Genomic DNA, 71,305 nt, shown 5'->3' on the forward strand with positions numbered 1-71,305 from the left:
GGATTTCATTGTTGAATGAATATTCAGTATGCTTTTAGTGTTACTTCCTTCTACTCCCTGAAACCAAAGTCTTCAGTGAGACATCTCTAATCAGTTTTGTTTCTCAAGTGCTAAATAGCAAGGGAAAAATGCAATGCAACAGGAGGGAAATGCTGCAAAAGGAATGCAGCCCCGAGGCTGCACAATTTGCTGTTGTCATTTTCATTGAAGCTGGGTCTGGGGGACATACAAGTCATGTTTTGGAAAGCAATGCCTCTTTCTCTGCCCAGGGGCCCTGCCTGCAGAGGGTAACCTCCGAGAGAACAAACCAGCATAATAGTTGATAATAATAATAATAATAAAAAAATAGCCACCAGTGCCATGCCTGAGCATAGGCTCAGTTACAGCCATATAGCTCCTAGTTATAGCCACAACCTCCCCAGTGCTCGTGCTTGCGGGGCAGGGTGGGCACAAGGGGGGTGCAGCTGTGGGCTGGGATGCAGGAGAGGACTCCACAGCCCTGGGGGCACTGCCAGCTCCTGGCTGGCACAGAAGGTGCGCAGGGAACGCCAGGCCATCTGAAAGGTGCCAGGGCTGCACATTGCAGAGCCCATTCCCTCTCCGGGGACACACCAGGGGCTCCTGCGCGTGCAGCCAAAGGCGTGCTGCTCTTCTCTGTCTGTGGGCTTCACTCTCAACACGTTCCTGAAGCAGGGCTTACTTGGGGTGGATGGAAAGCGGTTCTCTCGCAGGCGATGTGGAAACAAGCGCTCCCAGTGACTGGATTGCTCCTTTCCAGCAAGTCCCATGAGCAGGGCCACGGTGTCTGTGCCCCAAGCTGAGCACATCAAGCCCTCCAGAATTCACCTTTCAGCCCTGTGACTGGAACGGACACAAAAGGAAATGCTGAACACAATATTTAACATCAGAAAAAGCTTTGCTGTGAGGGTGATGAGGCCCTGGGCTGCAGAGAGGGAGGGTGACTTCTGTCCTGGGAGGTACCCAAGCCTGCGTGGTGGGGTCCTGGGCAGTGTGCTCTGGGTGATGTCCCTGAGTGAAAGGGGGGCTTTTTACTGGAAATCACCTACGTGACAGTCCTTTTCTCCTTCCCACCTCCAAATCTGCCTCAGGCACTTCTGGAAACAGTACTGAGAGTCGCCTCAGTTGCAGGGAAGCCCTTTTAATTCAAGTGTATTCCTGGCTTTGGGAGATCCACCTTCCAAGCAAGCAGTGGGATCAGCTGTGCTGAGCCTGAGCTCTCGGCTGCTCAGGCTGGGCTGGGCTGGTTTCACACTGAGCAGCAGGGGCTGTTTGAGTCCCTAAGTGATGCAGTCAAGCTGTTCCTACAGCAGGGTGCATCCTCCTAGCGCTTCCCAAGACCGGGACATCTCAGGCTGATAACGGGAACTGCGGGGACTGCCTGGGAATGCACCTCTGGGAGCAGCAGCGTCGGGGAGCAGGATTTCCTCTGGCCCAGACAGCCTGTCACCTCTGCGAGCAGCAGGCTTGTATTTCTGGGTAGCTCAGAAGCCTTCAAGATTTTGCCAAATTCCTTGGAAGGAATAAAATAAAGGATAAAATAGAAAAGGATAAAATGTATTGAAAGAAGAAGGTGTGATGGAAGAGGAGGAGGAGAGCTATAAGGTGACCCCCTGACCGGCGCAGTTAAAGAAGGTGATTTTCCTAATTTACTCAGGAACTCAAGCCAAAAAGTTTCATCATTGAGAGTCAGAATGTTCCTGTCGCATTCACTGAACCGAGTGAGGCAGCACCTCCCTGGTGTGAGCAGTGTCCTCAGCCAAACCCACCATGACAGGTGGGACCCTTGCCTTCCTGGTCTGGGCAGCAAGCAAATAGCTTCTGCTAATGAAGCCTCGGCTTCCTGAGGCAGGCTGTAGTTCTTGGCAAGGCAGAACTGGGCTGCTTGTCAGCGTGCTGAACGCTGAACGGGAGAGCTGACCACGTCCCTGCTCCTTGGCCTGCCATGTCAATCCGGAGGTGACACGTTCCCAGTCTCTGGGGAGGAGTGGCAGGAACAAAAATGGGAATTAACAGCTTCAAACCCCACACACATGATTGCAGGGAGAAAGGGAAAGTGGAATTCTGGACGAGAGACTATTTTATTTTTTAGCCCACTCAAGCAGCAGCTGCCTCCATGGAAACTGCCTGCATGAGATCTTCCTGTTTGTTTTTCTCCAGGATTTCTGTGCTTGTGGTGTTGTCACCAGACACTGCGTAACTGATGAAAATTCACTGCTCAGTAGCATTCTCTGCTGTGGGAGACCACGGGCTGGGCAGTGGCAGGGGATGGACAGGGGATGGACAGAGGGATGGACAGAGGATGGACAGGGGGATGGACAGGGTATGGACAGGGGATGGACAGAGGGATGGACAGAGGATGGACAGAGGATGGACAGGGTGATGGACATGGGATGGACAGAGGGATGGACAGGGGGTGGACAGGGGATGGACAGAGGGATGGACAGAGGATGGACAGGGGGTGGACAGGGGATGGACAGAGGATGGACAGAGGATGGACAGGGGGATGGACAGGGGATGGACAGAGGATGGACAGGGGGATGGACAGGGGATGGACAGGGGATGGACAGAGGATGGACAGGGGGATGGACAGAGGATGGACAGAGGATGGACAGGGGGATGGACAGGGGATGGACAGGGGATGGACAGAGGGATGGACAGGGGATGGACAGAGGGATGGACAGAGGGATGGACAGAGGATGGGCAGGGCAGAGCAGAGCATGCCCAGGGCTCCTGCTGAGGGCCCTGCCTCCCTCCAGGGCTGCACTGCACACTCTGCCAGGCAGGACAGAATCTTTCAGCTGGTTTTCCCTCTTGAATCAGTGAATTTGTGCCAGTCAAACCATAAATAATGCCCCAAATGTGAGTTTCCATCCCATGGGAAAGAGTATTTATGGGAGTAAATAACATGTATGGAGAGAAAGAGAAACAGAGAGGTGTGACAGAGCGGAGGACAGGGCAGATAATTAAAAAGAGACAGTTGTGCTCCAGGAATAAACAGAGTGTGATTGACAGCATGCTGTCTTGCCCATGCCACTCAGGTTCTGTGTGCCACGGCTGTCTGGAAGGGAAGGAAGCTTGCTGGGAAGCAGGACTGAACTTTCAGATCTGCTCACAGAAGATGCTCTCGAGCTGAGAGCTGACATTTTCCAGTGGAGGAAGGGGCTGCTGGGCTGTACAGCACAGCCAGGTCCTGCTCTGCCTCTGTGCTGGAGGTGGACCAGGGGATGGGACAGCATAGTTTATTTATTGGGGAGAATTTTTCAGAAGAATGAGTGAGCTGTTTTGAATGTGTCTTTCGGTGTATGACCCTAAATGGGGATTCAGGTGAAAACCAGAGACACACAGATTCCTCTCCATTTGTCTCCTTCATGAAAGCCAATTTCCTTCCCTTGCTTTATGTAATTGTCTTGTCTTCAATCTAATATTCCAGGTTTATGAGGAACAACAAATCAATACCCTCTTTTTTGAAAACTGCCGATTAATTAATTGCTGGTCTCTGCCTGCATGCTGCAATCGTATTAGATGTCAGCAGTAATTAATTTTTAAAGGAAATTGTTCTTGCTGAATTTTGAACACCAGCTCAGACCCCATCTTTCCTGCATGTTCATCTGCAGGAATGTTAGGCTGTTCCCTACAGGGGCATATTCCTGACTGATGGGGTGAGGAGCAGGCACAGCTCATGGGAAAAGTGGACAGAGACACATCTGCACTGCAGCTCTGGGGGCATTCTCACAGTGCTTTTGCATTAAATATGTTACTTCAGCTTAGAAGAAAGTGAAAATACATGCAGAAAGCAAAGAAAAAGAATAACCATCTTTACCAATGTAGAACAAAAACACCTGCAAGGTCTCCTTCTGCTGTTGAAAAGACACATTGTCTGTTGTATCATATAGACTTAGAAGGAATGTCAAACCTCAGCTTTTCTCCTGGAATACAAATTATCCTAGTTAGAAAACCAACTATACTAAGCTGTCATTGTAAGTTTTTAGAGAGACTAAAGGATAAACAGGAAGGAAACAACCTCTCCTCTGCTCCCTTTTTTTCACCAGAGGGAACATGCATCTCTTAAATTAGATTTTACCAGATCACTTCCCTCCTCTGAAGGTCAAGTGAGGAAGCTCAGTGGCATCTCAGTGGCTCCTCCCTGCCAGGCCAGCTCCTAAAACATCAGCCTGTCCATTCAACGTTGACTGAACCTCGGGCTCCTCACCTCTGCTTCCTCATGTCCCTGCCTGGAGCCTCCCCCTCCCTCTGGGTTTTCATGGATAAACCATGCAGTACTGACACTGCTGTAAGTTCCCATGGGAAGCACACACCTGAACATCTCTGGGAGGTACAGGGATGACACGTGGCTGTCACTTTACCCTCACCAAAACGCAGCTTCCCCCAGCACTGAGCAGTGCTGCCATGCCATGGCCGTGGAGGACAGAGGTTGCCCTCCCAGCCAGCAGCATGGGGGCTGCAGGGTGCTGGGGATTACCAAGCAAACTCAAATCGAGCCAGGACACTAGTGTTAGCACACAGGGTCCAAAACTAATACTCTAAGGAGCCCAATCCGCAGCAATTCTGCTGAGTTCACAGCTCAGTGACCAGCAGCACCAGTCCAGGAGGATCCCACTGCCTGCTACAAGCCACGAAATGCTTGTGAGGTGGTCCCTTCAGATGGATCTATTGAAGTGCCCTGGCTGTAAGCAATGGGGAAGGGAGCTCTTGTCAACTCATCAGTGTGCTTGAAAAACAGTCCTAGAAACTCTGGTGAAACCTTAGCTTGTGGATTTTTCAGTGATGTCTGAATTTAAATAGTTTCTTAATCCAATGGCTTTTCCCTTTCCCTTTACATATTGCCTCAGGGTTATTTTTGCAGAATCACTTGAATTTCTTGAAGAGATTCCAATGCCAACAGCATTGATTTGCTGTATTGTACTGAGAGTTTAGGGGTTGTTTTCCAGTACTGTTGCCTATAGTCAGAATCTGTTCCTGTCCCAGTCTGTCCTCTGAGGGCTGAGCTTTGATTTGCAGCCTGCAGTAGATGGGGAAGGCAGGGGCAGTACTGGGGGCGAGGGGGATTTCGTCCTGGCTTCCTGCTTACTTAACTGCCCTTGCTTTTTTGTCTCCCGTCTGTCACATTGACCTCTCTGTGCTTTCAGCAGCATCTGCCATGCCCAGGAGGTGAGGGGATGTCCTCTGGCAGGAGCATCACCTCAGGTGCTGGGCACAGCTACTGCTGGGGCAGGCACACAGACCTTGTGAGCTATCTTTTGGACAGAGGAGGAGGATAGAGCCGTGAAAACTCTTCTGACCTCTTGTATAAAAACATTTGGAACAGCAGCATTCACACAGTCTGGCAGAATATTTTTCAGTAAATCTTGCGTGTGGCACTTACATTTTCTGTAGTGTGCTGGAAAAAGGATTACAGTATACTTACTGCAGAGACAGGAAGATTGATTCTCACTTGGAAAATCTGTCAGATTTCTTGATTTAGAGAGCTGATGATTGGTGGAGTGTTTAGGCTTGATTTATATCAAGTTTTCTTTCTCGCTTGCTTGCTTCCTCACTTTTTTCCCTGTATGTTGTTTTAATATTAACATGAATTAGCCTTATTCTGAATGATTCTTTGTTTAACCACTGTTCAGAGGGTTGGATGTTTTTGATATTCAAGTCAAAACTCTCTTCTCTAGTACCTGTTTGCTCAGAGTAATGTGACTAGGTTTCACTTGCATGAGGTCTAAATAAAGTCACTGTACTTTATGGAGACAGATATTAGAATCCTTTACTCCAATCCAACACTTTACTCTAAAGAATGGGTAGATGCTTACTCCCTGTGGTAAAGCCTTCTTGGCCCCAGAGAGCTCTGCAACAGATAGTCTAGACCTTTAAAGATCAAGTTACTGTTTTCTTGGCCTAGCCATGGGAAGGAAGGTGGATCACAACCATAATTTCTCCAGGTCCTGGTCTTGCTGTCAGTACTCTGAGCAAAGTCTCACTCACATCTCACATTCAGGTAACCCTGAATGCAAAAGAACACGTGCGTGCCAGATGTTTAAAGATGGTCCTCCAAGAAATACCCATTAGAATTTACCATTTACAGTGTATTTGGAAGGGGAGTTCTTTGCTTTATATTCTCCTGCTCAAACACCATGTGGCTGAGCAGGGCAGTGAGTGAGTCATAGCTAGATGTGCATAATCTTGGTCTGATTGCATTGGTATTGAATTGCAGGTAGAGCATTAAACTGGTTTTACAAAAATATCTTTGCAAGTATTTAGTACTGATGAAAAGGACATTGTGGATTTGCAGTGAAGTTGTGCCTGTGCAGTGAGATCAGCTCAGGACCAGCTCACCCCTCATGGCACCAGGGATGGGTGGAAGCCAAATCCAGCACTGACCAAACACCACCTGGTGCAGGTAGGACTTTTACCCTTCACGCTTCAGACAGCTTCCAGCTAATTAGCACACATCTAGATTCTTCTGTTACTAAATCTTGAGTGAACTTCTAACAATAAATAGATGTATAATTAACATAGGCATTCTTCTTTAGTCCATATTAGGGTGCTGGTTTGAGACCACTGACACTTAGTTGGAGATGCTGGTGAGTGCATCTCCTTCTACAACAGCAGCTGTGGTTCCTCCCTGAAAGCATCAGGCCTAAGGCAGATACAGACTTCAGGAGGCTCCTCAGCTGCTGGTGAGCTCAGAAACTGAACAAATAGCTCAGGCCTGCTCATCCTATTTTTAGGGGCCGTGTGTGGTGTGTCTCTTGGGGCACTGGGTGTTCAAAGGCGATTTCAGGTTTGAGCCCTGTTCACAGATGGCTCTCAGCATGCCTCTCACAGTCACTAACCATCCCTCCCTTAAGGAAGTAGCAACTATTTGGATGTGTTCTGGCCATAGCCAAATTACAGACAAAACACAGTTCAAACCCTGTCTCTCACAAGCAAGGCCAGATCCTCAGCTGCTATAACACCCTTTTAATTATGCATGTGGAAACAGTTCCCCAAAATTCATCTGGTTTCTTTCACTTGCATCTAGAAACCTAGAATTATAATCAGCACTAAATTGTAGCTGGGATTGTATTACATGATTGCTTAGATCATTGGTGCTGTTTCTGAATTTTCTTTTTCTACTCTTTTCTGAGAATGTGATAAGTAGCGCTCAGATATAGTCCTGTAGCTGCAGGGTGAATATCACCTTCTCAAATACAGTTTAATTGAACTTTCTTTCCTTTTGTACTCCCATGGAAATAGGAGTTGGGCTGGATAAGATCACACATGACTGTTACCATAATTTTGCTCTGTGTCAGATATGATCTCATCAGAGCTTGACAGTATCACTAATTTGAGAAAAGGGCACAAGCATTAGAGCTGAGATCCACAGCCTTTAGCAATCCTTCGGTTTTGGGGAAGATCTCTGGAATGCAAATCATTGGGCATTATGCTCTGAAACGTTCCAATAACTTTTGAACCACAGAATTATGTGACTGTCAGAATTGAGGTCATTTCTACCCCTCCTCCTCATCCTGCTCCCCCATAGCTGAATACAAATCAGAAAGATGTAGGCTATTAGTATTCCAATGGACTCCTTTTCCATATGAAAAATTAAGGCTTCATTTAAAAATAATTTTAGTGTTAAGTTACCTATTTATGGTGGGTCCTGCACTCAGCTTGCATGAAGCAAATGTATAAATATTCTTTCTAACCAAGGGCTAAATCTTGGTCCTGGCTCTGAGATAGTGCACAGGGAATAGGCCCACATAACTGGATAAAATACCAAAAGAGGAATTGCTTCTCTGTTTTGTTGGATCCCTGGAGAACTTAGGATCCCAGCTCCTGATGAATGATATGGGGGATTCCCAGCACTGATTTTCTGGGCATTCAAAAGCCCCTGGTGTTTGCTCTATGGGAGGCAGGCACCCCATCATGGCTCTGGATTCTCTGCCTCCCAGTCCTGCCCAAAAGGGTGGGAAGGCTTTTCTGTTTCTCTCTCCCTCTACAGGGAAATTAGCACTATAGAATTATTTAATAGAGTTTATGGAGGTGGCTAAGTATGATTGAAAGGATGCTTGCAAATGTAGGTAGAACTCGTCAGTGGTTCTTTAAAAGTGAGTAATACCATTTTAATTGTCGTCCTTACTGCTCTAGATCACAGTAAGGCTATGTTGATGGAACCATCAAGCATAGTAAATGCTCTAAGTACAGTATATTAGTACTAATTATAGAGTAATTGAACAACAATGTATATGGAGAGGACAATTTTGCATGCCAATTCACCATGGCAAATGTAATTGTATGGAAGAAGGGGAAAGCAAAATATTTTCAATAAAGAGTAAAATGACAAACACTGGGTGGCTTTTCCAGTGCTGATGGCATTCCTGACTCCCTTTGAAAGGGTTGCTGCCACCTCACCCCACGGAGCATCCCTCTGGCACATGAATATTCACAGGGCACAGGAGATGTTGGACAGATTGCTGGCTGAGTCTCCTCAGCCAAAGCAGAAGTGTGTTATTCCTCACTGAGGCAGGTAAGCTGCGAGCGGAAGTAATGTGAAATGGTAATGGAGAATGCACAAATAGGCCCCTGGGTCATTTCCTTTCTATAAGGTTGCAAGAACATAGAAGCTGTTACTCACATAAATAAATAAATAAACAATCTATCAGCATTGTGTTTTTCCCACCTCTTTCAATTATTGCAATTTACAATGCAAAAGGGTTGAATTTAAGAGGTGTTTCATTGTTTGGGTGAAATAAGTTCTTTCGCTCTTTGCCTCAAAGTTGGGTTTTTAAAATGAATATTGTAGTTGCCTTTCCCTGTTCTTGACCCACAAATAGATGTTTGAGAGTATTTCTTTCTTCAGAATTGTTACAAATTCCTCTTCCCGAAATCTGGAAGTTGTTTTGGCAGTTTTGGTACTGTTACTCCCAACGGAGGTAGAAGCCTGTGGGTATTAACAGACCTTAGTTTTAACATCTGATGCTTTTCCATGTTAAACTTCATTCCTGTTTTTGCCAACCTTTTGATAACCCTGCTCCAGTGTGAGGCTAACACTGCAGCTTCTGCTGATGGGAAAAGGCAGCTAAGTACTGTGACACTGCATTTCTCTTGCTAATCTCAGTATTATGAAAACCTGAATTCTGTGCAATTTCAGAGCAGCATTTTGCCCTCTATTTGTTCTTCTGTATCGAAAACCAAATCACTTGATGATTGCCTTGTCTGTTTTACTGCACCAATAGCAGTGGGCATCTCTTCAGACCTCACTTTGGAATTGCTTTAAATGTTTCCTTGCATGGACAGTTTACCAGTTGCAGTAAGTTTTTTTAATCCACACTTTTATTACCTTGAAATGACCGAAGGAGATGATCCTCAGCAGCTGATAAACCAAAAGAAGTCTGTTTGAAGTCAGCAGAACGATGCTAACTTTTGCCAGCCAAAGCACTGGATCCCGACAGCCCGGGAACAGCGGGATGACTGACTCCTGAGCCACGGAACGGTCTGGCAAAGCTTAGGTAAGCCCAGGGGGGGGTTGTTTGGCTCGCAGGATGAGCCGTGCCATTTGCTCTCCTGCAGGCGACCCTGTACCAGGTTTGTGAGATGCACTCCTAGAGACAGAACCTTCCCCCTTTTTGGCCTGCAGAGATTTTCCAGGAAGATCCGCTGTGTGCACGCTCGGGGATGCTGCAGCGTCCGGAGCCGACAGCTCCGGCGGGGGAAGCAGAGCGCGGCCAAAGCACGGGCACCTTCCCGGCAGGGATTTCCCTCCGCTCCGGCCCGGGCTGTCCCAGCCGGGTCAAACTCCGTCCGAGCTCTCCTGCCCGGGCTGTACCTGCCGGGTCAAACTCCGTCCGAGCTCTCCGGCCCGGGCTGTCCCAGCCGGGTCAAACTCCGTCCGAGCTCTCCGGCCCGGGCTGTCCCAGCCGGGTCAAACTCCGTCCGAGCTCTCCGGCCCGGGCTGTACCTGCCGGGTCAAACTCCGTCCGAGCTCTCCGGCCCGGGCTGTACCTGCCGGGTCAAACTCCGTCCGAGCTCTCCGGCCCGGGCTGTACCTGCCGGGTCAAACTCCGTCCGAGCTCTCCTGCCCGGGCTGTCCCAGCCGGGTCAAACTCCGTCCGAGCTCTCCGGCCCGGGCTGTCCCAGCCGGGTCAAACTCCGTCCGAGCTCTCCGGCCCGGGCTGTACCTGCCGGGTCAAACTCCGTCCGAGCTCTCCTGCCCGGGCTGTACCTGCCGGGTCAAACTCCGTCCGAGCTCTCCGGCCCGGGCTGTACCTGCCGGGTCAAACTCCGTCCGAGCTCTCCGGCCCGGGCTGTCCCAGCCGGGTCAAACTCCGTCCGAGCTCTCCGGCCCGGGCTGTCCCAGCCGGGTCAAACTCCGTCCGAGCTCTCCGGCCCGGGCTGTCCCAGCCGGGTCAAACTCCGTCCGAGCTCTCCGGCCCGGGCTGTCCCAGCCGGGTCAAACTCCGTCCGAGCTCTCCGGCCCGGGCTGTCCCAGCCGGGTCAAACTCCGTCCGAGCTCTCCGGCCCGGGCTGTACCTGCCGGGTCAAACTCCGTCCGAGCTCTCCGGCCCGGGCTGTCCCAGCCGGGTCAAACTCCGTCCGAGCTCTCCGGCCCGGGCTGTACCTGCCGGGGCCGCCGGCGGTTTGGGAGTTTCCCGAAGGAGAGCTGCGGGCAGAGCTGCGGCTCCGTGCGTGCGTGAACGGGCTCTTGGGGTCTCTGCTTAAATGTGGAACACTGGAGGGGGCTGTTCCAACACCCCAGCAGGGTCTGGGGCTGCATCCGGCTGGATGCTGGGCAGGGCAGGGAGGGGGATGCGGGAATCGGAGGAATGCTCCATCCCGGGGGGATTTTCCGTCCGAGGAGGATGCTCCATCCCGGGGGGATGCTCCATTCCCAGGGGGATGCTCCATCCCGGGGGGATTTTCCGTCCGAGGAGGATGCTCCATCCCGGGGGGATGCTCCATTCCCAGGGGGATGCTCCAGCCCTGCTTTCCAGCTCACCTGGCTCCTTGGGCTGGACGCTCCCCTGAAGCACCAGCTGGCAGGATGCAGGTTCAGGTGTGGGCTCTGGGAAAAGCTGGACTGAACCACACCTGAGAGCACCTGGCCAGGGTTAATTAATCTCAGCTGTAAACGCTTAGAGCTGTGGGTGCACTGGGCCTTCTTTGCCAGCATCTGGAACCTGCCTATAGACTTATTTCAAATTAAACAATAAGCATTTGCATCTGTAACCAAACAGTTGTTGAATTTGCACAAATAATCAATTTGTTCCATCCCAAGGACTTCCAATCAATATTGCATTCCAGCAGAGAAATAATGTAATAAGCCATTATTAGAATAATGTTGTGTTCATTTGTTGATGCTCACAACTGGCAGTAAATCTTTATTTTAATTAATTCTTAGATTAGTTAAATAAAAGCCATTCTCATTTTTTATTCTGCTCTTTTACAGAAATAGTTTTACTGTGCTCGTAATACACATAAAATTGGCAGGATTGGCCAGAAATGGATGTAACTTTTATTTCTCCACACTGGGGATGTAGGCCTGCTTTTATTTTTGGAAGCAATTTACAAATAACAATATGAGTTTTTGTAAAATATTGTGGAAAAAAGTTGTTTTGGAAGTTCTCCTCTGCATGGTTCTGATTAAAGGTATTTTGCATATATGCTAATGCTTTAACAATTTCAACTTGGGTGTTTTTACACTAAGCAAATGTCCTGCAGTGAGTGATTAAAATGAAGGATTTTGGCTTTTCTGACTTGAGACAAGTGAGCTGCTCCTGGATAAGGGGTGTTCTGTGAAACAAATCTGCCTTACCCAGGTCTGGAGAATGACAGTCAAAGCATGGTTTGCATTTCCTTGTCTAATTATACTTAGCCATATATTAGCAGCAATAGCAAATTAAACATCATTAACAGTCCTTGGTGGAATAATGCAGAAAGTACATTGAAAATAATTTTATTGTGCCTCATTTCATAGAGGGTGTGTAGAGGTGGATTAAGCATTTGTAGCAAACCTCTATGTTTTCAAAAGATCAGAACTTAATTTTGATGCTGCTGTAATTGTGAGCAGCAATTTTGTTTCCTGTCCCAGAAGAAATTTGGAATTTCCATTTATTTTCCCTTTTTACTCTCCTGTATTGTTGCCACACAAGAGAGCTGAAGAGACAATTTGTGGGTGCATGAATAGAAATAGTCTGAGGAACCAAACAGGCCCAGGAAGGATGTTGGTACTTATATTTTTATATAATTATATTTTTGGTACTGCCCAAAGAGCACAGAGTTTGCATTTCTGGGCTATCCTGTAGCTCACAGCTATACAAAAGTCCTGCTGTGGGGAAGGCACAGGTTTAAATTACCCCACACAGTGTGTACTCTAGGTGTATCCTTGTTGTACTAATTGATCACACCTTAATTTATCTTCCATTTGAGACTACATGGTCATTATTACTCCTGAAAACTGGAGTAATACCACTGTTTGATCACCCAAGATTTGGTTAACATGCCAAAAAATTCCTTGCAAATACACATTTTGACTGACCTCATTCGTAGTCAATGGCTAAGTGGCAGCTACAGTTTTATACAAAATTAAAATGCTTAATTCTTCCTTCCTTTTTGTAAGACCCTTATGCATACTTGTAGTCTGTAAGTTTCCTGGGCAATGTGTAGATGTACCATTCTGATGAGAAAAGTTCATGCTTGTTTAAGATCACATTTTTCCCCTATGTGCTGTTTAATATTAACGATATTAGTTGCTGTGTCAAAATATAAAATAATTGTAACCTGTACAGGAAAAGAGTTTTATTTTAACCTTTGAAAATTGTGTTTACATGTTTTAGTATATATGAATAATGCATAAAGTTAGGTGCTAAGGTTATTTTCAAAGTCAGACATTTCAGGATCAGGCTGTAGAAAACAATAAAAGAGAAGAGTGGTTTCTTTCCTCTCGCTCTCCCGCTTTCTTTAATTCCCCAGGATTCAGGCAATAGCACTGAAGTCGAATGCCATTAGGATTTCTCACTAGACTTCAAAGCTTAATTTAGTCTCTACTGGAATACTGGAATAAAGAGAGGTATAAAACATGCACAGTGGAATCCGTTTAAATGAGTGACTGTAAAATAAAAAAAAAAAAAAGAGTGTTTCTAAGAAGACAAATGTTCTGCCCATTCCTTTAACTGAGATGCTCCACCAGAGCACGGTGGCTCAGCTGCTGGGCCCTGTCCCCCCAAGCTGGGTGCTGCCCCAGCTCTGCCCTCCCTGCTGCAGGGGGGTCCCTGCCCTGAGCCCCCCAAGGCAGAGCAGAGGCTCCAGGGGACCCCAGAGCTCCAGGTCCCTGTGTGGGGATGTGGGACCCGCTGCCCATGGAATCACACGTGTGTGTGTTTGTGTGTATTTGACAGCTCTCCAGAACATCATTGTAATGGGCTAAGTCAGCGTGGAAGATCTGGTTTCTTTTCCAGCATATTTGATGCTTCATGAGGGATGCAGTTGTACTGCAGGCTGCTCCTTTATAACCTCACTCGTCAAAGAAATGTTCTTGTCATTAGCAAGGTGCTGCCTTTAAATCACTTCTCTCTCTGTGTTTTTCATTCATTGTGACTTGAATTTTCTCCTATGAAATGAGCTGTATAATTTTGCTAGGGTGGTACTAAGTGCTTTATTTCAGAAGCATTATAGGTTAATGCAGCTTCTGACATATCTAAAAACGCAAAGGCTGTGATTGTCTGTTTTGCCTTCGGGATAAGTGCTCACAATCCAGTCACTGCAGCAACTGCTCCAGATAATGCAGTTTGCTTCCAACCCACCCCACTGGTGAAGAAAGGTCTCTCCACTGTGGGTCATGGCAGGAAATTATTTTTGTTTTCAGTACTTTTAAGAGCTTGCGATTCCATAGGCTCTCCTGCCCACACACCTTGAGCTCTCCTTTGTTGCCGAAAGGCAACAGCAGCAAGAGCCACATGGGCAGCTGGGTGCTGTGCCCTGCAGTGGGCAGCAACTGCAGGAGTTCTAGCCAAGGCTTTGGAGAGCATTGAACTGCAGGGAAATCCCAGCTGGTGTCTGCAGGGTAGGCAGGGAGCAAGATGGAGCCTCCAGACCACCCTCCTGCAGGCAGGGCTGTGACAAGCAGGCTCCAGGAGCAGGGGCAGGACACAGCTGCAGTAAGAGGGCAGCGAGAGACTGGATTGATGAGCTCACATTTCCTCAGTTAGAGCTGACTTCATTTAAAATTCTTTGGGCCTTCCACATCATCCTAACTTTCAATAATTCACTTCAGTCGTATTCATCTTCAGTTGGGGGATTGCTTGACACTGATTCATGTGATTAAGAGAGGCCATTCTCCTCTTTGCTGCTCTTTCAGGTAGCTTGATCAAAACATGCAGCATTAGTGGTGATCACGCCCCATGTTTAGCAATGATACGCTTCCTGATAAGATTTAGCATTTTCTTGGACATGCCTGTGAACAGCTCTGTTGGTAACAGATACAGCACGATGGTGCAATCTGAGGGACCCTCAGAGTGAAGGAGCAGGCTGTGAGGATGGCAAGTGGAGTCCTGGGAAGGGAAAAGCTCCTCATCGAGGAACCAGCAACTGAAGATAAGTAGGTGCTGTGTAGGAAGAGCTGAGAGATGGATGTGTTTGCTGGCCTGAGCATGCAGAAGGCTAAAAAATGCAACGTCGTGGTTCAGAGGGGAAGAGCTGATTTACAGGCCATTATAATTTTACGCCAGGAAATTTGTTAGATTAATTAAATGCTAATATAAAAAGGAGATTCAAAGGGATAGCTTCCTAAAAGATTGCTCTCAACCACCCAAGGTCAAAAGTAAAGTGTAAGTAATGCAGTTGGGAAGTCAGATCTTTCTGATTGAATAAATGTCACAAATGACAAAAGCAGTAACTCAACGTTTTATATTTGAACATCTCATTATACTGCAGGCCATTGGAAGACACATTAGGCTGCAGAGAGGTGTCATGTAAGGTCTCATGCTGATAATCCATCCTTTAATTATTTCATGGAGGTTAATATTGCTGCAGTAGTAGAGTAGCTTGGTCTTAGCAGTAAGTAATGGGTTTTCAAAGAAATGGGTTTAATGGAAAATCCATAAAGCACTGCAGAAAGACAGAACTACTGATGATGACATTCATGCTTTTTTAGCATTGCTTTAAAGGCTTCATTTTGTAGTTGGTTTCCAGGAAAAAAAAACATTTTGTCTGCTATTATGTCCTCTCTTCTAGTATGGTTTACCCACTTTCTAGCTACAGTTCAATAGAGAATCTGGATTCTACCTTGTAGAGTGTGGCTGTTGTTCACTTTAACAGTCTCAAGTATTAAGCTCTTCTTTTTCAAATGCAGCATCTCTGTTCTGTTCCAGTTGCCTGCTTATGACTCATGACTTCCTGAGGAAAACTGAAAGCTTGAGGCAATTGCATGCATATTTCTTCCATTTCTAGTATTTTGAATACAAAATAAGAAGGGAAGTCTGCATGGAGTGAACATCAACATGGCTTTCAGTGGCATAATAGATCTTTTATTTGTTTGTTTGTTTGTTTATTCATTTAATTAATTAATTACTGAGACATTCTGGTTAATTAAAGCTAAGTGAAATAAGCATAGAGATGGTTGAGAGGAAAACCTGCCTTGCAGGGGAATTGGGTAAAAGCACCACAGAATATTTGCTCTGGCAAGATGGAGCTTGAGAGAGGATGCGATCAATATCTGTGAACACATCTCAAGGTAAAGATGAAGAGCTGCTTCAGCTAAAAGACAATACTGACCAAAAAAGATGTGTCAGGGAAGGACAGTGTGAGCTGTGCCTCTGTCCAGGCTCCTGGTGTGGCTCCTGTGCAATGACCCATGAAGTCCTTCAGTATTCCTGTGATCCTAAAGGAACCCTGGCAGAACACGTGCGAGTGATATGTTCATGGGTCTGTACATGCAGATGTATCATGTGTATAACAGGTATACGTATTTTGTACAAAATGTATACAAATAAAGAGGCAGCGCCTGTACCTCAGCTATTAAGAAATGGTTGGCTACAATTTCTTTTACTGTTAAACGAGCTCATTTTTTGGCATTACAGAGCTAATGCATATTCATTACTTTTGCCAGCTCTAATTTTAGACACGTAGAGTCTTCATTACAGGACATATGCATAATTAAATTGCCTTCTTGAGAGTTTACAGCCTGTCCTTGCTCACCATTTACAGGTTTGAAATGATCAAAGTATTTTTTAAAATGATCCTGTAATGCTACACAAGGCTGGAAAGGCAATGTAATAAAATGTTATAATCTTTGTGTTTTGTGGTGGGCCCAAATCCTTGTTTGTGGTCTCAGGCATGTAATTCAGTGAAGCTAAGAGCAATTTCTTTCTGTGAAGTATTTGTGCTCCTTCCACAGGCTGGGTTCAAACTTTGTGGGCTGTGACCCCTGTCCATCAACAGTAACTGCTGCCCAAATGAAACCTGGAAGAGCTTTAATGCATAATTTGCAAAAGAATGAGCTATTTGCTAAGTGAGAGTGGAGATGGTGATAGCCCTGTTTTGTAGCATCCTTATTTATCTGCTTTATGGGAATGTTTCTGTACCTGGGTGTTTCTGTACTGTCCGTGGTGTTTGGTACTGGCACGATATTTTGGTTTTTTTTTTCTTGGTGTCCACGTGTGTGTGAGCTGTGCTCCTGTGCAGGGGCTGTGTGGTGTCCAGGGGGGGCTGTGCCACCCTGTGCAGGCACCACAGGCTCTTACCACTTGTCTTTATCTGGACTTACAGCACCTAAACTGAGGGGGTTTTGCATAAACAAAAAGAATTTCTGTTTTCTTTGTGAACCAGCTCAGTCCACTGCAATCCCTTACTGAGACCCTTACTGCCAGGGAAGGCACTGAGTACTGGGATGGGGATGTGACAAGCCCACAACAAGCCCCATAGGAGGCAGGTGGCACAGGGACGAGCTTCGTGTGGGGACGTAAACAAGGAGAGACTTGGGTTGAAGTGCACTCCACGTCCTGTGTTGTTTTTAAATCACCAATGATACACAGGCAGAGGAAGTTCAGCTCCCTTTATACAAACTTGTTTTATTAAAATTAGAATTTTCACTCAAATTTTTAAGAAATCCTTTATTTCATGTGAACAGAAGCATCTGGCAGCAGGACAGCCCCTTTGGCTGCAGGGTTTATCCACCTCCAAGCTGCCCAGGGGCCATGGGGCCAGCTGCCCTGCCAGCCCTGTGTGCCCCTGCTCTCTCCCCACTGCAGGGTCCAGCAAACCTCAGGTGGCTGCAGGAGTTCAAAACCAAACCTGCACGGCTGCTGGAGGGGCTCTGGAGGGCAGCTCTATGCAGCCGTGGTTTTCCGGGTCGGAGAGCCTTGGGGTTCCTCCAGGGATTCAGGGATGGGGTACAAGGTGTGAGCCCACCCCTGCTGGGGCCGGAGGGACTGGGCTTCATCCCCTCTGCCCCTGTTCTCCAGGTGCTCCCAGCTGGAACCAAGAGCACTGACCGTGGGGACACTTGGCCCCGGTGTCCCCCTAGACTCACCATGGCTCTCCAGGTGAAGAGATGGAGGTGCAGAAACCTGTGTTGAGCCCCTAGCATAGGTGGCACTCCCTTCTCTGCCACCCCTCTGGGGTCTCTTCCATGCCCCTGGAGCCAGGTTTGGGGTTGTTTGGGGCTGACAAAACCCAGGCATTCCCAACTGCTGCACTGCTCAGCAGCCTCCACAAGTATCTTTGACATAACTGCTAAAGAGGTCTGGTCGTTTTTTGGTTTTGTTTTCTTTTTTTTTTTCTTTTTTTTTCCCCCCTTCTTTTCCCTTTCTTCTTGTTTGTTTGTGGGTTTTTTGTTTGGGATTTTTTTCTGGGTTTTTTTTTTTTTTTAAGAAAAAACAAACTTCCTTTTTAACCACAGCAGCGTGATACCAGCCTATCATCTTGGCACATACTCCCTGGGCAGCCCTGAGAAGTTTCTTCCCTTTAGGGCTTCATCCACTGTCAGGATGTATTTGTTGATGAGATCTTTCATCTCCTGGGTGAATGGCTCAAAATTCTTTTGTTTAGCACCAGACCGCTTGAAATTCCCATCCCTGTTGTTCTCCACACAGAGCAGCCTGTCCTCTGTCACCGTCACATTGAGGAACTCCACCATCTCCTTCAGCTTGGGGATGAGGCTCTGCTTCAGCTCCTCATAATGGACAACAAGCAGGCGCTTCCCATACTTCAGCCACTCCAGGACGTGGGAGGCCCACCAGGAGGCATAGCTGTTCACAAAGTCTGGCCACTCTGCATGAGCAGGACACCAGGAAAAGGAGACACGTGTTAGCCACGCTGCATGGCAGCAATCTGCCTTTGCCTTAGACGTGAACCATACCTTGATCTCTATTTGCTCTCTTTGATTGTTTAATTTCCTGAAGTCAAGACAGTCCTAGTGAAAGCTTTTGTGCTGGACAAAGAGCATTTGTGGCTGAAATGTAACAATTTGCAGTTTGCAGTATGGGAAAGCCGTTCCCAGCAGATTTTTCTTTTTTTTTCTTTTTTTTTCTGGGGGCTATTTTGTCAGTTTTTGATGAATGGGTCTTGAGTTGTGACTGATGAAAGGTGAAACATCAGCTTGGGAAAGAAATGTGCTGTGACACAGGACACTTTTCCCCCCAGCCCTCTGCCAAGCCACAGTTGTAATGACTAAAATATGGACAAGGAGAAATGGAAGCCAAATGGCTTTTCTGCTGCAGAGTCTGAATGCAGCAGTGTATCCAGTGGGGAAACTGCAGTCACCACCCAGCTTGCCATTTACACACGTGACGTGAGGCAGGCAGGTTCTGAAGTGTTTTCATGTGTTCAGGGGACACTGAATTTCAGTTCCACTTATTGCTATAATCCTTATTTTCCTGCAGTGCAGTAGCACCTGTGCAGTGCTGTAAAACTCATTAAATGAGTGTCATTCAGGAAATGTCATGCTTCATTGGATCCTCCAAATCTTAAATTAGATTTCTCATGGTTATTACATGCTGCAGGGGCAAATTTTCTTCACCTCAGCCTGGCAGATGGGCTGTGCACAGGAGCGCTGTACATGGATGTTTTCATTGCAGGCAGCAATGCTCCCGTGTGCCCGTGGCAATGGTGCTGCACTCCCCTCCCCTCTGCGGGTGGACACCGAGCAAGAGCACAGCTGCTCCCACCGTGCAGGTGTCAGAGGTTTTGGGACTGATCTCAGCTGCAGCAGGACTCAAGTCCCACTGAATTTGTGTGCAGTGCTCACTCAGGTCCTAGCGTGTCCCCCCTTCCCAGCACACTGAGGAGATGGGTTTCAAACCTTTCAAACCAGCCTGTGCTGGGGTAATGCTCACCTTTGCTCTTCCAGTTGCGGTCAGTGGCATAGCCCAGGTGCCCGGCGTATTTTCTGTTGAACTCTGCCATCAGGGATTTGTAGGGGTTCCTTATCAACAGGATCGCCGAGTCGAACATTTCAATCTCTGTCTTGCCACTTTCATGTGTTTTCACACAGATGGTCCTCCTACTCCTCCAGTGGTCTTTTTCTCCTTTAAAACCTGTTTTACAAGACAGGACTGTTGGCTTTTTTGCCTGATTTTATGTCTGTACCTTTTCCCACTAAATGATTTCCTGCAGTGGTGTAAAGCTGGTGTGACCGTTCCAGTCAGCTAAACCATGGCTGGAGCCCCAGGCACCGCGCTGGGCACGTGCTGGCAGCCAGGCTGTCCCTCTGCCGGGGGAGGCATCCACCCTCAGCCCCCCACTGCAGTGAGGCAGCGTTCCACAGGGCCAGTGCCTGGTGCTTGCTGAACCTCTGCCACCTCACCATAACGCTCTCCCGGAGTAATTAGCAACGTTTGGAAATTTAACCTACCTACATGTTTACTGAAGGGTCTTACCCACAGCCTTTAGGTAAGCGGTCTTTGGACCAGCCTGTCAGGTGGGAGCTGCAGGTGTGTGTGACAGGGCAGCAGTGCAGGCAGTGTGCACATTTGGAGTGGAGAGCCTGGCTGCTGTCTGCAAGGGCAGCTGCCTGTCAGAGCAGTCCCTGCTGCCGTCTGCACTGCGGGAGGCTGCTCGGTCCAGGAGAGTTTGAATTGTACCAAACGTGGTGGCAACGACAAGCAGAAGGGTGACAGATCAACGAGTAAAGCTCTGTGCTTTGGAAGGGCTGTCTGTGTCCCATCTCTCGGGCCCTGGTACCTTTGTTGTAGAGGGCTCCATCAAAGTAATAACTTCCTGTGTAGTATCCTGTGGCGTGCTCTATCAAATGGCGTGCCCACGTATTCCCAGCCCCAGGAAAGCTTGACAAAGCAACGAACACTTTGGATTTGGTGGTTAAGAATTTCCTGTCTGTGCAGCGGGTGTCTGTGAGGAGAGAAGGTATTTCATTGTTAGCATTGTGGCTTTTTAATAATTCCACTGACAGCTCTTGATTACAAAGTTTATTGCTCCCTCCTTCTCTCTCTTAGATTAGGGTATCAATTTGGTCTGGCTGTGAGTCAGCTACTTCCTAAAATTAATTCAGCTGTACGAGGCCAAAGAGATTATCCTCTAAGAACTTTCTGCTGGTTTTGTGCGAGGCAATGCTTTTTTGACAAAGCTGCAACAAAGCATTGTACATCCAGCAAGTCGTCTTAAAAAGTGTTGCGTAACGAGAGAATGGAAAGATGCATCTTCACGAGCATGACTGCAAGAGGGCAATTTAGAGAAGACCGTTTCCTAAATTCCTGCCCATAGGGTGATGCCCACCACGGTGGCTCAGACTGCTGCGAAGAGATCCCTGCAGAAGGCGGGGGGCACAGGGGCTGTTAGCAGCGGGGCTGGGGCTGGTACCTTGCACAGGTGTCTGGTAGACCAGGCAGTAGTCTCCCCCGGCAGCGCTGCTGGCGTTGCGGCTCCCGCTGCAGCGCAGCCCGTCCGCGCCCTCGCGCAGCGAGAAGCGCCTGGTGGGGAACCCACAGTGGCACTCCAGCCCTCGGATCACTGCCAACGGGAACTCCTGCACACAGGGAACACGGATCAGATCCCTCTGCGAAGGCCGTGGCATCAACAGCCTGCAGGGAATGCTGCTGCCATCAAAAGAAAATAAATCTGCACAGGGTCACTGTCAGGATCAAAGCAGAGTCGTTCTAAAGCTCATGCTACTTTCCTGTTACTGTCTTCATATTTGTGTTATCTTGCTTCTAGATAGGAAGCCTACTAAGGTGCGCAAACACAGCTAGTGTTGTTTGCAAGGAATAAATTCCTAAGGAAAGTTCTTGTCTGTAAGAAGTGGTTTTTAAATGGATTTGGTGCAGAGTAATTCAGGTTTTGGTGTACCAATCTTACCCAGGAATGGTAACAGGCTGCAAAGCTGTGTAGTGGTGTGGCAATGAACCCCAGCTGCTGGGCTAATAGTGGTAAGAAATAAAACAAGTTTGATGGAAATGTGCTAAATATTTGCCAAAGAAATTAGCAGTTGCTTACTGGCCCTAAAATTCAGGCTTTCTACTGTTTACCAGAAAGATATGGGTTTCCTTGGAGTCCCCTGTGGGCTCTCTTGGTGGCACAGGGCTGTGTGGGCAGGCAGAAGGCTAAAGGAAATTCAGGGAGTATTTGAGTGCTGAACATTTCAGTCCATCTATTCCACATCAACACTTTTTGCCTTTTAAAAGTCTTTTGGAGTCTGGGAGCATGTGACAGGACTGCTGAGCAGCTTATCTCCTGCTCTTTCCCATCCATTCATCCTCTGATAAGGAGTCGAATGCAACACGTGTGCCGCGTGTGCCCAACAGCCAACATTTACTTAGGGAATGAGATATGACATTGTCAAAAACTATTTACAGATTTGATCCAAGGGCAAAACAGTTCTGGGTTCGCCTGCAAACAAAAATTTTTCCTTTACAATGAAGCAGTGTTTCTCAGTTTGGGAAATTATAAGTGTCTCCCTGCCGTCAAACACAGACAGCCTAGAATAAAAATGTTCCTTTGTACCTCATGCCAAGCAGCCCCTGCAAGTGATGAACTTTTCTGCAAAGATGGAGCTTCTCTGAGGCAACAAAACAACTGCTCCTCTGTACCCCTGCATCTTCAGAAAGTGTCAGTGCAGGGTGCCAGTGGTGCAGTGTCTGTCCCCAGGACAGGCTGGGTGGACAGGTTGACCCTCACCTGCACAACTTTCTCACAGCTTGAGCAGCACGAGTGAGGAAGGAGATAAACCTGGAGTGGGCTTTGCATGGGAAATCTCAAAATTTCCCTAATATCCAATCTAAACCTCCCCTGGTGCAACTTGAGGTCTTTTGCTTATTCCGTGGGAGCACAGATTGCACTGAGGCCGTGGGTCCTGGTCAAAGCACTGTAAACAGCCAGCTAATAGTTTCAATCAATTCTGTGATGCTGCAAAAAGTAATTGGATGTTGAGTTTAGTGCGTGAGGCTGAATGTGGCTGCAGGCAAAATCATATGGGGAACCCTGTGTAGAAAAAAACAGCCCCATGAGAGTGGGGAGGAAGGGAAGGGAAGGGAAGGGAAGGGAAGGGAAGGGAAGGGAAGGGAAGGGAAGGGAAGGGAAGGGAAGGGAAGGGAAGGGAAGGGAAGGGAAGGGAAGGGAAGGGAAGGGAAGGGAAGGGAAGGGAAGGGAAGGGAAGGGAAGGGAAGGGAAGGGAAGGGAAGGGAAGGGAAGGGAAGGGAAGGGAAGGGAAGGGAAGGGAAGGGAAGGGAAGGGAAGGGAAGGGAAGGGAAGGGAAGGGAAGGGAAGGGAAGATACTCATCACTTAGAGCAGCCTGCCTGTGTATCATGTCTAGTGGCACCACCCTGATGACTTCCCCCCCCTCCCGCCATCCCCACTCCAGCAGTTGGACCAGATGCATCACTGGGTATTTACTCTAATGAGTTTTGTCCTTTAGAAACTCATTTACAAATTCAAAGCTCTAAGGCACTAATCTCTGCCCTTCCCTCAAGCAGATTAGAATTTAAAGTAACAATAAAAGAAAGGATGTGAGATGAGAATTGTTCTTACTTTCTTGGAGCAAAATTCAGAGCACATCTCCGCCGTCAAATTGGGCTGTGTCAAAGAGGCTGGAAAGGTGTCTGTTAAATTTTCTGGAGCTCTAAAACACCCTCGATAGATAACATTTCTCCCTGCAGGGATATGAAATAGGTTTCTCTTAAGAAAATGATGTCTGTAGTATCCTGCCTCTTTCACAAAGAATAGTATTAGGTTCAGAAGCCAAAAATAATAAAATAAATTTTGTATTACAAAGGCTGCAGAAATAAGAGAAACGATAATATGTGCCAGAAGAATGTGTTGCAAATGGTGTGGTATTGAAGGGAGCACTTGCCTTTATCTTTGTACAAACCACAGGAACACTGCAGCACCGAGTTTGAGTTAAATTCCACCAGCCCAAGGCATTGCTATTGTTTGCAGGTCCCAGTTTCTTCTGAAGACCTGCTTTCCCCTCAACCAGTTAAAAGCCCTGATAAAAATCTACAAAGCTTCTGTATCACAAAATGACTCCTGAAAACCCCCTCACCGGACCCACCTTCCCCTTCAGCTGCCCCTCTGCTCCCACACCTTTTCAGGCCAAGGGAGTTTGCTGCAGCTTTTCAGACTTTAAACCAGGCTTTCATCAGCTGCTCAGTGAGATCAGCTTCCACTGTGCCTTCAGCACCAGTCTCTGATTCCACCTGCTTCTGTAGAAACACCACAGAGCTTGGCACTATTGCAGTTGCTCCCTTGAACGTATTGCCAGAACTGACGTGGAAAGGGAGTTGAATGACAGGAGAGACGTGGTGCAGTTAGGAAGAAAAAAAATTGGTTCTGCATGAATTTCTTGGCAGAAAAGCCTAGATTCTCTCGCAAGAGCCTGGAGCAATCTAAGGAGAAGCTGCTTAAATTTTGTTCTTGTAACTATTCAAACCATTTACCAGAAGCAGAGCTGGGTGTCTGGGAACCACAGTGGGGAGAGGGAGGAGAGGGACAGAGGGGAGACAGCAAGCCCTGTCTGGGAAGATTTAAGTGAAGATGTCACTGAATCTGCTCCATGTAAAAGACTTACATGAGGTCTGTGCTCTATAGTACACAGTGTAAATCATGGGGGCCTTTCCAGTCTCAGAGTTTCTTTCTAACATACTTGTTCATTGTGATTAATACTTCTGCTGGCCTCTCAGCTGGCTTGTGCCAGGGGGATTCTTCAAACAGACAACTATCAGGTATTACTAGGGGCAAGAAAATTACAACTCTAGCTTCAGGCTAGACTAATTTGAGAAGTAATTAATTAATACTTAAAAAAAAATTAAATGCTGTATTTTCCTGAGGAATGTATATATATATTTCATAGTGGTGGTTTAAACAGTGATGCATATCCTGGGAAACCTGCCAACGTGCCTGTCAGCCTGACAGTGGCAATTTAGGTCTATGTACCTTTGATATATAATTTATATGTAGCTGGTTGGATTATTGTACAAACCTTGACTCGTCTTTAAGAAGAAATGAAGTACCATCAATACTGGCACAACCCAAGGGCTTGGTGCTTCTTCTCAGCAAATAACATCCATAAGGTCTTGTGAGCTTGCCAATTGCAAAGAGCGATCAGCTGTTTAGATCTCTAGGTGCTTTGTGTTTGCCTGAAGGTTTATCCACGGAGTCCCCCACGGCAGCTAACTGAATGATGGGTAGAGTGTGCTGCCATCTAAAGATGGAGCAACATTCCCAAGCGCTGCTGGAACAGAACTCCATGGAAAAGCAAAAGTCTGGTCTCATTTCTCTCAGGAAGGGGATTGCTGCGGCTCTCTCCGGCCTCCACTTACTCCTCACAGCCACAGGTCACTTATTTTGTTTAGGAACGTCTGAGCGTAGGGAGGCCTTGATCAGAGCGATTTTCTGCCCTCCTGTTACAGGGCAGCTCTTCCAAGGCTATTTTTTAAACACACGTGGCTTTACAGCCCTTCAGATACCACGGGGAGTGTTTTTCTCAGCTGAAGCTGTGCTTCTGCCGCTGTGGCTGTGCGCTGTGCCGAGTGTCCTCCCGGGACGGGAGCTCCTCGCCGGCAGCCGGGGCAGCCCCCGGCCCGGCCGGGACATCGGTCCCTCGTGGTGCCCCCGCCCGGCCGCTCGCCCACTTACGTGGCCTGGCCGCCGTCCGGAGCTCCACGCTGTAGACCGAGAGCCGGCCGAGCCCCCCGCACACGGAGCCCCGCTGGCCCCGGCACTCGCTGCTGCACTCCTCGCTCCTGGCCGCGGCCGCGGGCAGCGAGTTCCCGCAGTAGCACTCTGCTCCGTGAGCCAGCCCCGCGTAGCTGTAAGCCCTGCGCACACGAACAGCAGCCGCTGGCACAGAGCGCTCTGTGCCCGAGCAGCCCTGCCTCGAGTCCCTGTGCACAGCCCTGTCTCGAGTCCCTGGGTACAGCCCTGTCCCCAGTCCCTGTATGCAGCCCTGTCCCGAGTCCCTGTGCACAGCCCTGTCCCCAGTCCCTCTGTACAGCCCTGTCCCCAGTCCCTGTGCACAGCCCTGTCCCCAGTCCCTCTGTACAGCCCTGTCCCCAGTCCCTGGGCACAGCCCTGTCCCCAGTCCCTGGGTACAGCCCTGTCCCCAGTCCCTCTGTACAGCCCTGTCCCCAGTCCCTGGGTACAGCCCTGTCCCCAGTCCCTCGGTACAGCCCTGTCCCCAGTCCCTGGGTACAGCCCTATCCCCAGTCCCTCTGTACAGCCCTGTCCCCAGTCCCTGGGTACAGCCCTGTCCCCAGTCCCTCTGTACAGCCCTGTCCCCAGTCCCTGAGTGCCACCCCTGCTCCTGCTCCTTCTGCTGGGGCCGAGTCTGTCCCGGACACAGCTCCGAGGGGCAGCCCCTCGGCACCATACGGGCTGGAGACCAAGATCTATCAGAAAATAGATATCTTACAAAGACTACTTAACCAAACTAATTTTTGTCCAGGACAGTAGAGAATGCAATGTAAGTAGCCATGGTGCCGTAGAGAACAGGCAAAGAGAGGTGCTGTGCCTGAAGCTACGACATCATCACTGTTTTCATAGATGCTGTATGTTTAACATTGGAATGCTTTTCCCATTTCAAACTCAGTTCCACTTATTGTCAGAAAAAAAGAAAACTTGCACTGAAAAAATACCACTCACCTCTCAGCACAAGCTTCCTGACAGTGAGCTACTGTCATTTTTCTTAAGTCATAAAAGACAGCTCCTTTCAGTGTCCTCTCCCTTGAGTCGTGAGCGAAGCAGCCCATGTAGGTGCCTGTGTGCATGCAAGACCAGGGTTAGGCAATGCAGACGGGACAGAAGGGAAAAACCCACCCCAGGTTATTCAGTGCCTCACGCTGGGAGCAGGGCTGCATGTGATCATCCCAACCTGTCTGGGGCTGCACACCTGTCCACTGCCACTGAACCTGAGTGAGGGGTCAGCGCCACTGCGCCATGGAAAAGGGCAGAACGGAAAGGAGACCTTCCCTTCCCCAGGTTCCTTTCAGCAGAGCTGCCACTTCACACCCGCAGCCCACGACCCACCGGCACTGCCGCTCCTGCATGCGGCTGCTGTGTGCTCAGCTCCCTCCTTTGGGTGACAAAACACAGCACTTCTCTAAAGTACAGCAGAACGTAGCCTTCAAAATGCTAAAATCTTCCAGAAATCCTGTTGGATTTCTCCCAAGTGTTCTTTAAAATCTCTAGTTGATAATGAGATGGTGCAAGAGAAATATTAAGAAAATCAATTTTCTTTGGATACAGAAAGTTACATTAAAGCTGTAATGGAAAGATAAATTCACTTTTAACTAGGCAGCACAATGTAGCTATCACACTGAGCTGTCTCCTCTCTAGTGCTAAGGAATCTTTTCAAATATGTCTTGCTTTACTTAGCATAGTAAAGATAAATGTTTCTCTTAGACTGCATTCAGTGCTCAGCCTAATTTTTGTTGTCATGAAAAAAATACTGTAAAAATCTGGCCCATTATTTAATATACAATTGGAACGATTATGTGGAGTCCCACTATTATATAGCAATTGTGTGTTTAAAAGTACATTTTATCATCAAAATACTAAGGAAAAAAGGAAATTTGATTTTAGAAATAACAACATTGAGATGAAAACACAGGGAAATTAAATAATGTAATTTGTGGATAGAAAAAGAATATATGGTGAAAAATAAAACTAAAAAACATTATATTAACTAATCCACAAGAAAAAAAAAAATTAGTTGCTCCATCAGGGATTTTGGAGCCAGGAATAATAAATCAAACATTTAAATATTACAAACACAACAGTAGATTCAAAGACCTGCACGTGGTAATTTGCCAACGTGTAATTAGAAAATTCACAAGCTATGAATGCACACCCCCAGAACACCATTAACGAGGTGGGAGTCACGCAGCTGCAGCAGAGGTGCTCCACATTTTCCTGGAGATTTTTTGTTTGGGCACTTCCACTCAAACCTGTAGCATCAGAGAGCTGAGGACGTGGGGCCAAAGAACCCGAGTGGGGCTCCTGGGCGAGCCAGCCACCACCTGCCCTCCTCCCTGTGTCCCTCCCAGGCCACGGCCAGCCTGGCAGCAATTTCTCATTCACATCCTCCCATGAATGAGTCAGAGATTGCACTGCCTCAGAGCAGCACGTCACATCTCGTGCTGTCAGTGATACGGTCCCTGGCACCTCTGCATCCTGTTCGATGGCAGAACCAGGCCAGGGGAACTGGGAATTCCATCCACTGGGAGCAAGCGGAATAGAAAACTCCCACTGTTGTACTAACAGCATTTGCCAGTGTCTCTGTCAGGAAAAGTGTGCTCCCTACCTTGAGCCACTTGCACTGTCAGCAGGTGAGACAGCCTGGCCTGGACAAAAAAAAGGACTGGCATTTTCTCACCAAAGGCCACTCCTTGTGCTCCTGGGTGGAGACAGAGCGAGGCAGAGTGAGCTGGGAGGTTCACAAGAGGCTGGGCCGTGCCATGGTTTGTGGCTTGGGTTGAGGGTCTGCCTGGGGAAGCCTTGGGAGGACTGGCTGGCAGCCCCTGGGCAAGCAGGGGCAGAGCTGTGCTGCCTCAGTCACACCCAGGAGGGGTGCACAAGCCCAGCCTGCATGGTCAGGCAACCTTGCTCTACTAAGCAGGAGTCACAGGGCATCACTGAAACATTATTGAGCATTATAAGCATGGAAGAGTTCATTAGGTCTTGGAAGGGATGCATAATGAAATAACAAGCTTCTAAGTATACTAGAAGGGAATTGGAGAAGATAACATGCTTTATGTAGGTGGTTAAGTTTTAATTAATTACCTTCAAAGCCATTCCAATGCTTGTTAACAGTATTGTTATTAATTATGTCCCTTCATGTTCAATCAGATATTCAAATGATGCATATTTGAATGTACAGCTCAATATGGTGAGATGTACAAATAAATAACAAATAACAAATAAACCCTCTCATCAGCAGTTAGAACCTCAGGCGGGCCCTGGCTGAGCAGCTCTCAGTCTCCTCTGCCACCAAAACCTGCCACCAGCAGGGTGTTCTGAGGTATCCGTGGAGCAGCCCCAGCTTGGAGTTTCAGGTAAGCCCAGTGGTTCAGTTTGCCTGGCTCACACGGTGTGACTCATCTCCCACCACCATCGCCTTCTCATTCCCATTTCTGACAATTCCCTCAGGAACCAGCACGATGCGGCACCTATGCTGTGGTATTTTGTGCCCTTTTGCTTGGGCAAATTTATTCAACAAACTAAAAAGCGGTTCTGAAATGTGGTGTGTAGATCCCATTCCTGTTTTATTATCGATGAAACATCTCCAAGAACAACTAGTTCTTCTAAAAGACAAAGCATCAGAGATTGCAAACTCATCCTTTGCCGCTGCAGTGAGGGCACAGCAGTCGCCTAGCACGGATCCTTTGTACTTCGGCCTATGCAAATACCTAAGAGCTGTTTTGACAGTGGTGATTTGAGCAGTTTTGAGCGAGGAGGAAGGCACACCTGCTTGGGATCAGCAGAGCGCAGTCTGTGCGTGCAGAAGAGGGGCAGGGTCCATGCCTTACCTTTGTGTTCAGCAGTGCGCTTCATCGCTTTCGATCCCGCAGTCTGCAGGGGCTCCTGCTCGCTGGTGAACCTGTGGAACCACCTTCTCCTGAGCTGCCTGAGCTCCGAGTTGCGGGACGTGAGCCAGCGCGGGCTGTGCCACTGCTCCAGGGCTGGCTCCTGCAGGGCGTCCACGGCCACCAGCGGCCGGGGGCTCTGCAGGCTCCTGGGCTCTGCCACCCCAGCCCTGCCCATCTCCTCCAACGCCGGCAGCGCCTGGCTCGAGGGGGTCCCACGTGAACCTTGCTGGATAACCAAGCGGCTCCGCTGCAGCAGCAAGAGGCTGCCAGCCATCAGGTAAGCCGCTGTGAGGAAGAAGAGTAGAAACTGGGTCCGACGGAGAAACTTCTGTAGCCTGAAGAAAGCTTTGGCCATGCCCTTACTGAAACTGGCTCTTCACGCTTCCCGACAGGCCCCCGAATCTCTGCCTGGCCAGACACTCATTCCTCCCAGAAGTTCAGCCCATCACTTCGGTGCCTCCTCCCGATGAAAAGCTTCTTCCTGGCCGGCCGGAGCAGAGACCAGCCTGGTGTGCACTGCTGCCAGCCTCAGGCTCCTGGCTGCTCCAGGGGCTCCGTGGGCTCCTGGCGTGACGACTTCATCGTGCCCTGCCCAGCTGTCGAGCAGCCGGTGCTGACACCTGGAAGACCAAGGGGTACAAGGCTGGTTCACATCCAAATTGAAGACATCCACCATCATGGTGACTTTCCCCTGCCCACCCCTTTTGGCTTTATCTGAGTATTTCCCCATCTGTTGTTTATAATTACGCACTTCAAGAGCTATAGTCCAATGAGAATGATTGACTGAGCTCAAGCGAGTTTCAGATCTTCAGACTTTTTTCTTTTCTTACTTTTAACTTGGAATGCAGAAGAAATACCTTAATGATGAGCTTATTTCTCTTGGAATGTGTGGAAAATAAGTTCTTTATTTTCTTTTGTCAATAGCCAACATCTCCATCTTTTGTCACTGAATGAACAGACATCTTTTTAGGGAGGTATTACCAAATTCCTTCCTTTCAGCTGAACAGTAGCTCAGCTACAAATGCAGATCAGAAGGAAACAGAAGTGTGGGTGTGTGGGAGGAAGAAAGAAATTGCATAACTCACACTAGATAAGATAATAATTATTAATCTTTGTGCAGCACAAAGAAATTGGGCTTTATGCTGGAAGGATATTTGGAGGTTCTGTGTGTGTTGCTTTAACAGAAAAACAGATATCCTGCTATTTTTTTTAGTGGATTCATTTTGCCAAGCATTGATGTGGGAATGAATGTGGAGAAAAACTAGTGAATGTTTGAAAAAATTCAGCTCAAATTCAGCAGATCTCTCTTGACTGCTGCTGAGCTTTGCAGCTTTAGTTGTGCTGATGTGTACCACGATGGGATTGTCTGGGCAAGAAAAGCTCCTTTGTGCTCTAGGGAACCTTTAACCTCCTGTTGCAAATAAAAGCTGGCATCTCCCCGTAAGTTCCTGCTTCCCCAGTCTATCCTTTCTCTGAGGAGCCAGGCAAGTGTTGAGAAAAGAAGCAGTGTTTTCCAGAAAAGAAAATATTATGGCTTTTGCTTATCTTGTAGTTGGGGCACACTCTTGAAATCCACAGCCCTGGCAATGAACATCTGCTCATTGTTTCTTGTTTCAGTAGCTGATGTGAGGTTTTGTGGATGCTCACTTACGATGCTTTATTAAATAAATGTTACCAATTAAGTCTCCACCCATTCCCTTTTTCATTTGGTTGTGCAAATTCTGTCTTAAATAGCAACCATACCAAAGATCCAAAACTTCCTGGGCAAAAATAAATTAAGGCTCAGTTAAATCTTTTGTCAGTTGAGCCTGAATTCCTTTTGTGTGACCTTTTAGCCTCAATTCCTAAAAGAGACTGTCACAAGCCAGGAGTCTCTGTCTTTAGTCTTATACTTCAGGTGATCTTAAAGATCTGATTTAGGTACTTTTGTTAATGGTATTTCTTTTTAAGTACATATATGCTGATTTCAATTGTAGAGGACCAAGTAATATCCAAAAGTATTCAGTGTGCTGTTTGCTGCTCTTTCTCCAAGGGCTGCTGAGCATGAGCAGGTGTGAAGCACTGCCAGGCTGTAGCATCTTCAGTGAATTCCAACTGCTCTCTCTCCAACAGAAGTTACACACCTCCCTTTGGCTCCAAAGCCAAAGAAAATGCATTGATTTACACCAGCTAAAGAACTGACCCTTAGAGTTAAATTATTGAAAATCTCTGATCAATGTTGTGAGTGCTCAAGAATTGCAGTAAAAGGGTCAGAAGTACCGAGACAAATGAATGGAAAATTAGCCATAATTAGATCCTGCAGGTTGTTACTGCACTAATTCATCTGAAGAAATACTGCCTATGAGCACAGGTGGGATTTGATTCACTAGTTGTTCCTGCCATAGGGCTACTGTAAACTTGAGCTGCTCCCAGTGGAGGCTGTGTGATCTGAAAGCAAGCAGCTTCAGCCCCTGAGATCTGGGCTGGGGCTGCCCACGCTCCGTGCACCTCGAGGTGGCTGGGCCAGCAGGCCAGGTGTCCACGTGCCACGGTGGCCAGGCACTCCACAGGGAGATGGCAATGGCTGCAGTCACACACCAGTTCAAAAGGCTGAAGGTATTTCCTTCCCTAGCAGCAAGGTAAGGCTAGATAAATCTACCCGATTTCTGCCCAGCTGTAATTCGGGGTTTCACAGCTCTTTTGGCTTATTCACTGAGAGAGATGCTTCAAGCCCAAGTTCTCAGATGAGTCCCAGTTGCTGGTGCTGGAGAGGCTGTGCTGGGCCAGCTGGAGCTTTCTGGCTCATCAAGCAGTGCTCACAGCTTGGCTGGAGAAGGACCAAGATCAAGACCATGTACCAAAGGTCCGGCATGTTGTGCTTGAAACCACATCACTGGCCCAATTTAGTCCCTTTTAATGCAACTTGTGTGCTTGGTTAGTGGATTTTGGTAGAGTTTCTCCATGCTTGAAATGATGTAAAGTGGAACAGCTGGAGGCCCCATCATTGCCAGGATGTGGGGGTCTGGCATTTGCCTGGGCAGAATGTGGCAATGCCTCCAGAAGCCAAGGGAGAATGGTCTGGCCAGTGCCTGCCCAAACAACACGTGGGAAGTGCATAATGTTCTGCCTCCACATGAACAGGACAGAAAGCTTGCTATGCATCAGCAGAACTGGGGAAAACACCCAAGGTATCAGACCTAATTTAACTGTGCAGCAGGCTCTGCATCCAAACATCAAGAAACGTTTGGCATTGCTCCTAGTGCTCTGCCAGGTTTGTTTATGTATTTGTTTGTTTAGTAAGAAGAAGGTGCTTCTGAGTCTCAAAGGGATAACCTTGCCCTTGCCCGGTGGCTGAAGAAGTTTAAATGGTACAAGGCATTTTTGCTGCATTCAACATGATGTGTAGGAATTACCTCCAAATGCACTCGCCCCTAAAGCAGTTGCCATGACAGTACATTGTAGTAAAACCCAACCAAATAAACAAGCAGAATCTCCACCCACAACCACTGCTGCAAATGTGCAACTCAAAAATTAAATGTTGCTGTTTAGTGGGGAAATAGCAAAATGCTGCTGACATAAAAACTGTCATTTGACTTTTCTGTAAACTGCATATTGCAATATCATCAAAGTATGCCTAAGAGTTGAAGCACATAACTTCTGATGATGATATTTAAAAGGAAAGACTAAGAAGGACAGAACAAGTATCTGGTAATAGAAAATGCGACATTTGTCTTTTTCATGCATGTTTCACCTAAAATGAATGAAGCAAAATGGAAGAAAATGAGTCTTCTACCCCTGTTTATCAGTTCTTACAGCCAGAGGGGGCTTAGGACCATATGAATTGAAAGTTGCTAGTAAAATTATAAAGTTATAATTGAAAGTACAATGATGAATAATAGATGGGCAGTGAGAACTGTTAAATGGCAGAGGAGACCTATAGGTGAAGAGGGCAGCAAAAGGGTTAACACTGCACTGAAAAAAAAACCAAACTAATAATTAGCACTGGGAAGTATCATCTTTGGGCATGGTGAGTAGAAGCACAGATCTACAGGTTCTGGGACTTCAGCAGGGAAAGGACCTCTCGCCACCAAAAAAGTTGCTATAAGGAAAAGCACATCAGTACCTTGCTTCCAAAATGAACTCACAAAGTGTGACAGAGGATGTCACACTAGGCAGCTGCATTAATGTATTTGCAGAGAGAAATAAAAGAAACATGGTAAAGTTCTTGGCTATTCTACTCTCCTAGCTGAAGGAGCATTTACAGAATTGTTAAGGGAAGACTGAGTATTTTCGGCGATGCCATGAATGTTGGTAAAGGCTGAAGATGCTGAAAAACTGCTCCAGAGTCTCAGGTGAAGACTGAGGGCTGTCCCTTGATGTGTGCTCAGTGCAGAAGCTCAGGTCAGTGCTGCCTTGACAGGTACAGGTCATCAAGAGCTCGTCCTTATCTAAAGACACGCAGGATTTTGCAAATTCAGAGTTGGCAAGGAAGCAAGATGGTGTTTCCTATTGTAAACTGGAAGGAATTGGGCTGATTACTATTTGATTACTGATTACTGATTACTATTTTTAGAAAAATCCATCCCTCTTCCATGTCCCTCCTTTCTTTTTTCAGCTTTCTTTGAGGACAAATGCAGCCAGGCCTCAGCTGAAGGACTCTGTTGTGCAGCTTTTTCTTTGGATGCACATTGCCATCTTCTCAGGGCAGTTTGGAAAGTCAAGACAAATGCATTTTTTGAATGTATATAGGAGGTAAAACTCTTAAGAAGTCACAGATTTGATGTGGGGAGCAAGCATTTGCAGTTCCCTTTATTCCAATAGCTAAAATAATTCTGAGAAACCTCAATCAATTCTTACTACTTACAAAGTTTTCTTTGCTAGAGGATGTGTCTGTGCTGACCCCACTTGTCTCACATCTCCCTTTTAGGTCTGCCAACAAGCTGGAAATCAGGTAGAAGCCCCCAAATTTCTCCACATGCTGTGGTGGCAAGCATTGTAGTTTGAAAGGGCTTTCCAGTGAGTTTACTGTTGCTTGCTACACTTGGGCTTCCTACAAGATGTAATCAGATTACAAAAGTATCATGATGGTGAGATTGTGTTAAAACCTTTAAATAATACTGAACTGTCATAAATAAGAAAACCTTTATCTGGAGTTAGCAGAAAGATAGAGAAAAACTCTATAGTCTATAAACTGGTCAAATCAATTTGAAAGTAACACAAATCTAAAATATATGTTATACCCTGTTTATTCAATAGCGGTGGTGTTTTACAGTGACAAATAATTTGGCTTTGAAAGGAAAAACCAATGTCACAGAGCAGAGTTGCAGCCTGAGGTTGCAGAAGTTGGCGCTAACTTGTGCAAATCCTGTCCCAGTGGCTCCTTCACCTGATATTTGACTCTTTAAGACACCTTTTTTAGCATAGGGAGGTGTAAATCCAGACAATAATGTTGTTGGTGAGCCTGAGGTGAGGGATGCAGAGGACCCTGCAGGAGGCAGATGGTCCAGCAAGGCTCATTGTGGGAGTGCTACTTGGAAAGCGCTCAGGGACAGCTTGAGCAGAGATCACACCATGGTATTTCCCCATGAATCCCACACTTTTTACCTAGCTCAAGTCATAATGCAGGACTAATTCCATGCCAGTATGGAAGAGATGCATGCAAACGTATGCATACCCATGTCAGGTGTACATGTGCATCCCCATCCATGTGTGTGCATTCTGCAAACAGAGAGATGTGTGCTTCAGAGGTAACATACAGTCTGCTGTCACCATTCTCTGACAAACTGAAAGCTTCCACGAACTACTACTGAATCTCAAAAGTATTGTATTAACAACAAAACGTTCATGCATGATGTATGTTCTTAGATATTAAGAGTTCACGCACCCAGCAGATGATGCTCAATCTGCAGTTTCCAAAAGCCCCTGTGTGGTCCGTGGCTGAAGTTTTGCACAAGAATGTCATAACAAATGTATCATATGTTTATGTTTGCCTTAGCCCACAGGAATTACAGATGAGATCTTTCCATGTGTGCAAGGAAATCTGCTAGAACTGAAGTAAACCACAGCTCTGTAACCGGATCATAGGTGCTTTAAGTGTCTTTCATGAGCCCTTCAATGTCCGAATTCCTGCAACATTCACCTACTAAACCTTGTTAGAGTTATTTTTTCAGCACAGTGGTACTCCAGAAACTGATGGGAGAAGCTGAGCATTCCAGCCCGCCTCGCTAGGCTGTGACACAAACACACTTGCAGTATCCATTGCTGACGTTTCAAGTACAATGTTCCTGGATGCTTGGGGAAGGGCATCTCGAGAGCAACCTGCAGTCTTTGTAAATAATGCTGCTAAATCCCTTTATTTAGATGGTCTGGATTAATTTAGTGAAGCAATCACTGAGACTGCAATGGATGCTGGTACCTCAGCCTCTGCAAAAAGTTCTCCGCCAATTGCTCGTGCCCAGGCCAGCTGGCACACGGCTCGCAGAGGCAGGCACTGAACGGAGTGGGGAAAAGAGGAAAAACCTCTCCTTTCTTTTGTGGCTGAGGAGCCCCTGCTGCAGCCGGGCAAAGTCCTGTACAATCCCGTGAAATATCACAAAAGGCCGTAATGCATATCTGAAAAAGCCGAAAAATCCCTCTCCTTCTGCCCTTCCTTACTCATCCCTCTGCTGCCTCCCGCTCGCAGCGCCCAGAGCCGCGATCCTGCGCTCCCCGCTCGGTGCCGTGCCCGCTCTGCGGCTCCGCTCCCTCCCGCTGCCCCGCGCCCGCTCCGCGCCCGCTCACCGCTGTCGAGGGTCCCTGCCGGGGTCCCCGCTGCCGAGGGTCCCTGCCGGGGTCCCCGCTGCCGAGGGTCCCTGCCGGGGTCCCCGCTGCCGAGGGTCCCTCCAGGGGTCCCCGCTGCCGAGGGTCCCTGCCGGGGTCCCCGCTGCCGAGGGTCCCCGCTGCTCTCCGCGGTCCCCGCTGCTCTCCGCGGTCCCTGCGGCTCACCGGGCCGGGGTGCCGGGGTCTTGAGCCCTGCGGGAGCCGCCAGGGATCCGCTCCATGGCCTCCTGTGCCAGCAGACAGGATGGGAGCAGCCTCCGCGCTGCGCTGCCAAAATCCTCAGGCACGGCCAGCGCGCTCGTGTTTCATAACGCTGCCCTGCCCGGGGAAGCTGCCTCTTCTCTACGGCTCCACGGCAGAGCTCTGCAGCCTTCTGCAGCTGCCGACGTTTCCAGACCTACCCATCCCCTCTGCCGGGCTGTTCGTCCAAGCGCACGGATGGCTGATGGGCAGAGCGGAGCGGCGGCGGCAGCAGCGAGAAGCCCGAATGCGATCGGCTGAACGGATGCTCCGTGTCTGCTTCTCGTGCCTCTTCCCACTAGGGGCACATCCCTTCGGAGCTGCCCCTCTGGAGACCCGGACCTCTTCCCAACAGATCGAGAGGGTCCAGGGAAAGCGAGTTCCTGACGGCCTCCCGGCGCCAGCTCCGAGATTTCGGGCAGAAAATTGTTATTCTGGGCACAGGTGGCTGGAAATAAATTATTTATAAATGTGAGAGCTGAAAGGCTGTTGCTGGTGTCCCCAGGACTGCCTGTGCTACCACCTTCCCTGCATGTTCCAGCTTCATTCTGCTGCTGCTGCTGCTTCCCATGGAGATTGAGCAACTGATAATTATTCTTAAAGCATCTGCATTAAAATGGGGGCAGGCTGTGCCCCTGCCGACGGTTTTGAAACACCCTATGGTCTACACACATTTAATGAAATCTGTGGAGGTCCATCTCTTGGAGCCAATACAGAATGTGGTTATGGGACCAGCCATTAGTTCCTCTCTGTGCCAGAGAGTGTGGATCAGAAAAATCAGCCCCAACACCTGCCTGGCTGTGAGAAAACAGCGTTCGGGGAGGGGGGGTTGGTTCTTGGGTGTGGGAGGAAAGAGGGAATTGGGATGCCACGTGGGGACTGATCCTGTTTCCTCTCCGTATGCTGCACAGTGCTTCGTGCTCTGGCCAGTGCCATGAACTTGAGAGATGCTGGTGTGTGCATCTCTCCATGCAATGCGGCCCAGGAGTGGGGTCTGAACCTCACGACTGGATGCTGTCACTACTTGGCTTTCCCATCTCCACATTACATTGGACAAGACAAAGCTGGTCGTTCAGCTCAACATGAACAATTGAAGTGCTTTTGTTCATAACAAATATTCTCTGGGAACTGATGGACTGATAGTGAGAATCCTTGAGTGATTTGGTGAATTTTGGTTAATGGAAAACCCTGAGGCTTAGCAGTGTGATATTCAAATTATAAAATGCTGATGGGTGGAGATCTATTCTCAACCCCAAGAAGTTGTGCTTCTGTTAGATTGCAACCCATCCAACCTTCGTGTGTGTACAGCTTTAAGGCTGTAAAATTGTGAAGTTAATTTAATTTTACTGAAATTAAATTAATCAAATGTTAAATGTAATTACATTTTTAAACGTGCTGGGTTGGGGCCTAAATCAATAGAATTGCATGACCGTGCCCAGGTGGAGCAGTGGCAGAAAATGCAGTCAGCATTCTCAGTGAGAAAAAATGATGCTGAAAATGTATCAAACTCCTGAGGTGCCCCACAGCGTGTGTGTGGGCAGCAGAGGTGTATGGAGGTGTGTGTGGGCAGGTACAGCTACTCAGGACCTTTTCTGGAGGAGGGACAGGCTCTGCAGCCGCCTGGCACGCTCAGAGCACCGGAGAGACCTGCTCGGTGTGAGCAGCATCCCAGGGAGACGCTGTCACTTTGACATACGGGCTGTTTGCACAGATGTGACATGAAAACAAGCACTGCTGTTTGGGGGTCTCGCAGATGCTCTGCCTCGATTTCTAAACACAGGTGAAGCCCAGACAAACTGCCGGGGTTTGTAAACAAGAACCTTCTGCATTGAACCCTCTCTAATGACAGTTTGCTCCCAGGACTTTGTCTACGAAATTCCACCTGGGGAACTGCAGGACCCTCTGCATCGCTGGGCAAGAGCCCTGCTGCCACAGGATTCCCTGGCTGAGGGGCCACGGGCTGCAAACGCTGTCAAGCCACAACTCAAGACTCAAACCAGCCCCATTTAGGGGAAATCAGCAGGGAATAAAGGAAGGTGATGTTGTATCCTGGGGAGATGCTGTATCCCCTCTCCCAAAATCCTTGCGGTGGAGCATCTGGAGGTGGGGCAGGAGGTGCCCGGTGTCCAGCCCGGCCCCTCGGAGGGAGCACCCGCAGCTCCCTGTCCCGGCCGCCAGATCTCCAGCTCCCTCACCTCCACTCTGGTTTTAGCAGTACAGTTTTTATCTCAGTCGCTGGGGGATTCTTCCGTCTCTCACAAGGAGCTTGGCTTTGCGATGCACACTTCTCCTCAGAGCTGAGAGATGCTCGGCTCTGTTTAACCCAGCCTGATGGCAGGGTGTGTGTGGGTGTGTTTGATTTTGGTACCTCGATCACAGCTGCAGTTTAAATGCCTTAAAGAGAAATATCTGCTGAGTGTTTCAGCGCCAGCACAGACACGAGCACAGCAGAGCAGAGCTGGCGCTGAGGTGAGCAGAGGAGCCCACCTGCAGCTGGGTGCTGAAGGTGAATATCGTGCCTTCAGCACCCACCTGCCCTGTGCCTTCAGCACCCACCAGCCCTGTGCCACCAGCCCAGCCCCGGGAAGGGGGCCCTGCTGGAGCACCCACTGCTGGGATGGAGGAGTTGGAAATGTGATGCGCCGTATGAGAAGACGCAGAAGCGGCACTGGTGATAAAGAGGGATGTGTGAGATTGTTTCAAGTGTTTTCAGAGCTACAGGGAATTATGCTCGTGATTTGCTCTCGCTGTTTTCTCACCTGTGTTACCCCACTGCCTGCAGAGAGTTTGTACCTGGCCAAGACCCATGTGAGTGTCCGCTGCAATTCCTACTAAATTAAGAGGGAAGTGGGTCAGACTGTAAATCCAAAGGGTGTTCTGATGAGGGTGCAGACATGGAAAAATGGTACCTAATAACACTAAGAGAAAATGGGCAAAACTTGGGAAAAAGGCTGTGTGTGTTAAGGTCATGTTGTGAAATCAGTCACTGATGGGAGGAGTCTGGGTCTCAGTAAAGTCCTGGGCACTTTCTCTGCTTGATAGTTCTGCATGGTTCTTGCACAAAATACAGCAAAGAAATTTGGAATGAGTGGCATTACTTATGGAATCCTGTTGTGGGAACAGTTCTTGTGCTAAATGACTCAAACTTTCAGTCACTTCAGAAAATAGTCTCAATTGTAACAATAAGGATCAGTTCAGGAAAGTGACAGGTTTTGCCAGTGTGGTTTTCAAGAAGAAATATCTAAAAGATTGTATGGTTTCATAAAGTAATATAATGTAGCAAATAGTTTTCTTGTCCTTTTCGTTTTATAATCCCAAGTACTCAGGGATTAGGCATTCCATGTAATGCCTACCTACAATTTTCAGTTATTTCATGAAAGAACTGAGCAAAGCAGGTGTTTAATGACAATATCACTCTCTTTTTACAATGACTGTGTTTATAACATACATGCCATATTAGGTGTCATGTAGAGAAAACTGTGAAGTTTAATACAATTACTGGCAAACCTCTGCATGATCTCAGAGCACCCAATAAATATGCTAAGTGCCAGGCACAGAATGTTTGTTGAAGATTGTGCAGATCAGTAAGGGATCTTGCACTCCTAAGATATCTCAGAGTTTGCTTTGGCTGTTGGAGCAGAGGCAGATGCTGCAGTGGCAGTGCCACGAGCTCTGTGACAGTGATGCTGCAGCACAGGGGCTGCTGCTGCAGCTGCTGGAGGGCAGCTCAAAAGGGTAGAAAGAGGTGCTGGGAGGTGCTGCCCAAATTCCACCTTTAGTATTGGCATCCTCAATTTGTCAAACAACATTTAATATTTGAGACAAGAGGTTTGAACACACCCTCAGCACCATTTTGGGGACAGAGGCTGCCAGGACACGTTTGGGACAGGGTGAGGTTGTGAAGTTTTGGGGCCAGTTCTCTTCACCAAACAGGAGGAAATAAAACATCTCAGCTCTTTGTACAGCTTGGATATAATCTTAGATTTTTGCCAGCTCAACTCACAGCCTAAATTGAGTGCATGTTGTGCCTAATTCTCATTTGGAACAGTAATGAAGGCAACAAAACAGTTCATGATTAGGAAAGTGTAATGATATCCTTGAGTGGAGTTAACCTGAATGAAAGCTCTGGAGAAGCTCTGGACCCAGGCAGAGTTGTGGCATTTTCAGCCTGGAAAGGTGGGGTCCCAGGGCATCTGTTGTCTTCTTTCCACTGTTAGATCCCTGGGCTATAGAAAATCCTGCAAAGCACTGCAGTGTGTCCAATGCATATGAGAACTGTGAGTGTTAATTGAGAATTTTGTTTGCTGTTTGCCTTAGTTTTAGTAATATATATCAAATTATGCTTGTAGTTGTATATAAAACCAGAGTATAAACCAGAGTATATAAACCAGAGTATAAAGTATAAAGTATCTGGTATAAACCCAGAGTTCTGCTGCAGCTACTGGGCTGGTTTCAGATTTTCCTCTTCTCCTTGTTCCTCCATCCTCTGTCAGTGCAGTGTACCAGTTGTTTTGCCATCCTCACTACTTCCAAAGGCCCAGTAGCTGTGGAACCTGCTCTGGGAGGAGGGTGCTGGCTCCTCGCCCCATGGTGTGCCACTGTCCAAACTGCACTGGCTGTCCTGGGAGGGCAGAGCTGTGGGCTCTGCCTCCCCCGAATTCGGACGCTCTGCTGGCAGCAGAGCAGGTTGCTTGGTAACTGCAGCCACATTTCAAAAATGTACCCTTTTACAGCCAGCTTCCCAAACGAATGTCTTTGAAAGGAAGAGTTGTTCTTTCAGGACCGTTTCAATTCTGTTCTCTCTTGAAGAAGGGGGGGAAAAAAAGAGCCTTTCAGCTCCAGCTTTGCTTTTCTTCTCTCCTCCCTTTCCCCGCATCTGGTACCACAAGGGGTAGCAGTGTCACATGCCCAGGAGTGAAGCCCTTTCATCCTCCTCTCCTTAGGGTTCAGCCATTACAATTTCTGACTTTCAGGCTGAATGTAAGGAAGCGTTGAACACTTCCCATAATGTCTGCATTTGGCATCTTCTCTTTCCTGAGCATGGTTTTCCTCCTCTAAGAATTCTGTCTTTCACTCTCCCCATGGCTGGCAGGTCAGCATGGAAGGTGGGACTGGTGTCACAGAAGTGTTTGGTGTGTGTTCTCAGCTCTTGGGGTGGTTTGCTGGATGTTCCCGTTGGACACGCCATGTGCCCCTCAAGCCTTGCTGTCCCTGTCCCTGTGGGGATAGGGACAGGTCAGGCTCTTCATTTGGATTCAGGGCTGGTGGAAGAGCCCACGGTCATTCCTTGTGCACAGCACAGCGTAACTCGGCAGGATTTGCAGGGAGCAGCAGCTGCAGTGTCAGAGCTGAGCTGAGAGGCACCAGCCCTGTCCAGCACTGCCCTGACCTCTGGCTGATGGCCAGTGGTGGCAGAAGGACAAGTGGGATCCCCCCTGTGCTCTGAAGGTCAGTGCCACCTCTGGGGCCCAGAGGTCAGCTCTGCCATCGTGCTGAAGCCCTTTAGTGTGTCCGAAGCGCTGCACTCAATTCCTGCTGGCTCCATCTGCCTGAAAATTGAAATGACAGCATCATAACAAGACTCAGTGTAGGCTGTCACTTTTTATTTCACCACTGCTGCCCCATCACATAGAAACACAAACAATTGCAAAAGAAGTACAACACCCCAAGAAACATGCTGCTGACACAATGGGAGTACAGGGCACAGACAGAACCTGGGAACATGAGCTGGGCGCGATGGGCACTGTGCTGGCTGGGCAGAGAAACAGGAGAGCTGTGGTGACGAACGTGGTGTGAAAACAGAGCTGGCAGAAATCATGAGGAAAGGAGAGAGTGCTGATAAATACTGCATTAATAACAAGAAAGGATGACTCACAGCTCAAGCTGACTGTATGCTCATCTCAGCCTTCCCTGCAAGTTCAGAACCACGCACTCCTTACCCGGCTTTGTTCTGCCTGTTTGCTTTTAATTTCTGATTCTCTGTTCTGCATGGCTGCAGTCATCTGAACCTTTGGATGCATTAATATTTAAACAGGATGGGCAACAGAAGGCTGTGAAATGTCAGTTGTGTCTGAAAATCAAAAGGGATTTGGAAGTTGATGATGGGTAGGTGACTGTCTTAATTCAGCAGTGTAATAGCAGAGCTAACACAGACTCCTTCCTCTCTCTCCTCCCTTCCCACATGCACTCACTGAAAGGAAAATAAAAGACATTTGCATTTGTTGGCAGCCGGTGATGCATTCACAAGGATCCTTATTGAGCAGATAAACAGTTATGTCTCTCTCCCTTTCCCCAAGTTCTGGGTTGATGACTAGGTCCCCTTTGTTTCTCAGATGGATAAAGCTCTTCAAAACATGAGCATCGATGTAATAAATCAGAGAAAGGAAAAAAGTGCACACTCATACTTCTGTATCTTGTGGCTCTTTTAGGGCACACAGAGCTGAAGTCAAACGGCAGCTGCTCAGAGCTGGCATTTTCAGAAAGCTGGAGTGAGACCTTCCAAGTCCACTGTTAGTGTCCTTTTAAGAGCTGTTCATTTATCAGGGTATTTCGTATAATCTGGCAGGAAATTATATTTACGATGCTTTTAGCTCCATTTGGGACATTTTTTTAACACTACTTCTGGGATGTAAATTATTTAAAAATCATCAATTTAGTTCTTCACATGAAGAGATGAAAGCTTAACTAAAAAGCTTTCCTGTTCATGGCAGTCTTAAATTCTCCAGCAGACCTCTGGATTTTTGCTTAATTGAACACCTAAAGAATAAAAAGACCTTGGCCCCATAACACTTTTAGTAGAAGTAAATTTTAGATTTATTTAGCCCCATTGACTTCTGAAATACAATCACTAACAGCATCTGTTTAAGTACCGTCCTTTGGAATGGACAAAGTGTTTTATGACCAGGCATTAAATCCACTGATGGAGCATTTTATGTACCCCTCTGCCCCTGCACAGCTCTCCTGGCCACTCCAGCCCTGGATGGCCAAGGCACTGGTAAGGCCACGGGGAGGTGGCTGTGGCTGCTCTGGCCCAGAGGTGCCCGTGGCTCCCAGGGCTTGTCTTGGCCACCTGGGCTCGCCCAGCTCGCGTGTCCCCACCTGGGGTCTCTGGCTTTGGCCAGAGGATGCCAGCAGGGCTTGTCCTGCTGCTCACACACCCTCCTCAGGTGACACTTCTGGTTCCTTTGCCTCGACAATCCTTCCAAAGAAATAATGTAAGCAATGACTAGGAAATACTTGAACTCCTGACAGATATATTTCAACTGTAAACAACCTCAAAGCCCAAAGATAAATGCAATTGAAATAAAAATTGGGGGAAAAAAAAAAGTCTCTATGGATCCTGTTTTCCTCCCTGAACAGTTCAAGCCCTAAACCAGTCCTCAGGAAGATGCAGGATGAAGCCACAAAACCAACTACTCCCAGAAAAGGGGCCACTCTAATCTCAAAAGGGAACTGCAGTGAATGGTTTTGACATTCTTTTAAAACCAAAATACATCTGTCATGCATAGGAGTGTGGAAACTTGCTAAATATTCATGAATCTGGGATTTCCTTTGTTCCAGTTGTGCCTGGGGATTATGGGATGTTTCCCCTCTACCAATTACTGGCTGTTTGATCCTTGTCAGTGCAAATCTGAGGGCAGAGGGACACGTTTCACATCAAGGTGCTGTTCCTGATGCTAACCTTAAAATCAATATGTGAGCAGCTGGTGGCTGCAGGTGAGTGACACTGCAGATGCAGTGGAGACACTGGGATTCCCTGTCCTAATTAGCATTGATTCCCCTCTGGTTTGGGAGCTTTGTTGTCTGTGAACTCATTAAATTGTGACCTGCATGTAGGACTTGCATTTCTGCCCTGGAAAAATCAGTGGATTTGCTATTGGTTATTACACTCCTGAGGCTGCAGTTGTTTAAATGCATGTGATGAGAGGACTGTTGAGAAATATTTCAAGTAAGAACTATAAAAGCAGGTTCCAAGGGTACTTTTTTTACAGCCAGAATCTGTTCTCTTGCCTAAATGTGACATACTAAAAAAGCAGCCCTCTGTTTATCAAACCAGTGTGGAATTTCAATGCCTGCACTCATTGTTCCTGATGAATAGAGGGTGGCAACAGCCCTGGTGGAGCTTGCTTGGAGGCGATTTGGCTCAGTTATTGCTTTCTGTAGGAGGACTTGACTCCTAGTTTTTTGTCCTGTTTTGACTTCTGAGTGATGCTGGAAAACCCAGGTCCAGCATGAGGTGCAACACATCAGTAGGGCTCTACAAGAGGCTTTCCCTCAACCTCCAGAAAAGAAGCAGCCTTTGTAGAAGACCAAATAATACAGTTTCCAAGCATTCCTGATAGACAAAACTGGGCTGTTTTAGTCTTGAGTTCAAACTGCCAGCCACCACTGCTGGTTTGGTGCTGAGGCCACTGGAGGTTGGCTGTCCATCACTGTGGCACTTCAGAGCTGGCTGAACAGGGAGCTCTTACCAGAGCTGGTGCTCTCAGCTCTCTCCGTGTGCTTCTGTGCACGTCAGTGTATTATTTTACTGCTGGATTTAAAACAGAAATTTCACACAGTAAGGCAATTTACTGTCCCCATGCTTAGGTCAATATTCACCAGGGGGCCAATTAAAATAGTGCAGTGCTTGTTAATAATAATTCAAAGCAACTTTTCAGTTCAGTTTTGGTTTGTTTAGGGATGCATGCTGGGGCACAGCCAGCACTCTTCAGAGGCCCGAGCACACAGACCTGGTGCAGCTCAGGATCTCCACTCCTTTAACCATGTCTTCTCAGGGCAGCTGAAGGTCAGCTTTACTGACTCTCAGTAGGAATACTGATAACCGAAGGAGAAATTAGCACAAGGTTTATGTACTGTTTGTGTCCCACTTAACTCCTGAGTGCTGATGTGGAATTTCAGTGAAAAAGCTGTTCTGGTTCTTTGCAGTTCTGATGGACAGAGTCTCTACATTAGTGAACATAGCACCTAATAAAATTGGCCTGATTTGCATTCTTTAGTAAGTAAATGGACATTTATCTGTAGGTTTCATAAGCTGGTGAAGCTCCAGTGGCTTTACTCCTACAGTTAATGAGTTGCTGGAATTATTTACAAATTTGGATGATGATATTCATCTCTATATAGCTTTATTTAAAACTTGGCCCTCCAAAAACTAAGCATGCCCTTGCGTTACTGGTGCAGAACAGGATCTGGGGCTGTGTGGCCGTGGGGGACAGTGAGCAGAGCACAGGGCAGGAGCCTTGCAGTGGCAGGAAGCAACACATTTCCAAAGCTGGACTTTGTGGTATGTTTGGATGAAGCGTCACTTTCTGCCTCCCTAAAACACAACCTCCCTCAGGGCTGTGACCTGCACCCCTCAGAGTCGTGTCCCTGAGGTTTACAGGACATTTGCTCTGTGAGCTGGTGTTCAGTCACTCCAAAAGGGTGCATCATAAGCCCCACCATTTTGAAAATTTTCTTTAAAAAGTGTCTGTAAGTGTGAATTTAATCTCCTTATTTTTTGATGTCCAGTGAGGCTTTAGACAGCAATTTAATCATTACTATTGGTATTGTACAGCTGCTCCCTGGAGATGCTTAAACCATGTCAAAAAAGGGAACCAACATAATGAGTCTGACAGAATTTCAGAGGGAGAGATTAAATTTAGGATAATGAGTTCTGCTGCATTTTTAATGTTATTGTAACAATTCACACCACTGCATCCTGTTCATCTCTGGACTCAAAACTGAAATGTCAATAGGGAATTAGGCTACACAGATATATTCTTTTTCAAGTCTTTTCCTCTTATAAAAATTAAAAACAAGACAAAAGGAACACTACATCTCTTCTGAGATGGGGTGGAATAAATTCTGCCCATGTAGGAGCTGGAGCAGCCTCTTCTTGCTTCTCCGAATCTTTACAGATTAACCTGAGCTTTGTGAAGTGCACCTGCGGGGTTTTAGAGCTCCGTGGTGACTCCTGGGCTGTAGTCCTGCATGGCAGTGGAGATGTGCAAGCTCACCCAGCACCCAGGGCTCGGGCAGGGGGTGCCTGGGCAGCTGGGCAGCAGGAGAAGGAAGGGAGAAGGGAGTTTTTCTATAGCCAGAGCTCCAAGCAGAGTTTGGGGCTCAGAAGAGCTGACAAAAGTTGTCTTTCACTGGTGGAGTATACTGCTTCTGGAATTTTTATACCTCACCCCTCTCTCCTGACAGGAGCAGCATCATTGTTTGGTATTAAGAACAGTAACTCTCTTATCTTGGGAGTTGAACAATGTGATATAATTAGTAAAAGTAATGACAATTTATTCACTGAATACCAATTAGTGTTCAGCTTTTTAAGGCAATGGAGATTTGGAATGGAAAACAGGTCGGATGACAGCAGATAAAAAGATCATTTCTTTAATGTAAAGGACATTAAGAAGGTGTTTTATCCACGACAGGATGACAAGCGAAGCAAGCTTTGTGAATGTTTTCATCTGCCAGTGTTCATTCTGTAACAGAGACGCAAACATCATCCCACACGAGCACCTCGGTGCCCACAGCTTCCCTCCCGGCGGGCTCTGCTCTGGGGCTGCCACCACGGGAACTGGATTTCTTCTCTTGGAAAAGTTGCACTGGTGACAGCGTGGGGAGAGCACAAAGCAGCTGAAGCCAATTACAATAAAACAGAAGGAGCAGCCCCCAGTGACATTGTTAGTTTGGTTTAACCAGCCCCCCACTGCTCCTGCCCTCCAGAGCAGCAGTTCCTGAACCCATCTGTAAAATGTGGTGCTGGAGCTGGCTGAGAAGGCACAACACAGCTAACAGTTGCTTAATCTGATGTGTATTTTTTTATGGTGCCCTGAAATGCCAGGGTGGAATCTGGAATGCCTCATTTATTAGCTCAGTATTAGGAAGAATAGGGATGCAATTAGGGCTTGAAAAAGTTAGGTTAAATACCCATTTCCTGATACAGAGGAATTAAAGCTCCTCCTGTTTCATATTAGGAGGGCAGGCTGGACAGCAGCCCTGAAATTGGTGCAAATGGCACAGGACGTGCTTGGAAGCACCTCAGGAGTTCAGCTTCAGCTCATCTGATTCCTGGAGAGCTGCAGTTACACATCCTCATGCTTTCCTACATTCTGGATTGCTTTTGTCCTCTCTTCTCCTGTTTGCCCTCTAAGTCTCGTTTGCAATTCAGGTCTCTCCATCTTCTTGACGAAAGGGTCCTTGACAAATCTCAATTGCTGCTTGTCCTGGTTCTTCTCTGGTTCTTCTCCATCCCTTTTCCCATCTCTCACTTCTCCCTCAGAACTGTTCCTGTTTGTTCTGCTGCTCTGGCACATGAAATGAACTCAGTTGTTGTGAGAGGTGGCATGCTGCCCCCCTGCAGAACCTTGAAATGCCTTCCAGGAGTCAGCAGCCATCAATCACTGCGACAAAAACCATCCTCTGTGAATATCCGTCGTATTTCCTCAGAAATACCAATGACCTGGCACGGTGCTGTTGCGCTGATGAAGTTTCGCAGTTATTTGGTCCCCAGATAATTGGACTTCACAGTAAGACAAAGCCTTTGTCCCAGATAGCACTTTTAGAAAATATTTTTTTATTGAAACTACCATTATAAAAATATCCCTACTTTTCACTGTGTCCTCTGGCAAAACAGAGCAAGATGTTCAACTGTTCTTTGAAAAACATTCCTGAGATAAGATCATTAGTATATAAAAATGCTTTCTTAACAGAGGCAGCTTTTGTTGAAAAACCTTCGTTGGCGGTGGATTGGGAGCAATTAAGTGAAATGCAACGACTCAAAATAACAAACAATCTCTGAGTGGCTATTTACGAACAGCCAGTTCTCCTGGGGAAACCTAACGTGACAAGGAGCACAGCGTGAGCTGCGCTGGGGGTCACGGCAGGCAGGAGGGGCATTTCAGAGCTCCGGAGCCGTGTCAGGGGCTGCAGGGCAGGCTGTGTGCCCCACCACAGCGAGCGCTGCCGGGCTGCGGCTCCTCGGGAGCCCATCGGTGCCCATCAGCTGCCTGCTGGCACGGGCACCTTCACACATCTGCTTCTGCCGGGGGCTGTTCATCTTAGCAGCTCACCTGAGCTCCTGTTGCCACCAACACTCCAATCTACCTGTCCAGAGCTGTATCACCTGTATCTATAGCTATGTATATGTGTATGTATCGCTTATATATCTATATCATCTATATCTCTACCGGTACCTGTACCTGTACCTGTATCTGTATCTGTACCTATACCTTTATCTATACCTGTACCTGTACCTGTATCTGTATCTGTATCTGTACCTATACCTTTATCTATACCTGTACCTGTACCTATACCTGTATCTGTATCTGTATCTGTATCTGTACCTATACCTTTATCTATACCTGTACCTGTACCTGTATCTGTATCTGTATCTGTATCTGTATCTGTACCTATACCTTTATCTATACCTGTACCTGTACCTGTATCTGTATCTGTATCTGTACCTATACCTTTATCTATATCTGTACCTGTACCTGTACCTGTATCTGTATCTGTATCTGTACCTATACCTTTATCTATACCTGTACCTGTACCTGTACCTGTATCTGTATCTGTATCTGTACCTATACCTTTATCTATACCTGTACCTGTACCTATACCTGTATCTGTATCTGTATCTGTACCTATACCTTTATCTATACCTGTACCTGTACCTATACCTGTATCTGTATCTGTATCTGTACCTATACCTTTATCTATATCTGTACCTGTACCTGTACCTGTATCTGTATCTGTATCTGTATCTGTATCTGTATCTGTATCTGTACCTATACCTTTATCTATACCTGTACCTGTACCTATACCTGTATCTGTATCTGTATCTGTATCTGTATCTGTATCTGTACCTATACCTTTATCTATATCTGTACCTATACCTATACCTGTACCTGTACCTATACCTATACCTATACATGTACCTGTACCTATACCTGTACCTGTACCTGTACCTGTACCTATACCTATACCTATACATGTACCTGTACCTATACCTGTACCTGTACCTGTACCTGTATCTGTACCTATACCTGTACCTTTATCTATATCTGTACCTGTACCTGTACCTGTATCTGTACCTATACCTATACCTTTAACTATATCTGTACCTGTACCTGTACCTATACCTGTACCTGTACCTGTACCTGTACCTGTACCTATACCTATACCTATACATGTACCTGTACCTGTATCTGTACCTATACCTATACCTTTATCTATATCTGTACCTGTACCTGTACCTGTACCTATACATGTACCTGTATCTGTACCTCTACCTGTACCTATACCTGTACCTGTACCTCTACCTGTGCCTGTACCTGTACCTGTATCTACCTACATCTTCTCTCTTTGTAGCTCCCAGTCCATTACATTCTGCTAAATGCAAGTGGTGGAGGTTCTATAGTGAGCTGGAAAAACCAAATGAAAATGAGAAATTGCCTTTGCAGTGATTTATACAGAAAGTGAATCCCCAGTGTTTGCATTTCCTTCAGCCCTGCGGAGGTGTCCCAGGGACAGGCAGTCCTGTGGAGATTTTTAAAACCTCTTAGAGACACACAAAGATCAGAAGTTAATTTTCATGTCTCTTCTATGGCTGCTTTATAATTAATTTCTCTGAACCAGTTTGTTTTTCTCCTGCCAAACACTTCAATGCTTATATGTAAATTTTCAACATCTAAAGCTGTCTTTCCTTAGAAAGAATACAAGGCAATCATCAGATAAAAGTCATTACATATTCACAGCTATTCTGCTCCACTGATAATAAAACATTCTTAGGCAAAGGTGACCTTTTTACAATAGACTTATTAATGTCAGGACTTCAGAATTGTCTTTTCTTATTACAAGTCTTACCAAAAACATTAAAAAGAGTGACGTTTATGATCTTAAAGATGTGTCGAAGCACAGCCATTAAGGACATTTCCACAGAATCTTATTTATATAACCTATTTTTTTGTATTTTATGTAGAAAATATTGAGAGAGTACAGACATTCTTGACAAAACTCTGTCTTCATGACCTCTTTTGACTTCTGATCATATTCTAGAGAGTCCAGATAAGATTTCTAGCACTCACATTTATGGCCTTGGAAATCTCCCTGGCTCCAAGAAAATATTATTCCCATGCACATGAGAACATCAGTTCCTCCGAGTACAGAAACATTTTTGTGTTGTGCTAAGTTTGTGCCCCCAGTGCCCCCAGTGCCCCCAGTGGAGGGCAGATCTGCTGTAATAAATCATGTGTGACTCCATTTTCTTCCTGCAGAAAGAAGCCAACCCTTTATTCACATAACTCATACAGTTATATAAAGTTTTTTCAGACCTCATGTTTGACCCCCATCGGTTAGTAGCTTTCTTGCCACCCACTTCACTGGTTAGTAAATGGCATTTTACTTGTCCATCAAGTCTCTTTATTTTTTGACTGTTTACATATTTTCATTACTGGTTCTCATGGGACAAATCCCTTGTTGTTGCAGATGCATTTGTTTTTCCCCCTCCGAACAGGTTGTTGTGTTAACAAACTTTTCATACCAAGATTGTTTTCACATGGGAACTTGCAAACCACTTAGCTGCACTTAGAAGTGACAAGCCAGCTACTAATTTAGCAGAGCATGGCCTGATTTTATGAGGCCTTTCTTTTGTAATTTCTCTACCTGTCTGCAACAGGCAGATCCATTAAAATCCAAAGTATCCCAGAATTTCCATCTGCTTTTCCCAGTCTCCATCCCACCCAGCAGAGTCAGTGATGCTCATCCTGGAGCTGCTGTGCCAACAGGATTCAGCCCCATGTGCCTCCACTTTGGTATCTCTCCAAAATCAATATTTTAAAGAAACTTAAATTATTCCTCCTACAGGAGTCATGATTCATGCTATGATAGCATCAATATTAATACAATAATCGAACTTTGAAGTCGGCTGCTAAGCAACCTGTCATGCCCACGGAGCAAACTGGACTCAGACCAGAGCAGCTGTAACTGGAGAAAGCTCAATGCGAAAAAGGAAATACTAAAGGAGGGGAAATGTCAGTCAGGTACCAGATTTTGCAGAGCCACCCTCTGGGCTCGGCTGGAGACTGAGACCTGCGTTTTTGGGATGCTCCCATCGTGTCTGGTGTCCAGGCTGGAGCTCAGCCCCAGCCCTGCCAGCTCTGAGCTGACCTTGCTCCCCAGGCTCTGCCCCGTGGCACTCCAGGCACTTCCACTCTGCTCAGCTTCTGTGGAAACGAAGAATCAAGAGGAAATTGTTACAGGAATAATTCTTATTCTCTTGCTTTTCCTTCCCTCACACTTCTGAGGAGCCATTCAGAGTTTTCCTTCTGGCAAACTCTTTAGTCAGAGCAATCACAAAGAGCTCTGTTTGTGCCCTCTGAAGGTTATCTAATGGCTTTCAGTACGGCCAGTTTAGGATGTGTCTTATATGCAGGAAGCTGGGATTAACAGAATAGGGGGAAATTACTTATTCTAATAGCTTTTAAAATTAAAAAGCTAGTTGGTTTTAAAGAGGAAAGCCCATGAAAAGTATTTTCATTATGCTGGTTTTTTTCATTATCTTGAGAAGCCTGAAGAAGCCTCTGGGAAATGAGATTCTGTTTTGGTAGAAGATGCAAGTGCAGGTTGGGAAAGGGTATCAGAGGCAGCTGGTGCAGAAGGGAAAGAGAAAAGAGGTCATTTGTTATGATTTTTTCCTCATGGTTGCCAGCAAAACAGAGGAAGAAGCCTGTCCTCTGAGATATCCCAGCTGGCAAGAACATCCTTAAAGGCTGAATTCCAACCACACCAGCAAACAGAAAAAAATAATTTAAAAAGCCCTGGAAACCTACACGTTTGTGGATTCACCAGTGTATTGGCGAGCACCCTGGCTCTTTTAATCTCAAGAGTTGCATGGTGATGTACAAAGTAGAAGAAAATTAGGATCTCAGCTCTAGGAACAGACCCAAATTGCTGCTGCTTTTGTGTTTCAAGGCTCAGCAGTGTTTCCTTGCCTTTTCTCTCTCCTTTGCTGCGCTTTTACCCTCCTAGAAAACACTGCTGCCTGCTGGCCCTGCACTGAGCACAGCCTGGCCGTGGAGGGACACCCGGCAGGTCTGCCATGGGCAGCAGGATGGATTTTTCCTTTCTCAGACATCAGCTACCTCACTTTCCACCGACTCTAATTTTCTTCTTGTCCCTTTAATTAGCTCACCTAATGTGTTGGCTGCAAACAGTGACCCAGGCTGCTCTCTCTTCCTTTTACATATCCATGCATCATCCTCTGTGATGGGTAATTTATGCAGCCCCAGCTGTGCCAGCCCCTGAGTTCTGGAGGTTTGGAGCTGCTGGGTGGAAGCTGCCTGGCAGCAGGGCTGGCAGCTCGTGCTCAGCACCAAACACACGCTGGGCTGGACCCAAGCTGCACCAGCCCACGCCTGGGTCAAGGGCTGCAGGAACTCCCTGGCACCTCTTTGTACAAAAGGCAGCTCAGGCAAGCCTGGTCGCTCTTGTGAGTCTGGTGCTCCTGCTCCATAAAATAAAGGGTTTTGGTTAAAGCAAGCACAAGAGTTCTTTAACTGGAGGGAGTCTTGACGTGGTCTTCTGAACGTTGAGGGCAAATTATTAGTGGGAAATAACTTTGATTGTTGACTCCGTTATTTGGCCTTAATCCTAACTTGGTACCTTCAGGTAGATATAAAATTCTGCCATTACAAACAAATGATATTTCTTTTCACACCTCCCTGCTGGGGGTTTGGGTTGTTCTGGCCAACATGATTTTTGGAAATGGTCTTCTGCACCTTTTCTGTCGAACAGTGCATCTTTCATGGTTCCAGTTTTTCTGCAGCTATTTAGTTTTCCTTTGATGGAAGTAGAAATAATACCTAAATAATCACTTTGATTTTTATTTGAGGCAGCTGTGCTGGGACAGAACCTATCGTTCAGATCCGTTACCTTTTACACAACAGAGATAAATTAATTACAGGGCTTTCCCCTGACATCCAGGATCTTGCCTGCAAATGTTCACATAAAAGATGAATGACAATGAGGTTCTCATTACAGCTTGATGAATTAGCCTTTTCACTTCAGTTCCAGGAAAGTCTACTTCATGGTCAACACTCTTGTTTAGGCCCTGCTGTGTTTTTTCTCTCATTGAATTCAAATAGTGCAGCTGCTGTCAAACAACCTTTTTTGGAGCAATTCATTATTTGTGCTGCCCTTTAGAATACTTCACTTTTCCAGGGAATTTGCCAGAGTGGTAGTCAGCAATAACATCTTCCTAATTTTCCTTTGTGCACATCACAGACCTGGGGCTGCTGGAAGAAGTGGCAGCTTTGTGTAAAACAGCAAAAGGACCAGGAGAGTATCCCCTGCTCAGCTCAGGGCATGATCCTTGTGTGCAGGGTAAGCCAAGCTGCACGGTGATGTTCTCAGCCTACTGCCATTTTTTTTTTTTTTTCAGTTGCAGAAGCTTAAAATAACATACATATTTTATTTGGCTGGGATGGATGTTTTCATAGAAACTAGGCTTGTCCACAATCTTGTTGGCATGTAACGCACAGTTCAGTTAAAACTGGAATATCTATGGGGCAGGAGGGAAACGTGCAGAGGTGTTTGCTAGGACTTGCACACACATGGATTCGTTTCCAGTTTGGGAGAGGGTGGGACAAATGATGATGGAGCTCCCCTGTGTCCCCCAAGTCTTGGCATGCCCAGAGCAGGGACACCCTGTGTCCAAGGGCACGAGGGCCATTCTGCCTACCTGCTCTGCTCTGACAGGCCAGATGGATTACCTGGGTGATTTGAAAGCTGTTGTCTACACAAAACAAAATCAAAAGACCCATCCCTGCCAGGTGCTATTTCACAAAGAAAGAACATTGTGTTTCTTGCTCTCAGTTCTTGGCAGTTTATCATGTTCCTTTACTTGTATCTTTAAGTGTCAACACCTTGATCAATTTTATTGCACCTGCCTGTGGTCAGAACATTACTAATGGTGGCTCTGGTTGGTGTGTGGGGACAGGAATAAGTCATTTGTTATGACTGTAAGTGAAAACATCAAAATATTGCTAGAAGAATAGTTGCAGTAGTGTGAAGCTATCGTTATTGAGGTGTCAATATTTACCTTTATATCTTTTCCTAAAGCTTCCCAGACCACACTGATTTCTCTGGCTTCTCCCAGGTTTGTGAGGTTTGGGTGCTTTTGGAAATGCTCTCTGAACAGGATGCCAAGGCAGAGGGATGGGCATGGTCACCCAGAGACTTCTGCCTCGGGTGGCAGTGCCTGTTCCCACTTGAGCAGAAGGGAGGTGAGTGTCAGCCAGCACTTCTTTGAGGAATTGTCCTCAGCTCCTACCCAATTCAGTGTCCTGGCATGTCACTGCTACCCCAGAGCCCTCTCATCCATGAGAGCCCAGCAGGGACTTTTCTCCTTGCAGTTTGCTGCTAGAAAAGGAAAACACCGTGGGAATTCTGTCTGCTCTGCCTGCCAGCTCTTCAAGGAAAGCTCTGATCTCTCCAACCATGAAACAAAATCGAGCAAAATATCACTGAGCCATATGGACACCAAGCAGCATCTCACCCCTGTGGAAAGCCCTCCCTGCTGTCTCTGGTGCCGATCATCAACGCAGCTTAGAGCAAAGCTGAGATTTTTAATGCCCCGAGTGTGATGCACTCCCCTGACCTTGGGAGCTATTTTTATTGCTCTTTTGGCTGGCTCTGTCCTTGGCAGGTTGCTGGATTATAAGCAGATGCAACAGAAATGGTGGAGACAGCTAATTTCAAAGGTACACTGAGTCCTTCCACGGCACATGGAAAATATGTTAAATGTTTGGAAATCTCCTTCTCGTGGTGTGGGTTGAATTTGGAGCTGCAAATGGAGCAGTAGAAATTCCTTCAGTCGCCTGTATTTACATTGTTCTGTGCTATCTGTGCTCCTGCTGGCTGGGCTTCTCTGTTGGGTTGTTTTTTGCCAGCAGCAGTGATGGACAGAGTGTTTTGGCCAGGGGAGCACACAGCTGAGCTGGGGCTGCTCGCCCTGGAACGTTTGCAGAAGCAAGCCATGCACTTCATTGAAGGTTGCTTTGCCTCCAGGTCCTTACGTTTCTTTATTTCCCCTAAAATGGATGTTTTCCCCAAGGACAACCTTTTTAAAGCAGTTCAAACAGGTTTCCGATTACTTTTCATCACATTAGTCTTCTATTCTGAAAATCTCAATCTCAACATCAAGTCCATTTCAAGAACTTGGGAAAGAGTTTTTTTCTTCCTGTTCTATTTTTGTAAGATGAGCATTTTAACAAAGAGCTTTCCTCTCTCCTCTCTCCACTTAGAAAACCTCAGTGAATTGGTTGAAAAGAGAACCAGCCTCTCTGCTCTAATAGCAAGATGCTCTTACCTCTCCCAGTTCATGTTCTGGATACTTGCTGACAAATGACCGATTCTGAGAGAAAACTCAAATATTTTGGGTGAGGAAAACATTTAAATACAGGAACTTCAGAGAAGTGCCTCACGTGGAGCAGGTCCTTAACCTGTGCTTATGCTGAGCTGAATCCCAGACCACATTTAAGCAGGTTTTCTGAAATCAAAGCTCACAGAGCAGGTACAGCCCAGACCTGTGTTAACACCTGGGTATCAGCCAGGCTGTGAGGTGGGAGAACAACTTACATCTCATTGTTTTAAATCCTGGAACAATCTAAGAGTAAAACAGATTACTGAATAGTTGTTACGTTTGGGACTCTATTGTTGTTTCTTTGAAGGTCCTAGAGAACTGAGGTTCAGTGGTTGAATTAACCAGTGTTAATTAAAGGTCAGTTTTGGCAATTGCTGCAGAAGTCTTTATCTTCCCATCCAGACATGGAATGAAATCAGCTCCATGTCACTCCAATGGCCAGTCTTGACAAAATAATCACCATTCTCATGCAGAATATTCAGATAATTCCCTGAAGAGCAATGTAAAGAAAAAGAAAACAAAAGAAAATTATAATTTGCTGTTATACTTCTTACAAATTGGAAGTTGAGCTACCCTTCAAAGCCCTGTTTTGATGTGCAAGCCTAGCCCTCAGGAGGGTGCAGCCACTGGCACAGTGCAGCTGTAGGACAGAGCCCCTTGCTCAGGTGCATGCCAGGGGCCACAAGCCCCTGGGCCAGGAGCTCACTGGGGGTCACTGGCTGAAGGACACATCCCCTCTGGTCCTCACCCTGTTTTCTGGAACTTGTTACACGGTTAATATTTGCAAAGCTTCTGATTTCGTTGTTTAATGTAATTTCATTCAGTAAAGCTGCCTCATTGCATAAAGGTCTTGGTATTTAATATTTAATAGCATAAATCCCACATGAGTCCCAGGCAGAGGATAAAAATTACATTTTAAATTAATGTGCACTCAATGCCTGCTGCTCTTTCTCCATTTAAAGGCCAATGGCCATTTCAAGCCCAGCACCATCTTGCAGGGACAGTGCCTGTGCTCTCTGCCAAAAGGACCAGTGACCACCACAGGATGTGTAGCATTCTCCTGTACACGTAGACCCACCCCACAAACAGCCATACACACCGTCCCTGAAATGTAATGTCCTATTGCCTCAGTGAAATTTATATATATATACACATATACATATCTAACATTTCAGATTATGTAATGCCACCATCTGCTGCTTTCCATAAACAGCATTCAGATTCCACCTCTGCTGCTCTATGCAATTGTGTCCCCAGCCAAGCCACTGGGGCAGAGGATGGAGGAGGGACTGTGCTCTTTGCTCTCCTCTAAGTCAATGCCTCTCCCCAAACGAGGGCAGAGGTGGGGAGCTCACAGCCAGAAACATCAGGTATTGCAGACATGCCCATTCGTTTGCCACTTACTGCCCTTATTCTTCCATATGCAAAGCAGGCAGCTTGTGTTTACTTTGATAGGCAAAGTTACTGCAGGGTCAAGTGGAAAGAAGAGATTGGCAGGAAAGCAGCAAATCCTCCTTAAACAAAAATGTCTGCAGTAATTAGCAAATGTTGCAAGAATGAGCTGATAAACAAGCAAAAGGTAAGAAAGGAAAGGTAAGCTTCAGGGCAATTAATTAAGACAGTAAATAAAAAGAGACCCAAAATTTCTGCAAGCATTTAGCAGATGGGAGGGTATACTGGGAGCATGGTGTTTGTTCAAGCAGTGAGAAAAAGCTGGAAATACAGGATTCAGGACCATTTCTAAAAGGAACCGATTTGTTTTCCAGGAACAAGCCTCAAGAAAAGCAAGACAACATTTAATTTCTTTGCCTTCACTTGTATTTTTGCTGTTCATGAAGTCCAAAGAAATGGAAGTTTCTTTGCAGAACTGGGGACCCACACCCAGCTCTGCTTTTCAAGAGCAAATGCCAAAACAGTTCTGGAATGAACCTGCAGGGCAGCACAGCTGAAGAGTTTGGGATGTGACCTGTGCCCTGCTGAGGAGCTGAGCCTTACTACTTATTACCTATTATTACCTATTAATCACCTATTATTACCTATTACCTACTACCTATCACCTATTATCTATTATTACCTATTATCACCTATCACCTATTAATTATCACCTATTATCACCTATTATCACCTATTACCTTCGGGGTCCCTTCCTGCCCACCCCCAGCCCCAGCAGGAGCCAAGTGCTCCTGCGTTCCCTCTGTACCACAGAAATGGGAGCAGCCCCCAGGGCCAAGCCCCAAACTCCCCAGGTGTCAGTCAGGGTGGGGGACAGGCTCCCGGAGCCCTGGGTGCAGAAATGCAGGGGTGATTCCCCCTCCAGCTCCCTCCTGTCTGCCCTGAAGTTCTGTACCAGGCTGAGGCTGCCCAAGAGACTGGAGTGACTGGAATGGGGCTGGTGGAGAGGGGCTGGGCTGACACCATCATCATCTAAAGCTCTCGTGAGCCCTCCTGAAAGACTCAGCTCTAAACTGTCTCCAGAGCTTTCTTGCTCCCAACCCTGGGAGAAGTCTTGCTTTAATGAACTACATCCTCACCCCGGTTATTGTTTTTTTTTCATTACTGAAACACTCTTGATTCTTCGGGGTGGGCAGCTCTGTACCAGTTATTGTTGAGGGATTTGGGATTGCTGCATACTGTATTTCATTTTTTAGTGGGTTCATTTTTTGATGAAGAGCAAGGGATTGATGTATGTTATGAGGAAGTGATCAATTACCTGGCATGTCTGGAGCACTGAGGATTTTATCACATCAGGATGATGCTGATTGACTTTTCCTTTTTTTTCAGGTCTGCAGCAGAGCAGCAATCTCTGGATGCCTGATTGCACTGACAGGTAAGTTGTGAAGCCAGCTCACCAGTGACTGTGGCTGGCCTCCCTGTCTCGTGTCCCCACTCCTTTTCAGACTGTAATGGCCTGATGAAGACATGCTGTCAGGGTGATAGAGATCCGGAGCTTATTAAAGGAGGACACCTTCCACTTGCTAAATTAATTTAATCTTGCAGGAGGCTCTATTAACTCCTGCTGGCCCCCCTTTGTAGGGGTTAGAGAAGAAAGCAAAGGGGGCAGGCTGTAGAACTGCAGCAGTGTTTGTTCTCCCGAAAAGCTGTGGCAGAGCCCAGGAAGAAAAGTGGGAATTGCTCCTGGCTTTGCCTGCCTTGCTGGCACCATGCTGGGCAGAGGATTGATTTAATTTTTCCCAGCAGGTGTGGGGTGCAGAGGGCTCTTATTGGCTTTGGGGGCTGTGAATCACGGCACATTTGGTGTCTGGGAAAGGATGGAGAAATTATTGAGTCAGGCTGCTCCTCCCTGTACCTGGTTGTGTGGGCTCCATCCTGCTCCAGGGGAGGAGGGGGCTGTGGCATGGGGGCTGGAGTTTGTATCCAAACCCGGAGTATCTGTTTCTCTAGAAACGAGGCTGCCCTTGCAATTTGTATAAAAACACTCTTTGCTGGAAGAAATGATGGGGCTGGTTTGGACTAATTACAGTGTTGTTCCATTATTGCTGTGACAGAGTGACACAAAATCCTGTGTACTCCATTTCTGATCACCTGTAGCATGAAGAGGGAAAGAGGCAGGGAAATGGCAAAAGGAACCCAAATGAGGCAGGAAGGCACTGAAAAGGGAATGAAGCCAGACAGAAAGGACAAGGTCTGTTTGAGGTGCAATCATTGCAGAAATGCTGCTACCCCCAGGTGACATCCACTGTAGATGGGGAGGCATGTACCTGCGTTCCCAAAGTGAAGCAGGGGAGTGAATTATTCCATTTGTTGCTGTGAGTGGGGGTGAATTATTCCATTTGCTGGCTGCTTGCTGAGTTCAATTCTCTGGTGGTTGGATGTCACTGCAGAAAGGGTGGCAGTCAGGGCTGTCATTGGATGCTGGATGTCCAAGACATGGCTGTTGTGCTGGAGGAGAGAACCTCTCCTTGCCAGGTAGGACAGGCTGTAGAGACTGTTCATTCACAAGTGGTCCCAGCTCCCAAGGCCTGTGGGTGTTTCAGGGTAAATGCTTTCAGATTAATGACCTTCTCAGTGTGGGTTAAAAGTAGCAGCTGAGCAGAAAGAAATACTCCATGTGGTCCCATCTCCCTTCCTCTTCCCTAGTATCTATGTATCTATACTATTTTAAAAACCCTAATAACCTCTGACAAGATTGGAGTTAACAAAGCTGGATTTTTAAGAAAATCTTTGCAATTAAATGAGCTGATTACCAGTAGGAAAAAACTTAGTTTATTATCTGATTTTTAAAAGCTTGAATAATTTTAGCCATTGGCTTTATCATCAGGCAAAATAACTATTTCAATTATTATCTTTAATAACTTTGTAGGAAATCTTTTAAGTTCTTTTCCATGAATCCTACTTCAAATGCACCTGCAGAGATAAGAGCAGCAAACTTCACCCAATGAATAACTGATAAACCTGAAATATCACTGCTTTGCCTCAGAACATCACAGCTCCGAGTTCATCCCGTGCATGTAATCAGTGTCTCTGCTCTCCCTGGCCTCTATTGGCAGTGAAGCTCTTTTCTGATATTCTGTCATTTATGACAGCTCCTCCAGAGAGTTCATTAGGGTGAACATTAATGTGGCTGAATCCAGGAAACTGCTTTTCCTGACATAATGCCAACATCTATTACAATGCTGTGCAGGGCAGGGGGGAGCTTTATGGTTGTTTAATGTGCGTGTGTGTGTGTTGCAAATGGCAGCACTTTTTAACTCTCTCTGTAAAGCCGTGTCTGTTTTCTGGATTGCCACCACTATAAATACATGTAATGGGGAGCCTGAGCAGCTGTTGTGTGCAGCAGTTGTCCACAATGATTATGAATTCATGCATTGTGGTTCCCAGTACTAGAGAGCCACAATTAATCCATACCATGCTTCAGACCATCAGCCTGAGTGCTGGTGTTTCCCCTGCTCTGCTGGTGCTTCTTAGAGTTCCTTGTACATAAAATCTGGGTCAGGAATTGAGGGAAAGCAAAGCAGCAATGGCAAAGAAATAGCCAGTGGCTTTCCCTTCTTCCATCTGTGTCCACACGTGTGAGTTGTGCAGGAGCAGCTTCTCAGAGTCTGAAGTTGGGTCACTCGTTTCAAGCTTAGCCATGGTGGAGTGTGGCAGGGTGGATGCTGTGGACTCTGCGTCCATGAAGTGCAGGCCATGTGTGTGCTTGGTTTTAAAAGAAAAACAAGAAAAAGCAAAACTAAAAGCCCCAAGTCCACAGAAGAAAACAGTGCTTGTGACAGCAGGAGTGAATGGGGCTGAGGATTATCATTCCTTGCATCCTGAGCACCCCCTGCCCATCCTGAGCCCCCTGCTCTGCTGTCCTGCAGGGCTGCAGCACTGGGGCTGGGGAGAGACAGAGGAAAAACAGCAGAGTAAAGAGACCTGATCAGTTAATTGGTGAAATACTCTTTCTCTGCTTGACTGTATTCATTCTGACAGGAGCCTCTCCTCCTTCCCTGGAGTGCTCTGGCAAGTGAGACTCTTGCAAATAAAGCAAAGGATCTGCTGAATGCACAGCCATGCATAATTTAGGAGCGCTGGAGCCTTCTGTGCATCTCATCACAAAATGGCATTCAGTAAGTGCCAACACAACTCCTTTGTGGATAGACATATCTGTGAATTTCTTCCTTTTCAGTAAGACTTGGGCATCAGACCCCTGCCAGGAATTAAAAATTGACCATCAGGAAGTAGGGTAGCAGGGCTAACACTTAACTGACACATTTGTGCATGTGTGCCCGCAGTCAAAATAAAGAAATTATTGTGGATTCTTGAGTGGGTTGGCTTTGAAGAATAGTATCAATAAATGATGGAAGACTACATTTTCCTTGAATTCACACTTTTCACCCATAAGTCATAAAACCAAATTTGATGCTAGAGAAAATAGCTGGAAAGGGAGACAAGGACATCTCTTTCATTCTAAGGGTGTGGAGAGAAAATGTTTTATGTCTCTGGACCAGGTGTGTGAGAGGAAAGAGCCATAACTCTTTAACTTGTGTATCTGTTCCCATCAGGTAGATGTTTCATGCAGGGAGAAAGACCAAAGAAATAATTAAAACTAGAGTTGATATTTACTTGGGCTAATAGAATGTTGTGCAACATCACCGGAATGAAAATCGAGTCTGAGATTAGTAGGTGGTTCATCCTGTTCTAACAATGCAGAATGATTAATTCTTCTTTTTCATGCCACAACTAGTAATTAAAGAGAAATATTACATAGCTGCACCTGGTTTTCATTATACAGTTGCAACAGTGTGCAAACCAAATCTTTTATTGATGAGAACAGCCATAAGTTTGAAAACTGAGTATGAAGAGCATGAAAACTCCTCTGAGGCTCCCTAGAGATATGTGAGAAATCTGAAATTATTAAAACATATGGTGGCACATACTGATTCCTGACAGCTCCTGCTGTGGCCGTGAGCCCTCATTTCTCTTTGATTCCCAGCTTTTCTGAGGATTCTCAGCTTGGCTGGTTCTCCCCCTTCCCTTGATAGACCTGCTGTGACAGAGAACCCTGCCCATGCAGGACAGTGGGACCCAGCTGAGGGACTGTCCTGCTGCAGGGACAGTTTGCTGGTCTCCCCTAAGCCCCATCCCTGTTGAGTGATGGGCAGTTTAAAATCCCACTTACTTGCACAGCCCCCTGAATCACAAGGCTTTATCCTACCCCAGCTTTTAAAAAACATTGTTGTGTATCTGATATTAAAACCGAGTGTTTACACCATGTACTTGAGCCCCAGAGAGGGAGGGAGTATATTTGTGTATGTGGTTGATATATTTATGCTGTTTGCCAAGTCCCTGTGGGCAAGGACGTTCACCACCACTCAGTGGCCATCATCTACTGCTGTTCTCTCTTTATGCGTGCATATCTATTTACTGATATTGATTGATACTTATCTCTCATAAATAATACATCACTGTGATTGTGTGTGTGTCGTTGCAAACTGCAGAGATACACAAAAGGTAATGATTGTGGTGGTGAAGCTGCTCCATCCCTGCAGAGCTGGGCTCCCATCAGCATCCCTGCCCAGCTAGTTCTGGGCTGCAGCACAGCCACCCCACCCTGCTGCTGCTGCCTGCTTTAGGAGGAAAACCCTTTCCTCTGCCCCAGCTAGAGCCAGCCAGGAGGGAACGTGGCCACAGCTCCCTACATGAGCTGCAGGTGCCTCGTGCCAGGCTGCAGGGACAGCGAGGATGGAGCTCTGTCCCTGCACAGGCAGAGCTGGCTGCTGCCATGCTGGTGGCTCACTAGTGCCGTGCCCTGCTGCCACATGGGGACACACAGCCACGGTGCTGACAGCCTCTGCTTCCCTGAGGAACTCGAGTTATTCATGTCAGTCCCTTTTTGCCCAGTAAAATGGGCAGATTCTCCCCAGACCTCAGAGCCCCATTGTGCCAGCCCCAGCATGAGTAAACAAGATAAAAGCTGAGCCCCTGGGCCCAGGTTCAGTCAGCTCTGATGGGAGGGAAGGATGGAAACAACACAGAGAGGTGAGCACATCAGCAACTCCTCTGTCGGGAAAAGTAGGTTATTCTGAAGCAACAACAGCAGAATATAAAATGAATAAACAAAAGAAAGAGAAAATAAGGAGATGGGATTTGGACAGAGACTGGTTTATTGAATTCCAGTGGGACAGTGATACCAATACTGGGAGCACTCTGTAGCACATTTGGCACTGCCCCCCCTGTGCTGGGACTACTCCCCAATGAGTAGCTATGTGTGCCCAGCTAGGAAATTCTGGAGAAAACTGGCTGTTCCCAATGGGCTTTCAGGGAGTCCATGTCCTTGTGCTCACAGCTGAATCCTGGCATCCCTGGGAGTCCTCATCTGAGGCATTAGCTGCTAGCAAACCCCAGTCAGTCAAGTGCAGCCCAATCCTCTACCCTGGTGGTTGCTATTGCTGTGCAAACTCTGGTATTTGTTGGAAAAGGCTAATGCCAGAATGGTTTGCTTTAGGACAAAAACATCCCTGATAAATGGGACTGTTCTGCTTTGAGTAACACCGTGGTGCTGGGGGCACAGCTGGAGCCTCTCATCATAGCAGGGGAAGGCTGACCTTGCTGCAGCAGAGCAGCCTTGCTGGAAGGTTCTTTTTTTTCCTCCCCTTTCCTTTGGTGAGGATACAAAAGGATGGAGGGTTCTGTGCCAAAGCCAGGCTGCAGAGCCCTGGGGAGCTCTGGTTTGGCCCGTGCCCTAATCCTACTGCTCTGTTCTTAACCATGAGCTTTGATGATCAAAAGGCAGTCCAAATATCAAACAGCACTTTGCTACCCCAGGTCTCCAAATGCTTTTTTAAAGGGGACAAGAACATGTGTGATGCTTACAGCATGGGTTTGGGGAACTGGGTGGTGTGGGAAGTCACTGTACACACCTGAGGCAGGATGGGCACCGAGGGTGTCTGTGCTGCACATGCATGGGAGGGCCTTCTGCATAGCCAGGAGTGGGTTTTACAAAGCAGAGTGTTCTTCCAGGCACAACCTGGGTGCTGTTGGTATGTAGTTCTATGCAGAGGACCACATGTCCCTGCTTTTGCAAACTTGTGTAGCCCCTGCTCTTGGAAGCACCTGTAAAGTCAATGTGTTATTGGCAATCTCTGCTGGTTTGTCACGTGGAGTTATCTGCCACCCCAATGGGGTAGGGAGTTGTTTTTGCAATGATTTTTAGTGCTCTGTCACAGTTTGTGGATCTAAATCAGTTTGTGTCAGCTGACTATCATCTTTTACGGATAATTTTCAGCAGAGACTGTTTTTTGCAAAACAATTATTTCAATAAAATCCATCAGTTCCTCCCTCCTGGTACCGCTTTGGTCAGCCCCAGAGCTGACCACGGCCAGGCTAATGCCTCTGTTCCTGGCATCTCTGAGGGGATGTCACTGCCAGCACAGCTCAGGGGTGGCCTCAGACAGCATCTTGGTGGGGCAGGGAGAGGCTCAGCAAGCCCAGGTTGCCTGCAGGCATATGGGACCTCATCTCTGCTGCCCCTTTTTTGGATAGAGTACTTAGCCCTTCCCACAGCACCCAGGCTTTCTCTTGGTCATGGAGGATGGACCCTGGATTTCTACTTAACTTAGTGCCCACTGGTCTTCTGGGGTTGTCCTTGTACATTTGTCTTATTTTTTTGCTTGTCCTTAGTAACCTGACCCAGTTTCCACTCTCATGTACTTGCTCCCTATGGCAATCCCCAGAGTCCACAAGACATCAAAGATGGTACATATCCTCTTCCAAATTTGTTGTGAAATTATTGTCTGGAGGCAAATGATAATTTCCTAAGACTGCAAAAGATTGAGAAAAGCCCTGTTTCAGATGGCAGCAGCCTCAGCTCTGCAGAAATTGGTGTCTTTGGCCACTGTGCATAAGCTCCCAATGGTTTCTGCTCCCCTTGTTTTTCTGAACCACTGGTTAATAATCACAGTTCTGGCAGCTACATGATGCTCCAGCTTTATCCCTGCACCATGGCCACAGAGAGGTGTTTTAGGAGAGGTGACACAGAGCCCTCAGTGCTGCCTTGCCCAATGTGAGAAGAGTTTTAAGGGCTGGGTCCAGAGGGGCAATGTTAAGAGTCAAATGAATAAGAGGAAATTTTAAATTTTACACCAGTGGGAGTCTCTTACGTATCTGATGTTGCTTAAGAAAATATGCAGTGAGAGATTCTCTGTCTTTAAATAGAGCTGCATATTTTATCTATCAAGAGAGCAAGTCTGGTGTGTCAGAATATGTAAATATATTGAGTAGCTCTGAGGCTGGCAAAAGAGCCAATATTAAAAAAAAAAAAAAAAACCAACCAAAAAACAGATTTAAATCTCTGGCTGCCTCATATCCTCTGCTGCAGATGCCTACCTCCTTAGGAAATAGAAGATATTGTTTAACAAACTCTGAGCTGTCACAGTTGAGTTCAATACCTCCAGTGTCTAGTGCTCCTGGATGTAATTGGGATGCTGTACATTTTCCTAGTCATTACTTGGGAAAGATGCTCTACAAAGTCAAGCTGAAAATCAATTGGAAAACTGAGTTCTTGCAACTTCCACAGCTTCTTTTCTTTTCTTGGAACTTGAAGTGTTTTCCTGCAAGAAAATGGAATCTCTGTGCTTCCCTGTTATGTCTTGCTTTCTGGGTTTGTAGCTGCTCCATCTTATCAGAGTGGAGATTTCATTAGGGAACTTTTGAGAGTTTTTCTTTTAATTAAAGGAGGTATCATACTTCCTTGGTCAAACTACAGCTGCTAATTCCCAGCTGTCATTGTGGCATTTGTTTAATTAAGAACAAAATTATCTGCATGACTGGAGAACCATGAGACATGAGACAGATTTTTGAACATTTACAGAGTAAGAGTTGTTGCTGGGGAAAATCAGCTCTGTTTCAGGTTCATGTAAAAAGGGAATTTTTCTACTGACTGGGGACAGGTTGGAGTAGCAGGAGAGGGGAAGAACAAATCCACTCTTCCTTGGCTTTGAGCTGACAGGGGTTGCTAACAGTGCAGATACAGATGCCTTCCCACAGACTCTTCCTGTCCAAAATGTGCCCTTCACCTGCTCCCGTTCTTCAAGACCAAAGTTTTGCAGGAAGAAATCCCTAGAAAACCCCAAACAAAGCCCTAGTTCTGGGTGGGTGGGTGCTGGCCCAGGTGTGCCCTGCCTCTGGCAGCTCCTTGTGTTCGCAGGATTCATTTGGGCACAGGCAGGACTGGCAGGCTGAGCTGGATGAATTCTGGTACCAGGAGAGTCTGAGATGTTCATCACAGCTCTGCTAAATGGGAAATTCCTAAGTGACCCAAGGTCAGGATTTCTCAAAACCTTCAGGGTTGTTTTTCTTTTTACTGGATAGACAGAATGGAAAACTGATGAGAGCAAACTACACTTTTTAATCCTGCTTCTGAGCAGACTGCTGAATCCACTTGATCAGAGTTTATATGATGAGTTTGCCCAGACCTTCATTCTCTGTGCCAGTGTCTGGTTTGACTTGAAACCATCTCAAAGAAATTCAAGGCTGTAGAACTGTATTAGGACCCCACAGCAACCTCCAGTTCCTTGAATTAAAACATGTTTAATGTTTTAAAACATTAAAATCGTGCTGTGGGTGTGGGGCCAGAGGGGGCAGGGACAGTGACAGCCACAGGGCTTCTGCTGTGACAGTCCCCTTGGCTGCTCTTCACTCGCTGAGCCATCATGTCCCATGGAGGGACACAGGAATTTAGGCATAATTCTGCTTTGTGAGAGCCACTGGGATGAAAAGAGCACAGCAGCAAGAGCTGGGTTGCTTGGGAGACTGTCTGCTCCTCCTTTGAGGAGTTTTTAGAGCCTGAAAACGTATCAATCCATTAAAAATCTCGTAACAAAAGGTGAAAAATTCAGAGAAAATTTGACCTGTTAATAAAGGATTTAGCTAAATGTTTGTGTAAATATTTGTACTCCACTATACCATTAGCTTTTCCAGTTAATCTTTCTGTGCTAAGGGCTCTGAGTAAAATATGTTCCCAGAGTAGTTTACAATAAAAATTAGCACCGGATCTGGCCTATTACTCTTCTTCTATTAAGGATTTAAAAAGATAGATGCAAAAGCCTATTTCTGAGGGGCTACTGATCATTTCTCTCTCTCATGGAAAATAAAGCCACTAAAAGGCAACAGAAAGGACCAGTTTCTGGGATGTCTGCTTGGTTTGCTTGTCATTTTGCAAAGCAACTTCTATTTGCAAATGGAAAACTCTTAAGAATTTAAAATGTCACTTAGAGCATCTGCAATTGCCCTGTAGAAGAGTTTGTTCACCTGTCAGCCTTTATAAGCATATGAACATGAATTTCTTTTACTCCTGGGAAATCTTGTCCAATTCTAACACTTTTCAGTATGGTTGGTGAAGGGGTAGCCTGAAGTTAAACACAGGAATATATCATTGCATTTGACACTTTTCACAAACATTGTGCTTGGTGTATTCTGAGTATTGAATATGGAGGAGGGGCCCTTCAGCCCATGGATAAACCTGGTTTATGCCAGGAGTCCAGTTAGTACCAGCAGAGGCTGCTGAGGACCAGCTCTGGGCTTCTGCCCCAGAATAATGAGATGCTGCTTCCCTGGCATGAGGATCTGAGCACTGGCCCCTTTGTTTCTGTCCTGCTCTGTGCTCAGCTTGTAGAGCAGATTCTGATGGCTCTTCTGTGCTGTGGGCTGGGTCACAGCAGCACTGAAGGCTCAGCCTACCAGGGCCTGGGTAAAACTTCTGTTTTCCAGATTTTCCTGGGTCAGTCAGCAATTACTGGTTGAACAGGAATAAACGTTTTTTGAAATGCTGAGACTTATAAAAATCCTGTGTGACAAAATCAGCCAGGGATCACTGGGGAAAGCTTTCCGTGGCCAAGGGAGCGTGGCAGGTGAGTGCAACCAAGGTGGCTGGAGTGGTAGAACACATCCAGGTGAGACAGCACCAAGGGACCCCAAAACAAGGTGTGAAGACATTTCCCCTCCCTTGTCAGCTGGAGGGAGCACCAGCACAAACACCAAGCACTGTACAGACCTTGAGAGCAAAAGGGCTGGCTCAGTGTGCCTGGAGCTAGAGTGTCTGGGGAGGGGACAAGCAGGGAAGGATAAAGACAAGGAACTTGTGGCCCCTCAGATTTGAAATGCTCCATTTTGAAATATCAAAATAGTCTCAGAAGGGATGCCTTGGCTGCACCCAAACCCTTTGGTGTCACAGGCTCCCTTGGCATCAATTGTGGCGCTGCAGCTGAGCCTGGATTCTCCCCTCCCACACCCCCCGAAGGCAGAAAGCGGCTTTCAATTACCCCGTCTGTACTTCGAAGGTTCAGCCTGCAGATCCCAGCAGCAAGAACCACAAGCAAGCGCTCAGCTTGAGTCCTCGGGGAGAGGAGCACCGCATGTGCCAAAGGGAGCCTGCCTGCGGTGCCGAGGGATCCGCGGGGCTCCACGAACACAGCGCTTGGCCACAAAGAGCCAATTGTCGGGTTTGCAGGGAAGGTGGGAGCGCGGGGCTCCATCAGCTCGTACCTGTGTCGGGAGATCCTGGCTGTGCCCCCGCACCCCCTGCCCCGAGCCAGGGCTGCCCTGCTGCTGTGCTGGGCTCAGCCACTCACCTCCACCTTCCACGGCTCTGCCAGAAGGTGATTGTGTCCCTTCGCTGTCACAGGGACCTGCCCTGGACAGAGCCCTGCGCGCCTTTATCCACCTCTTTATCAAAGTCCTGAACAGTCCATTGAACAGTCCAAGTGTCTGCAGGAATTCTTGTAACAGATGTGCTGAGGCCTGGAAAAACTTATTTTAGATAAGCCAAATAATCTTTTCAATTATCTTTTGCTGAAAATATTGTATTTTTCTAGGCATTCAAGAGTATTATGGCATAAAATACCAGCCTAATTATCATTATATTCTCTATTATGTTTGCTGAAATATTTTCTGGAGTTGACAAATATGCAGCTATTTTGTTATTTGGGAGGGAGGCTTTAGCAGCTGGATAGTTTATTTCTTGATTGTGCAATTTGATCAACATATTTCATTTCAGGAAGATGTTATCTGAAAGGACAGCAGCAGCTCAGAGTAATTTATTAGATTATTCCATCATGGGGGGAACAATTCCCTCAGGTGGGTCCTGCAGTTGCCAGGGCTGGCATGCAGGTGCTGGTGGCCAGGGCAGTGTCACCCCATCACCCCATCCTGGCAGTGTCACCCCACCCTGGCAGTGTCACCCCATCACCCCATCCTGGCAGTGTCACCCCATCCTGGCAGTGTCACCCCATCACCCCATCCTGGCAGTGTCACCCCACCCTGGCAGTGTCACCCCATCCTGGCAGTGTCACCCCATCACCCCACCCTGGCAGTGTCACCCCATCCTGGCAGTGTCACCCCACCCTGGCAGTGTCTAGCACCGATCTGGGCTCTGCTTGCAGCCGAGCCCCGAATGAGGGAGCAGGGCTGTCCTTGCTCCGCAGTGTGTGTGCACATCTCAGACTCCCTGAGCTCCCAGGCACCTCCTGGAGCACTGAGCTCCTCACACTGATAAACAAGCTTTTCCCACAGATTTGGTCACGATGTGCAAGGCCGATGGAAAGTCCCTCCAGCTGCTGTTGCAAAACACCATTCCCTTGGAAGAGGGGAAGTTTTATTGCTCCACGGAGCCGGCAGAGGGGATGCATTTACAATTCATTCTGGTTCCTCCAGGAAATTCTGTTTGGGTCTGGCAGGTCAGAGCTCTGGGACTCCTGAGACCTGTGAGAGAGGTGCTGCATGTGTGGGTTCACAGCCGAGATGGGGGGTGAAGCACTGTGCTTGGAGCCCTGCTGTAGCCATTTACTTAAATTATCGCTACACCTAATGTCACCCCTCTCCTCCAGTGCCTGTTATTGAGTGCTCCAGCTGGGTAATCTCATTAGAATTTGTTTCCTTCTCACCTCCGGCAGCAGCCATGTACACAGCCTCACAAAAGGTTATTCACACAATATTGCATGACCTTGATGAAAGGCTAATTTGATAAGAATTCAATTTAAAATTCCATTTGTACTGACAAACCAGGATTTTATTGATGTCACAAATTTTCAGCAGTAGAAGTGACGTTAGGAGTGAGGCTGCCTTGTCTGCAGGCCTGGAGGTGGACAAGGCAGAGGATTTATATCAAAGGGTCAACGTACCTTGCAGCAGTTTAGTCTAAACGCTTCAGTAAACTGTTCAGAAGTTTTCTTTCCTTTATTATCCTATTTTTCTTTGTGGTTTACTTAGAGATCTTTGCAGTGGCAGGGATGAAGCAGTGCCTGATGAGGAAGGCTTTTTCCCTGGGCATTTCAAAGCTCATTTCCTACTTGCCCTTTCATCCTTCCACCAGGTTGAGCCACCAGAGCGAATAAATAACCAGGCGGAAATCCTCTGAATGGGGTGCTGATGGGGACAGCCAGTGATGCGGGACAGCTGCATCAGTCCTGAGCTTGTTCTGGTGCTGAGAACCGTGCTCAGTGGGTGCTGCCGCCCCCCCTGCTCACACTGCCCGCACCCCTCGTGAACCCTTCAGGACGGGCAGCCCGGCAGGTGTGAGTGGAGGTGAGGATGCTCTCGGTGCTCGGCCGGTGCCCGAGGGCGGGCAGTGTCCGATTGCCTGCCGGAGGTGTCGGTAGGAAACGCCTCGGGCTATGGCAGGGCTGGAGAGCCTGGGAAAGGCAGCTGGAGATGACAGCTCCACTTTGGAGACACCTGCAGAAAAGGAGCTGGCAGGGCTCCCCAGGTGTGCTCGTGACAGCCTGGCTGGGCTGTCCTGGGACAGGACACGGCCTCAGCAGCCAGCCTGTGTCCTCCTGTCCATGTGTGACACAGCCTGTGTCCTCCTGTCCACGTGTGACACAGCCATGTCCTCCTGTCCATGTGTGACACAGCCTGTGTCCTTCTGTCCACGTGTGACACAGCCTGTGTCCTCCTGTCCACGTGTGACACAGCCATGTCCTTCTGTCCATGTGTGACACAGCCATGTCCTCCTGTCCATGTGTGACACAGCCTATGTCCTTCTGTCCACGTGTGACACAGCCATGTCCTTCTGTCCATGTGTGACACAGCCATGTCCTCCTGTCCATGTGTGACACAGCCTGTGTCCTCCTGTCCACGTGTGACACAGCCATGTCCTTCTGTCCATGTGTGACACAGCCTGTGTCCTTCTGTCCATGTGTGACACAGCCATGCCCTCCTGTCCACGTGTGACACAGCCTATGTCCTTCTGTCCATGTGTGACACAGCCATGTCCTCCTGTCCATGTGTGACACAGCCTGTGTCCTTCTGTCCACGTGTGACACAGCCTGTGTCCTTCTGTCCATGTGTGACACAGCCATGTCCTCCTGTCCATGTGTGACACAG

At 47.1% G+C, this 71,305-nt stretch overlaps 1 protein-coding gene across 1 annotated transcript; it reads right to left on the reverse strand.

Annotated features, from left to right (window-relative positions):
• Positions 1–17,345: 17,345 nt before the first annotated feature.
• WSCD1 (WSC domain containing 1) lies at positions 17,346–29,392 on the reverse strand. Its single transcript, XM_062507072.1, has 8 exons — positions 28,978–29,392; positions 26,093–26,207; positions 25,088–25,269; positions 22,982–23,103; positions 20,818–20,983; positions 20,185–20,349; positions 19,338–19,538; positions 17,346–18,273 (listed from the first exon to the last, which is right to left on the reverse strand). Exons 1-8 carry the CDS (start codon positions 29,390–29,392, stop codon positions 17,921–17,923), a joined length of 1,719 nt encoding a protein of 572 aa, XP_062363056.1. The 3' UTR covers positions 17,346–17,920.
• Between the last annotated feature and the right edge of the window lie 41,913 nt (positions 29,393–71,305).

This window comes from Cinclus cinclus, chromosome 22 (assembly GCF_963662255.1).
Source record: "Cinclus cinclus chromosome 22, bCinCin1.1, whole genome shotgun sequence".
NCBI classification, from domain to species: Eukaryota; Metazoa; Chordata; class Aves; order Passeriformes; family Cinclidae; genus Cinclus; species Cinclus cinclus.

Excerpts from the sequence above, each read along its gene's own strand:
- WSCD1 (XM_062507072.1), bottom strand. The coding sequence starts at position 29,392 with ATGGCCAAAGCTTTCTTCAGGCTACAGAAGTTTCTCCGTCGGACCCAG. Across the intron at positions 25,270-26,092 it reads CAGGAAGCTTGTGCTGAGAG|GGCTTACAGCTACGCGGGGC; the intron begins GTGAGTGGTATT and ends TCGTGTGCGCAG. Across the intron at positions 20,350-20,817 it reads CTACCAGACACCTGTGCAAG|ACACCCGCTGCACAGACAGG; the intron begins GTACCAGCCCCA and ends CTCTCCTCACAG.